At 36.2% G+C, this 64,676-nt stretch overlaps 2 protein-coding genes and 1 pseudogene across 2 annotated transcripts; all 3 read right to left on the minus strand.

Moving 5' to 3' along the window:
• Positions 1-14,227: 14,227 nt before the first annotated feature.
• Positions 14,228-15,632, minus strand: LOC107615708 (uncharacterized). The gene is made up of 4 exons (XM_021111937.2): positions 15,375-15,632; positions 15,139-15,231; positions 14,673-14,774; positions 14,228-14,569 (listed from the first exon to the last, which is right to left on the minus strand). The coding sequence occupies exons 3-4, from the start codon at positions 14,736-14,738 to the stop codon at positions 14,228-14,230; spliced, it is 408 nt and encodes a 135-aa protein (XP_020967596.2). The 5' UTR covers positions 14,739-14,774; positions 15,139-15,231; positions 15,375-15,632.
• Positions 15,633-27,194: 11,562 nt separating this feature from the next.
• Positions 27,195-30,835, minus strand: LOC107620598 (uncharacterized; annotated as a pseudogene).
• A 25,347-nt stretch (positions 30,836-56,182) lies between these two features.
• LOC107617687 (Bowman-Birk type proteinase inhibitor A-II) lies at positions 56,183-57,043 on the minus strand. The gene is made up of 2 exons (XM_016319515.3): positions 56,873-57,043; positions 56,183-56,559 (listed from the first exon to the last, which is right to left on the minus strand). The coding sequence occupies exons 1-2, from the start codon at positions 56,963-56,965 to the stop codon at positions 56,329-56,331; spliced, it is 324 nt and encodes a 107-aa protein (XP_016175001.1). The 5' UTR covers positions 56,966-57,043; the 3' UTR covers positions 56,183-56,328.
• Between the last annotated feature and the right edge of the window lie 7,633 nt (positions 57,044-64,676).

Below are 64,676 nucleotides of genomic sequence, written 5' to 3' on the forward strand. Positions count from 1 at the left end.
AAATAGTTAATAAGAAAAGTCAATCCGGAAAATAGATAACTCTGAAGCCTTAACTGTTTCTCCATTTTTTATTCCCAACTTATTTACTTGCCTTTCTTTAATATTCTTTCTATTGTTTAATATCTTTAAACTCTCAAACATTATTTTCTGTGTGCCTAACTAATTAAATCAATTAACCATTGTTGCTTAGTCCATCAATTCTCATGGGATCGACCCTCACTCACCTGAGGTATTACTTGGTACGACCCGGTGCACTTGCCGGTTAGTTTGTGGGTTGTAAAATATCCACACCAAGTTTTTGGCGCCGTTGCCGGGGATTGATAGTGATTAACAACTATCAGTTGTTTGATTGCTTAGATTAGGCGTTTTAGTTTTAATTTTTATTAATTTTTGCTTAGTATTTTTGAAAAAAAAATTTATAAATAAATAGCACTAATATTTTTCCTTAATTTCTGAAATTAAGTTTGGCGTCACCTAGTTAATTTTATTTTAATTTCCGTGTTTATTTTCCCTTTTAATTTTCGAATTTTTTTTGTCTAGTTTCATTTAACATAAATTTATTTATTTATTTTATTTAGTATTTTTATTTTATTATTTTAAACAGGTTACCTCACAGGGACTTCTCTGCACTCTGACATAGAGAATCCCATCTTTTCTTATTTTCTGTCTGTGTATGCCCAGGAACAAAGGCAAGAAACCTCTTTTAGACGTTGATCCTGAACCTGAAAGGACTCTCAGGTGGCGTTTGCAACAAGCAAGACTCTGCAAGGCTGCAGAATCCACTATGGATCCTAATAATGTTGTTAATACTAATGTGGCAAATCCGAATAGGAATCAAGAACAAAGGAGAGTGCTTGGCCCTTATTCTGCTCCTACTGTAGATCTTTATGGAAAAAGTATTGTGGTGCCTCCTATAGCTGCGAACAACTTTGAGTTGAAGCCACAATTGGTAACCCTGGTGCAACAAAACTGCCAGTATCATGGTCTTCCCCACGAAGACCCAAATCAATTTATTTCTAATTTTCTACAGATTTGTGATACTGTGAAGACAAATGGAGTGAACCCAGAGGTGTGCAAATTCATGCTCTTCCCATTTACTCTGAGGGATAGAGCAAAGCTATGGCTAGATTCCCAGCCCAAGGAGAGTTTGGATACTTGGGACAAGGTTGTCACGGAGTTTTTTACTAAGTTTTTTCCACCAAAGAAGCTGACTAAGCTTAGGGTGGAGGTTCAGACCTTCAGGCAGAGGGATGGTGAAACTCTTTATGAAGCTTGGGAAAGGTACAAGCTACTGATTAGGCAATGCCCTACGGACATGTTCTCTAAATGGACCCAACTAGACATCTTTTATGAAGGCTCTGGTGAAATATCCAAGATGTGCTTAGATAATTCTGCAGGTGATTCATTGCACAAAAAGAAGACACTGGAGGAAACTATTGAGCTGATTGAATTGGTTGCTAGCAATCAATACTTATACTCAACTCTGAGGCTCCTCAGAAGAAGGGTGTTATGGAAGTAGAAGCTCTTAATACTCTTCTTGCCCAAAATAAGCTTATGTCTCAACAAATAAGTCTGCTTACTCAACAGATAGGTGGAATGCAAGTCTCAACTATCAACACCCAAAACCCATCTCAAGAGATCTCTTATGACATGACAGGTAATTTTGTGCAAAATGATAATTATGACTATACTCAATGCTCTTCTGAATAGGTGAATTACATGGGGAGTGGTCCTAGAAATCCCAATAATGACCCATATTCTAAGACATACAATCAGGGGTGGAGAAATCACCCAAATTTTGGGTGGAGGGACCAACCTCAGAGAGCTCAGAATTTCAACAATAATTCTCAGGGCGGCTTCCAACAGAACAATCACATTAACCGCCAATTTTAGTCTTAGTAGCAACAACCACCTCAGCAGGCAAACTCTAAATCCCAAGAAGATTCTAATTGGGAGATGATGAGTTTTATGCAGGAAACCAGAGCCTCTATTAGAAACTTAGAGGTACAAATGGGCCAACTGAGCAAGCAAATACCTGAGAGGTCTGCAAGTACATTTCCAGGTGATATAGTGGTGAACCCTCCAAAGCGTGTAGACAACCCGTTCCCTGACTCTCTTGACACGTATCCTACATTGCCAAAGGCTCCTGAATACAAGCCAAAAATGCCATATCCTCAGAGACTTCAGAAGGTTTCCAAAGAAAAGCAGTTCTCTAAATTTTTAGATGTCTTCAAGAAGCTACAGATCAACATTCCTTTTGCAGAGGCTCTTGAGCAAATGTCCCTTTATGCTAAATTTATGAAAGAATTGTGGACTAACAAGAGGAATTGGAAGGAGCAAGAAACCGTGGTGTTAACCAAGGAATGCAGTGCTATTATTCAACATAAACTTCCTAAGAAAATGCAAGATCCATGGAGTTTTGTGATTCCCTGCACTATTGGAGATGTCACCATTCAGAGAGCTTTATGTGATCTTGGAGCTAGCATCAATCTCATGACACTTTTAGTGATGAAAAAGCTTCAAATTGAGTTGGTAAAACCCACTCGTATTTTTCTTCAACTTGCTGATCTTTCTATTAAATTTCCTATGGGTGTTGTTGAGGATTTACTTGTAAAAATAAGACCATTTATTTTTCCTGCTAATTTTGTTATACTAGACATGGAAGAGGATGTAAAATCCTCTATTATTCTTGGTAGACCCTTTTTAGCTATAGGAAGAGCTCTGATTGATGTGCGAAAGGGTGAATTAACCCTGAGGGTAAATGAAGAACAGGTGGTCCTTAATGTTTTTGAAGCTCTCAAGCACCCTAATGATTCTGAAGGGTGTATGAGAATTGATGTTGATGAACCACTTGTTCAAGAAGTACTGGAAGCTGAGGTACTTGATGACATTCTGGATCCTATTTCTGAGTATGAATTAGTTGAAGTTGATAATTCACCACCCCAGAAGGCTATGGTTCACACGCCTAAGGCAGAGGAGGAAGCCCCCAAGCTTGAGCTCAAAGATTTACCTCCTTCTCTGAAATACGTGTTCTTGGGTGAAAATGATTCCTATCCAGTGATTATTAGCTCCTCCCTAAAGCCTGAAGAGGAAGAGGCACTTATTTCAGTGCTCAGGAGCCATAAGATAGCTCTTGGGTGGACCATTAGTGACTTGAAGGGGATTAGTCCAACCAAGTGTATGCACAATATCCTCCTTGAAGATGATGCTAAACCAGTAGTGTAACCACAAAGGAGACTCAATCCAACTATGAAAGAGGTGGTCCAAAAAGAGGTAATGAAACTATGGAAAGCAGGTATTATTTACCCTATTTCTGACAGTCCTTGGGTAAGTCCTGTGCAGGTAGTTCCCAAGAAAGGAGGGATGACAGTGATCAAGAATGCAGAGAATGAGCTTATTCCTACAAGAACAGTCACAGGATAGAGAATGTGTATAGACTACAGGAGGCTCAACACTGCTACCAGGAAGGATCACTTCTCCCTACCTTTCATTGATAAGATGCTTGAGAGGTTAGCTGGTCATGCTCTTTACTGTTTTCTAGATGGATATTCTGGATATAATCAAATTGCAGTGGACCCTCAAGATCAAGAGAAGATAGCATTCACATGCCCCTTTGGAGTATTTGCCTGCAAGAGAATGCCTTTTGGACTTTGTAATGCTCCCGCAACTTTTCAGAGGTGTATGCTTTCAATTTTTTCTGATATGGTTAAAATGTTCATTGAGGTATTTATGGATGACTTTTCTGTTTTTGGTAATTCTTTTGAATCTTGCCTTAAGCATTTATCTCTTGTTTTGAAATGGTGTCAAGAATCAAACCTTGTTTTAAATTGGAAAAAATGTCATTTTATGGTTACAGAAGGTATTGTTCTTAGACACCGGATTTCACATAAGGGAATTGAGGTTGATAGAGCAAAGGTAGAGGTAATTGAAAAATTACCACCACCAGCTAATGTTAAGGCAGTCAGGAGTTTCTTAGGTCATGCAAGATTTTATAGAAGATTTATAAATGGTTTTTCTAAAATTGCTAAACCTTTAAGCAACCTGTTGGTTGCTGATGTTCCTTTTGTCTTTGATTCTGATTGTCTGCATGCTTTTGAAACTCTGAAAGCAAACCTTACCTCTGCTCCCATTATAGCTCCCCCTGATTGGGATTTACCATTTGAATTGATGTGTGATGCCAGTGACTTTGCTATAGGAGTTGTTTTAGGACAGAGGCATGGTAAGCTTGTACATGTCATTTACTATGCCAGTCATGTGTTAAATGATGCCCAAAAGAATTACACAACTACAGAAAAGGAATTATTAGCTGTTGTGTATGCAGTTGATAAGTTTAGGTCTTATTTACTTGGTTCTAAGGTCATTGTTTATAATGACCATGTTGCTTTGAAGTACCTTCTAACCAAGCAGGATTCTAAACCAAGATTAATCAGATGGGTGTTGCTCCTTCAGGAGTTTGATATTGAGATAAAAGACACGAAAGGGTCAGAAAATCAAGTAGCTGATCATCTCTCCAGAATTGAGCCAAAAGCAGGAGTACAACCATCTACAGCTGTGACTGAGACATTTTTGGATGAGCAATTGTTCCTCATTCAGCAGGCTCCATGGTTTACAGACATTGCAAATTATGAGGCCATGAATTTTATTCCAAGGGAGTACAATAGGCAACAAGTGAAGAAGCTATTGACTGATGCAAAGTACTACATTTGGGAGGAACCATACCTTTTTAAAAGGTGTTCAGATGGTATCATCCGGAGATGTGTCCCAGATGAAAAAAAATAGCAGATTCGTCGGTACTATCATGGTTCTGATTATGGAGGCCACTTTGGTGGTGAAAGGACAGCTACAAAGGTCCTTCAGAGCGGGTTTTACTGGCCGACTCTCTTCAGAGACTCAAGAGCATTTGTGAAGCACTGTGACAGATGTGAAAAAGCCATAAATCTCCCTGCCAACCATGAAATGCCACAGCAGGGGATTCTTGAGGTTGAGTTCTTTGATGTGTGGGGTATTGATTTCATGGGACCTTTCCCACCCTCACATTCAAACAACTATATTCTAGTGGCAGTTGATTATGTGTCCAAGTGGGTGGAAGCTGTGGCTCTGCCCACCAATGATGCCAAAGTGGTAATGAGTTTTCTTCAGAGATATATCTTTAGCCAGTTTGGTGTCCCAAGGACACTCCTTAGTGATGGAGGAAGTCACTTCTGTAACAGACAGCTGGACTCTCTTCTGCAGAGATATGGAGTCCGTCATAAAGTGGCAACCCCCCTGTCACCCGCAGACAAGTGGACAGGTTAAAGTTTGCAACAGGAAATTCAAGCGAATTCTAGAGAAGACCGTCAATGTTTCAAGAAAGGATTGGTCTAGGAAGCTTGATGATGCTCTCTAGGCATACCGGACAGCTTACAAGACTCCTATTGGCATGTCCCCTTATCAGTTGGTCCATGGCAAAGCCTGTCACTTGCCAGTTGAGCTGGAGCATAAAGCTTACTGGGCAATCCGATATTTGAATCTAGATTCAAAAGTTGTAGGAATCAAGCGAATGCTTCAGTTGAATGAGCTTGATAAATTTAGATATTCAGCCTATGAAAATTCCAAGCTCTATAAGGAGAGAACCAAGTTACTGCATGACAAGAAGATTGCCATCAGAGTCTTTGAGCTAGGACAGATAGTGCTTTTGTATAATTCAAGGCTCAAACTCTTTATGGGGAAGCTGAAATCCCGGTGGTCAGGACCGTTTGTGGTTACCAGAGCTTCACCATAAGGTTATGTAGAAATACAGGAATAAAATTCTGACAAGAAATTTACAGTTAATGGCCAGAGGTTAAAGCACTATCTTGGAGGCGAGACCGATCGCTAGAGGTCTGCTCATCTGTTGAATTAGCAGAACTGACCGTCAAGCTAGTGACGTTAAAGAAACTCTTGTCGGGAGGCAACCCGATAATTTCGTATCCTTAGTTATTTTTTGTAGTAGTAGTTTTCTTACTTGTTTGATTTTTATTGAGTTTTTACTATTTTTCTAATCATGCAGCTATTTTATAACAGGAACCGAACACTTCAGGCAACACAAAAAAAACGAGCACACGACGCGCAAGCGTCACTGATGCGTACGCGTCATATGTGTGTGCTGGGAGTTGAGCAGGAGTGGGGCTGGAACTGTGCTGGGCGCATAAGCCATATCATGCGTACGCGTACCTCACGTGTGCGCGTCGTTTGCGCAAATGGCCATTAACGCGTGCGCGTCGCTGACGCTTACGCGTGACCCTGAAAATCGACATCAATGAGTGTTTGGGCAGAGAGTTGTGATGGCTTGGGGCTGGAAGTGTGCTAGAGGCACAAACTTGATCACGCATTCGTGTCCCTGACACGTGCGCGTCCTTTCTACAAATGGCCATCCACGCATGCGCGTGCATAATGCGCACGCGTCAAATGAAAATTTGGTTTCCAGGCCACGTGAACAGAGAGTTGTGCGTGCGCGCGGCTGCCTTCGCGCGATTTGCACAACCCAAGGGCACGCGTCCGCGTGCCAGACGCTTACGCGTCACTTTCAAAATCTGGCGACCCACGCGTACGCGTCGCATGCAACACCCAAATTAAACCCCTCAGCGCCTGATTTCAAATCATCCACCCCCCCAATCCTAATTCTCTCTTGTTCTTTTATCCTTTTATTCTTCTTTCATCTTACTATTTGTTTTTGTTTTCAGTTCTTCTTTGCTTGAGGACAAGCAAACCTTTAAGTTTGGTGTTGTCGCTACGCTTATGGCTTTTCTGCTTATTTTAATAGTACCAAAGGGAGATAAATGTTCTTCATGGAGGAATGAGATGGCCACTAGAATAACTGAGGTGGTTAAGTTCCTTTCATTCTATTTCTCTTCCATTCTTATTTTATTATTTTCTTTTTTCTGTGCTTTGATTGCCTGCATGGTCTTTAGTACTTTTAGTTCTTAGAATTAGTTTCATTCTGTTATTTGTCTCATGTACCGCTCACTGAACTTGAATCTAAAAAGAAAAAGAAAAAGACGTGATATATTGCATGAGAAATTGAGTTTATATTGAAGAGTAGTCTTATTCACTTAAATATGGTGGTATTTTCTGTGACTCTGAATGCATGACATGAACAGTGCATATTTAAATTTGAATCAAAGAATGTTGATGTACAAGGAACAGGAATTTAGAGAACTATTATGAAGTCTCTGCAATAAGTAAAAGTTTAATCCTTGAAGCAAAAGAAACAGCATTGAAAAAAAAAGAGAAATATAAAAGCAAGGTCCAAGGCTCTGAGCATCAATGACTAGGGAGGTCAGACATGATTAAAAGCTCAAAGAGTTATTTCCCTTGTCACATGCTTGTGGTGTTCTTGTGTCAATAATCCTTGAGACAAAACATTTAGAGTCGAGATCAATTGCAATTAGAAGAGTATGCCAAAGGCTTTGAGCACCACTGTCTGGGAGTAACTGAAAGAAAAATCAGAACTTAAAGAGAGTTCCCTAGTTAAGTGCTTGTGGTGTTTCTGTGTCAAGTAAAACTTGAGACAAAACATTTAAGTCACGGCTAGGCTCAAGATGCAAAGCACCAAAGAAAAGAAAAATTGCTGTGTTCAAGGGTTAAATTGAGCTACAAAAGATCAGAGAATTGATAATATTATCCGGATTCTAATTCTGAATGACAGTGACATTCTTCTGATTCAAAGGAGAGTGAGATACCAAAACTATTCAGGATTGCAGTTGTAAACCCCACTATAAGAAGAGACATGAGCTTAATTGAACTCTCACTCTCATACAAATTCACATTCTAATCCTATATTAGTTTGGTTGCTTGAGGATAAGCAATAATTCAAGTTTGGTGTTGTGATGCGTGAGCATTTTTCCTATCTTTTTCTAGTGAATTTGTATTTAATTTGTAAAGTTTAATCAAGAATTAATTATCTTTTAGCCACAATGGATGCTACTTTGAGTCTTGTGCAATTCTATTTATTTTAGGTAGTATTCGGCTGAATTTGATGGATTTTCTGCAGCACAAGAATCAAAGGAGATGACAGCGAGGAGCAACGTGTACGCGTACCTGACGCGTGCTCGTGATTTGGAGTTTTCCATGGTGATGCGTGTGCGTACCTGACGCGTACGCGTGAACAGCAAAGTTGCTCAGCGACGCGTGCACGTACCTGACGCGTACGCATGACACGCGAAGAAGACCATCGACGCGTACGTGTAACTGACGCGTACATGTGACATGCATGACATGCAAAATTCACAGAAAATGCTGGGGGCAATTTCAGGCCAAGTTTCGACCCAGTTTTCAGCCCAGAAACACAGACTAGAGCCAGAGGATAGCAGAAACTCAAGGGAGATTCACACAAGAATGGTCCACATCCATCAATTGAAGACATGCTGATTGCTTTAATTAATTCTGATTTAAACTTTATTTTTAATTTAAAATAGAAAAAGATATTATTTTAGTTTTAGAAGATAGATTTTAAATTAATTAGGATTAGATATAAAAGGGGATTGGAACTATTCCACAGGGGATCCCATTCCATTCCAGACTACCAAAATATATTTTATCAGAATCCTTATTTTCTTTTTGCCATGAGCAACTAAACCTCCACTATTAAGGTCAGGAGCTCTATCTATTGTATGGATTGATAATATTATTTTCTATTTTAATTCATGTTTTGATTTATATTTCAATAATTGTTTTCGTTCTTTATTTTATGAATTTGGGTGGAACGGAAGTATGACCCTCTTTCTAATTGAGTTCTTGTATAACTTGGAAAAGCTCTTTACTTGAACAACAGCTTGAAAACAACTTCTTCTAAATTTTAATTATCTGGATTTAACAGGATACGTGACATATAATCCTCTTATATTTGGATAATTGGGATTTTTGTGGCAGATAAACTAGAATTAAACTTCACCCCCTAATTGGAATTAAATGACCAAGGAATTGGCGGTTGATGAATTTTAGAGGAGACTAGGAATGTCTAGGAAATTAGGGTCTAGTCACATATAGTTTGCCATGAATTAAATCTTGCATGATTAAAATAGTTAATAAGAAAAGTCAATCCGGAAAATAGATAACTCTGAAGCCTTAACTGTTTCTCCATATTTTATTCCCAACTTATTTACTTGCCTTTCTTTAATATTCTTTCTATTGTTTAATGTCTTTGAACTCTCAAACATTATTTTTTGTGTGCCTAACTAAGTAAATCAATTAACCATTGTTGCTTAGTCCATCAATCCTCGTGGGATCGACCTTCACTCACTTGAGGTATTACTTGGTACGACCCGGTGCACTTGCCAGTTAGTTTGTGGGTTGTAAAATATCCGCACCAACCCACACGTACGCGTCGATGCTCGCACGTGACTTCACTAAAGTGAAACCGCTAAGGGCGAATTCTGGGCTTCCCAGGCCCAAATCCAACTCACTTCTGAGCCTATTATATGCAGAAATCAAGAGGAGATCAAGGAGTTAGTTTTTAGTTTTAATTTCTGGGCTTCCCAGGCCCAAATCCAACTCTCTTCTCTCTAGGATTAGGTTAGATGTAGATTAGGATTTCTTAGATCTAGGTTAATTTCATGCCTTGATTTACTTTTCCTCTTCAAATCCTTGTTTTCTACCTTCTCTCCCTCTAGTTTAGCATTTAATTCTTGTAATTCTTTACCTTTATGTTGATGCACTCTTGTTTTTCTATTTTCCTTTAATGCAATTCCTGTTTTGATTTCCTTTATTGTTGATTTGATTTATTTTTGTTAATTCCTTGCAATTGGTAGTGTAGATCTACTTTTCTTGCAATTTGATTTTACTTTCCTTTTATGCCTTCCAAGTGTTCGATAAAATACTTGGTTGGATTATAGAGTAGATTTTTCTCCTCTTGGCTTTGGTTGAGTGATTGGAGACTCTTGAGTTATCAAACTCTTTTATTGATTGATAATTGAAAGTTGCTAGTTGGTTTGAATTCCACTAACTCTAGTATTTCCTTAGGAGTTGACTAGGACTTGAGGAGTCAAATTGATTTATCCACTTGACTTTCCTTCATAGCTAGAGGTTGACTAAGTGGGAGCAATGGATAATTGATGTCACAATTGAGGAGGATAATGAGGATAGGACTTCTAGTTCTCATTCCTTGCCAAGAGCTTTATTAGTTATTAGTTTAATTTTTGCAATTTATTTTTCTTGTTCCTTATTCAAAACCCCAAAATATACATCTCATAACCAATAACAAGAACACTTCCCTACAATTCCTTTGAGAGACGACCCGAGATTTGAATACTTTAGTTATTATTTTTAGGGGTTTGTACTTGTGACAAACAATTTTTTGCATGAAAGGATTATTTGTTGGTTTAGAAACTATACTTGCAACGAGAATTCATTAAGAAATTCTATACCACAAAAATCCAATCATCAAAATGGCATCGTTGCCGGGGAATTGCAAATGTGCACTTGTTATTGGTTATTGTATATATGTGAATATTGTGAATATATTTGCCTTTGTTAGTTCTTTCTAGTTTTAGGATTTGGTTTTCTTTGTTTCTTATTTGATTTTGTTTTCCTTTTATCTTGATATCATGAATTCTCATCACTTTGGCTATGAGTTTGGTTCAAATTATGTTGTAGAAAATGAAAATTTTAATGAGGATATGCATCAAAGATGGAACAATCAAAGGTGGGAGGAGCCTCAAGCTTATGGACAACCTTCTTGGCAACAACCTCCTCCGGCTCCTTATAGGTATAATTCCACTCCTAATGCATATCAATCCAATAGCTATGATGGACCTCCTTGTAGTTACCAACAAGCCACACCATATGCTTATGCACCTTATCCTCAACATAATTCTCAACCATACTCACAAGCCCCTTCTTACCAAACACCTTCATATGACCCTAACCCTTACCTACCATACCAACAACCATATGAGTCATATGAACCATACATAGAACCACCACCATTCCAACCTCAACATCTTCAAGAACCACCTCCATACTATTACCAAGATGAACCACCTCCGATGTATGCAAATTTTCACCCACAAGATGAATTCAACTTTCAACCACAACCTCCCATGGAAGAATATTCATGTCCATCGATCCAAGAGCAAGCTGATCTTACCTATGTTTTTAAGTTGGAACAAGATCACCTCAAGGAAATAATGGACCGGCTTCAAGCAACCATCCGTCAAAAGATAGACTCATGGGATTCATGCCCCAAGCAAAACATGTTCAAGGATGATTGTGGAGGAGCAACCGTGGAGTGTGTTGTGCAACAAGTGGAAAAATTGGAGAGTGTTAAACCACCACACCCCTACCAAGAAGAACCACCTTCCTATCATGAACCCTTTCTCCAAAATAATGAACCCTTCTATCCACCCCAAACCCCAATGGATGACTATCGCACTTTGCTACTTCAAGGGCAAGAGGAGATGCAAAGGGAGATACGAGGATTCACGGCCGCCTTGGATGAGGTGGTAAACCGATTAGCCTCCCAATGCTTGAACCCTCAAAGCACCCACATGGCTACATGTAGGGAATCAAATGAAGAGCATAGCATGAAGGAGAGATTGTGAATTCCAGTGAAAAATGAGGAATGTTGCTTTTTGTTGAAACAATTGGAGGAAGCTTTAATTGTTGAAGAAAAAAAAGAAGTGGTTGAAGACTTAGGAGATGCGGAACCTCCATGGAAACCTGGAGTTAAGGGAGATCCCTCCAACAAGATTGAATGTGATGTTGAGGAGGAAAGTGCACAACCTCCACGGCATATTACATATGAAGAATTGGATGGGATAAAGCAAGAATTGAGTTTCCTTGGCGATGAAGATCATGCATAAAATCCTAGTGGTGGTGAATCCTTTGAACTTGAAGAACCTTTTCTCGGTGAGATAGAAAGCAATGTGGAGGTAGATTTCTCTCATCCTCTCATTTATGATTTGAGTAAGGGAAAAGAGTTAGATGAAATTGATGAACAAATGATTGAAATTAAGAGATCTTGTGAGGAGGTGGAGGTCCCTAGAAAAAGAAAGATGGGAATTCGATACGCTTTGCCAAGATCCGTGGAAGCTTCTTTGCCTAGGTTGTCATCTACTTCTATATTTGAGTTGGTGAAATTCATTTCTATTAGCTTTATTATCCCACTCGAATATGGCTTGCTTGAAACGGATGGTCAACTTAGGAAACTTTGTGGGATGAAGCGTAAAAGAAGGATATTTCATGGTTGGCGTTGCAAAGCAAGGTTCATTATGGTTGATACTTCAAGGATTAGATACAAAGGTTTGGCTTGTAAGAACCCGAGTTTTTCACGCAAAATCATTTTAATAAAATAATTTTAGTGTCCAAAATAGATTCAAAATTTAGAAATTTTAATTTCAAAATAAAAATGTGAAATTTGATTTCAGTAAATTTTTCTGAGTCAGAAAATGTATTTTCTACGAAAGACCAAGAACCGGCAGCCGAACCGATTGAACCGGTTTAAGCCTGTCCGGTACTGTGTTTTGAGAAAAATAAGATTTTGAAAATTGATTTATTGTTTTAAAAAGGGCAAAAATAATTTAGAATTTAAAACCGGACACTAATCTTAAAGGTTTTGGTCAAAAGTGGGCCAAACGAGCTAAAAATGCTAACAGGTTGGACCGGACTCAAACCGGATCCAAGGTCCAACATATATAAGCTCACTTAATGAGCTTTTCAGCCCATTTCTTCCCCAAAAGAAAGAGGGGCGCTGAGAGAAGAGAGGAAGAAGAGAGTGGTTACTATTCACCTCCACCTTCCGAGAGTCATAACTTTTGATCCGGAGCTCTGATTGATGAGCCGTTTGCGGCCACGCGAAGCTCTTGACGAGCTATTCATTTGAAATATGGTAAAATATCACGTCTCCATTCCCAGTTTCCAGCCCTAGACTGTGCGATTATATGTTTGATTTTTGAGTAGATTTTGTGGTTTTGCTTGTTTAGATAATCTCTAGTAGCGGGTAATTATAAGATTTTACCCCTAATCTCGTTGAATAAGGTAAGGTTTCACTAAATCCTTGTGTTTAGTAATTTTATGTATCTTAAGTTTTGATTTTGGGTGATATATGTGTTGTTAGTTTGAGCTTTGGTGTTGTTAACAACAAAAAAAAGGGGTTAAAATTGCGGTTTTTTAAGGTAATTACGGCGGTTACAACCGCCATTATTACCGAAAATGGCACCCCAAGAAACGCCAGAATTCTGGGTGCCATTCTGGTTATTATGGCGGTTTTCAGAAAACTGCCGTAATAACCAATGGATAATACGGCGGTTTTTGGCGGTTAAAATGGCGGTTTTAACCGCCATTTTAATCAAATAAAACGGCGGTTTGTTGTTGTTTAAAATGGCGGTTTGTAACCGCCATTTTTACCTGGGTTTAATGGCATCTTCCTCGTTTAAAATGGCGTTTATAACCGCCGTTTTTACCTGGGTTTAATGGCATCCTCCTCGTTTAAAATGGCGTTTATAACCACCGTTTTTACCTGTATTTAATGGCATCCTTTTCGTTTAAAATGGCGTTTATAACCACCGTTTTTACCAGAGTTTAATGGCATCCTTTGCTATTAAAATGGCATTTTTTAACTGCCATTTTTACCAGGGTTTAATGGCATCCTTTTCGATTAAAATGGCATTTTTTAACTGCCGTTTTTACCAGGATATAATGGCACCATTTTTGTTTAAAATGGCGTTTTTAGCCGTCGTTTTTACCTAATTACAATTTTATACTTTTTAAAATGAGATTGAAACTATATATTTAAAGTGACATTTTTAGAACTCAAACTTTAAAATCTCATAATAACCAAAAAGCATAACCTTAAATCAAACATCATAACAAGATTTTTAATTCATACACAATCTCCGAAAATAAAAAATCATAATCCAAAAACAAAGTATCAAAGATAACATTTTTCAATAATTTGTCTTAACATATATCTATAATACTTAATACATAAAATCTTTATCATACAAGATCATGCTTCTTTGTTGCTTGCTCCAGAAGACCTACTTCCTAACTCTCTTGGTGATGGAATCTCACTCTCTTGATCCAATCCCTACAACAAAAATATAATTATGAGTACAATAAAAAAAGATATAAAATTGAATCTGAAACTATTAATATAAATTTATTCAATCAAAAAAGAAAACTGCACTTTTGCACAATAAATCCTCTATTTTCTGGGAATTAGGAAAAGGAAACTCACACTAATTTAACTATTTCAACCATCGATCTCTCTCTATTTTGTCAAATAAATATCCATGTAGCTACCCTCCAAATTATATATTATCTTAAAAGCAATATAACAGACTAATGCTTGAAACTGCGCTTTAACAGTATCCAGCTCTTTTTGCACATTGGGACCACAAGTAGATGATGTGCTAGCATCATTTGAAGAACCTAAGTTCATCTGACTAATTCTTGTGGTGTTGTTCTTGAAAGCAACAGTTGGAACAGCTCCCATGCCTAAACCTCGAACACGACCAGGGTGCTCTTTCCCAAGAACTACTCCAAGAGCATCAAGAGGAGAATTAACGGTTGATTCTACCGCTTGTTGACTGCTATATGCTTCAATCTTCTCCTACATATATAAAAAGAAAGGGAAAGAATCAAACATAATATTATCTTATAAAAAAGAAAGAAAAAGAAATACAAACAAGTTACTTATTGTACTTTAGTCTTACCGCTATTTCTTTAACCTTTTCATTAACATAACTTCCATCTATTTTCTTGTGAGTGATGTCCCACATTTGAACCTTACTAACTTCTTTTTCCGTCTCTTCCGTCTAAAATTTAAGAAAAGTAGAAAGACTCAATCAAGAAATATATCATTGAAGAAAAGATATGCATAAAATTAAGTAACTAACAGCAACAATATAACAACTGAGATGCATTAGGTGCTAACATAATGACTCCTATGCTATATAAAATATAATAATGGCAGCAAACTAAACATAAGCTGAGAAATTAATGTTATTGATGATTACCAATTCATGATTACCAACATAGAAACGAACCTGTGAAAGTTGTGTTGATATTTTATCATGACAATTCTCATAATAGTTGGGGAGACAAGTGGAATTAAATTGAAAAATTGGATAATGCTAAAATAAAATTAAATGTATGAAATCCACACATAGAAATGATTACCAATTCAGCCCTTCTTCTTGCAATTGATTTAGCACCTGAAGTATGAGGAATTATTTCTTTTTGCCGAATTTCTTGATTCCTCTTACAAAGATTCTGAAAGATAAATTTGGACACAATTAAATAGAGTTAAACATGCATTCACAACATTCCATATGAATTCAATATCCTATTTACAGCAGTAAAATATATAAGGCTTTTTAGTGGGACAACATTTAACTAGGATTGTAAGTACTTACCTGAGTTTCAGGCTTCAAACGATATTCTACGAATAAAGCCCATTGATCAAGAGCAATATCTTCTGGTGTATTATTTATGATCTCGGTTTTACTCAACCTCGGATCATAAAACTCATTCCAAAGCTTTATCCTATGTTCCCTCCATTTTTTGCCAAGCGATTGGAGAAGAAATCGTTTGGCCAAGCTATCACATACTTTGAAGCAAAATCGAGCCTTTAATATGGAACAAAGAATATATATTAACTAACAAACATAACTAAATAATGACAAAGAAATAAGCTTTAGAGTTAAGTAATCTTCTTACTTGGAAAAAAATATTCCATTGATTTTCAAAAAGCTCTCTGGAATGTCTGACCACTTATCAAAACTGATTGGAAATGCTACACAATCAGTGGCCAATTGCCCATAAATTCCTGCAAGGAGTCTGATGAGCGGATAATTTATACGCTTTTTGGCATTGTTTTTAGTATATTTTTAGTAGGATCTAGTTACTTTTAGGGATGTTTTCATTAGTTTTTATGTTAAATACACATTTCTGGACTTTACTATGAGTTTGTGTATTTTTCTGTGATTTCAGGTATTTTCTGACTGAAATTGAGGGACTTGAGCAAAAATCAGATTCAGAGGTTAAAGAAGGACTGCTAATGCTGTTGGATTCTGACCTCCCTGTACTCAAAGTGGATTTTCTGGAGCTACAGAACTTTAAATGGCGCGCTTCCAATTGCGTTGGAAAGTAGACATCCAGGGCTTTCCAGCAATATATAATAGTCTATACTTTGACCAAGAATAGATGATGCAAACTGGCGTTCAACGCCAGCTCTATGCCCAATTCTGGCGTCCAGCGCTAGAAAAGGATCCAAAACCAGAGTTGAACGCCCAAACTGGCACAAATGCTGGCGTTCAACTCCAACAAGGACCTCTACACGTGCAACACTCAAGCTCAGCCCAAGCACACACCAAGTGGGCCCCGGAAGTAGATTTATGCATCAATTACTTATTTCTGTAAACCCTAGTGACTAGTTTATTATAAATAGGACCTTTTACTATTGTATTAGACATCTTTGGATCTTTGGAATCATCTTTGGATGCCTGGTTCTTAGATCAGAGGGGCTGGCCATTCGGCCATGCCTGGACCTTTCACTTATGTATTTTTAACGGTAGAGTTTCTACACTCCATAGATTAAGGTGTGGAGCTCTGTTGTTCCTCAAAGATCAATGCAAAGTACTACTGTTTTCTATTCAATTCATCTTATTTCGCTTCTAAGATATTCATTCGCACTTCAACCTGAATGTGATGAACGTGACAATCATCATCATTCCCTATGAACGCGTGCCTGACAACCACTTCCGTTCTACATCAGATTGAATGAGTATCTCTTAGATCTCCTAATCGGAATCTTCGTGGTGTAATCTAGAATGATGGCGGCATTCAAGAGAATCCAGAAAGTCTAAACCTTGTCTGTGGTAATCCGAGTAGGATTCAATGATTGAATGACTGTGACGAGCTTCAAACTCGCGATTGCTGGGCGTAGTGACAGACGCAAAAGGATAGTAAATCCTATTCCAGCATGATCGAGAACCGACAGATGAATAGCCGTGCCATGACAGGATGCGTTGACCATATTCACTGAGAGGATAAGATGTAACCATTGACAAGGGTGATGCCTCCAGACGATTAGCCGTGCCGTGACAGGGCATTTGGATCATTTTCCCGAGAGAAGACCGAAAGTAGCCATTGACAATGGTGATGCATTACATAAAGCCAGCCATGGAAAGGAGTAAGACTGATTGGATGAAGATAGCAGGAAAGCAGAGGTTCAGAGGAACGAAAGCATCTCTATTCGCTTATCTGAAATTCTCACCAATGATTTACATAAGTATTTCTATCTCTATTTTATAAATTAATTTCGAAAACCCCGTTACTATTTTATATCCACCTGACTGAGATTTACAAGGTGACCATAGCTTGCTTCATACCAACAATCTCCGTGGGATTCGACCCTTACTCACGTAAGGTATTACTTGGACGACCCAGTGCACTTGCTGGTTAGTTGTGTGAAGTTGTGAACCATAGTATTGGCATCATGTTTTTGGCGCCATTACCAGGGAAAGAAAGAGCAATGAATTTTACATAATCAAAGTGTAATCACAATTTCTGCGCACCAAGTTTTTGGTGCCGTTGCCGGGGATTGTTCGAGTTTGGACAACTAACGATTCATCTTGTTGCTCAGATTAGGTAAATTTTCTTTTTGTTTTCTTTTCAAAAATTTTTCAAAAATCTTTCAAAATTTTCTCCTTTGTTTTCGAAAAAAAAAATTAAAATAAAAATGTTTTCAAAAATAAATTATTCTATGGCTTCAAAACTTTCAAGAATGAATTCTAGAGTTTCATGGTAACATGTTGAATCCTATCTGGCTGAAAAGCCATACCCAAACTCCTTTGGGATTGGTCTTCAACTAATCACCTCAATGGATGTAAATCCATTCTAAAGCTTGAATGGCTATTAAGCCATGTCTGACCCTTTGATTGGAGCTTTAGACTAAAGAGCACAAGATTCCTAGAATTCATATTAAAGATTTTGAAATCCTTATTTTTGTTTTTCAAATAATTTTCGAAAAAAATACAAAAAAATTAGAAAATCATAAAAATCAAAAATATTTTTTGTGTTCTTGTTTGAATCTTGAGTCATGTTATAAGTTTGGTGTCAATTGCATGTGCATCTTGCATTTTTCGGAAAAATCATGCATTCATAGTGTTCTTCATGATCTTCAAGTTGTTCTTGGTAAGTCTTCTTGTTTGATCTTTGCATTTGCATGTTTTGTGTCTTTTCTTGTTTTTCATATGCATTCTTGAATTCTTAGTGTCTAAGCATTAAAGAATTCTAAGTTTCGTGTCTTGCATGTTTTCTTTGCGTTAAAAATTCTTCAAAAATGTGTTTTTGATGTTCATCATGATCTTCATAGTGTTCTTGGTGTTCATCTTGACATTCATAGCATTCTTGCATGCATTCATTGTTTTGATCCATAACTTTCATGCATTGCATCATTTTTCTTGTTTTTCTCTCTCATCATAAAAATTCAAAAATCAAAAAAATATCTTTCCCTTTTTCTCTCTTAAAATTTCGAAAATTAGATTTGACTTTTTCAAAAATTTTTAAAATCTAGTTGTTTTTATGAGTCAAATCAAATTTTCAATTTTAAAAAAATCTTATCTTTTTCAAAAATCAAATCTTTTTTCAATTTTTTTTAGTTATTTTTGAAAATTTCAAAAATATTTTTCAAAAATCTTTTTCTTAATTTTACATCATATTTTCCAAAATAACATCATCAATTAATGTTTTGATTCAAAAATTTCAAGTTTGTTACTTACTTGTTAAGAAAGATTCAAACTTTAAGTTTTAGAATCATATCTTGTGATTTCTTGTGAATCAAGTCATTAATTGAGATTTTAAAAATCAAATCTTTTTCAAAAACTAATTTCTATCATATCTTTTCAAAAATATCTTCTTATCTTACCTTTTTCAAAAAAGTGATTGCAAAATATCTTTTCTAACTTCCTAACTTCTTATCTTTTCAAAATTTGTTTCAACTAACTAACTAACTTTTTGTTTGTTTCTTATCTTTTTCAAAACCACCTAACTAACTCTCTCTCTCTAATTTTCGAAAATATCTTCCCTCTTTTTCAAAATTTCTTTTTAATTAACTAATTATTTCAATTTTTAAATCTTAATTTTTGAAAATTACTAACATTTTTCAAAAACTATTTTCGAAAATCACTAACTCTTTTTCAAAAAAATTATTTTCGAAAATCCTCTCCTTCTCTCATCTTATTCTATTTATTTATTCATCTACTAACATCTCTTCCTCACATCACTCACCAAATTCGAACCCCCCTCTTCTATCTGTGTTCGAAGTTTTTCTTCTTCTTCTCTTCTTCCACTTACAAAAGGACCTCTATACTGTGGTATAAAGGATCCCTGTTATTATTATTATTTTTCTGTGTCCTCTTCTTTGTCATATGAGCAGGAGCAAGGACAAGAACATTCTTGTTGAAGCAGATCCAGAACCTAAAAGGACTCTGAAAAGGAAACTAAGAGAAGCTAAATTACAACAATCCAGAGATAACCTTTCAGAAATTTTCGAACAAGAAGAGGAGATGGCAACCGAAAATAATAATAATGTAAGGAGAATTCTTAGTGACTTTACTGCACCTAATTCCAACTTACATGGAAGAAGCATATCCATTCCTGCCATTGGAGCAAACAACTTTGAGCTGAAACCTTAGCTAGTTTCTCTGATGCAGCAGAACTGTAAGTTTCATGGACTTCCATCTGAAGATCCTTTTCAGTTCTTAACTAAATTCTTGCAAATCTGTGATACTGTTAAGACTAATGGAGTAGATCCTGAAGTCTACAGGCTCATGCTTTTCCCATTTGCTATAAGAGACAGAGCTAGAATCTGGTTGGACTCTCAACCCAAAGACAGCCTGAACTCTTGGGATAAGCTGGTCACGGCTTTCTTAGCCAAGTTCTTTCCTCCTCAAAAGCTGAGCAAGCTTAGAGTGGATGTTCAAACCTTCAGATAGAAAGAAGGTGAATTCCTCTATGAAGCTTGGGAAAGATACAAGCAGCTGACCAAAAAGTGTCCTTCTGACATGCTTTCAGAATGGACCATCCTGGATATATTCTATGATGGTTTATCTGAGCTATCAAAGATGTCATTGGATACTTCTGCGGGTGGATCCATTCACCTAAAGAAAATGCCTGCAGAAGCTCAAGAACTCATTGACATGGTTGCTAATAACCAGTTCATGTACACTTCTAAGAGGAATCCTGTGAGTAATGGGACGCCTATGAAGAAGGGAGTTCTTGAAATTGATACTCTGAATGCCATATTGGCTCAGAATAAAATATTGACTCAGCAAGTCAATATGATTTTCCAGAGTCTGAATGGAATGCAAGCTGCATCCAACAGTACTCAAGAGGCATCTTCTGAAGAAGAAGCTTATGATCCTGAGAATCTTGCAATAGCAGAGGTGAATTACTTAGGTGAACCTTATGGAAACACCTATAACTCATCATGGAGAAATCATCCAAATTTCTCATGGAAGGATCAAAAGCCTCAACAAGGCTTTAATAATGGTGGAAGAAACAGGTTCAGCAATAGCAAGCCTTTTTCATCATCCACTCAGCAACAGAGAGAGAATTCTGAGCAGAATCCATCTAGCTTAGCAAATTTAGTCTCTGATCTATCTAAGGCCACTGTGAGTTTCATGAATGAAACAAGGTCTTCCATTAGAAATTTGGAAGCACAAGTGGGCCAGCTGAGTAAAAGGATCACTGAAATCCCTCCTAGTACTCTCCCAAGCAATACAGAAGAGAATCCAAAAGGAGAGTGCAAGTTCATTGACATAAGCACCATGGCCGAACCTATAAGGGAAGGAGAGGACGTGAATCCCAAGGAGGAAGACCTCCTGGGACGTTCAGTGATCAATAAGGAGCTTCCCTCTGAGGAACCAAAGGACTCTGAGGCTCATCTAGAGACCATAGAGATTCCATTGAACCTCCTTATGCCATTCATGAGCTCTGATGAGTATTCATCTTCTGAAGAGAATGAGGATGTTACTGAGGAGCAAGCTGCCAAGTTTCTTGGTGCAATCATGAAGCTAAATGCCAAATTATTTGGTATTGAAACTTGGGAAGATGAACCTCCCTTGTTCACCAATAAACTAAGTGATCTGGATCAACTGACATTGCTTCAGAAGAGACAGGATCCTGGAAAGTTCATAATACCTTGTACCATAGGCACCATGATCTTTAAGGCTCTGTGTGACCTTGGTTCAGGAATAAACCTCATGCCCCTCTCTGTAATAGAGAAACTGGGAATCTATGGGGTGTAAGCTGCTAAAATCTCATTAGAGATGGCAGACAATTCAAGAAAATAGGCTTATGGACAAGTAGAGGAAGTGTTAGTAAAGGTTGAAGGCCTTTACATCCCTGCTGATTTCATAGTCCTGGATACTGGAAAGGAAGAGGAAGAATCCATCATCCTAGGAAGACCTTTCCTAGCCACAGCAAGAGCTGTGATTGATGTGGACAGAGGAGAATTAATCCCTCAATTGAATGAGGACAACCTTGTGTTTACAACTCAAGGATCTCTCTCTGCATCCATGGAGAGGAAGCAGAAAAAGCTTCTCTAAAAGCAGAGTCAAACAAAGCCCCCACAGTCAAACTCTAAGTTTGGTGTTGGGAGGCCACAACCAAACTCTAAGTTTGGTGTTGAACTCCCATATCCAAACTCTAAGTTTGGTGTTGGAGAGTCTCAACAATGCTCTGAACATCTGTGAGGCTCCATGAGAGCCCACTGTCAAGCTATTGACATTAAAGAAGCGCTTGTTGGGAGGCAACCCAATTTTTATTTATCTAACAATATTTTTCTTAGTTATATGTCTTTATAGGTTCATGATCATGTGGAGTCACAAAATAAATATAGAAATTAAAAACGGAATCAAAAACAGCAGAAGAAAAATCACACCCTGGAGGAAGCACCTGCCTGGCGTTCAACGCCAGAACAGAGCATGGTTCTGGCGCTGAACGCCCAAAATGGGCAGTGTCTGGGTGCTGAACGCCCAAAATGGGCATCATCTGGGCGCTGAACGCCCAGAACAAGCATGGTTCTGGCGTTCAACGCCAGAAATGGCCAGTAAATGGGCGTTGAATGCCCAAAATGGGCACCAACCTGGCGCTGAACGCCCAGAGTTGTGTGCAAGGGTATTTTACATGCCTAACTTGGTGCAAGGTTGTAATTCCTTGAACACCTCAAGATCTGCGAACCCCACAGGATCATCTCAGGATCTGTGGACCTCACAGGATCATCTCAGGATCTGTGGACCCCATAGGATCCCCACCTTCCTCCCTCATAATCCTAGTTTTTTTTCCACATCTTCTTCTTCATCTATTCCTTCTTCTTTTGCTCGAGGGCGAGCAACATTCTAAGTTTGGTGTGGTAAAACAATTATGTAAAGGACCTATAGCTCAGTGGTAGAACATGTGGCTGCAAATCAAGAGATCCCTGAGATACCTCAGGGGATGCACTTCCCTCCACATAAATATTGGGAGCAAATCAACACCTCCCTAGGAGAATTAAAGTTCCAACATGGGACAACTAAGGGTGGAACATCAAGAGCACTCCATCATCCTTCATGAAATTAGAGAAGATCAAAAAGCAATGAGGTAGGAGCAACAAAGACAAGGAAGAGAAATAGAAGAGCTCAAGGACATCATTGGTTCCTCAAGAAGGAAACGCCACCATCACTAAGGTGGATTCATTCCTTGTTCTTATTTCTTCTATTTTTCGTTTTCTATGTTAAGTGCTTATCTATGTTTGTGTCTTTATTACATGATCATTAGTAGTTAGTAACTATGTCTTAAAAGTTATGAATGTCCTATGAATCCATCACCCCTCTTAAATAAAAACTGTTTTAATTCAAAAGAACAAGAAGTACATGAGTTTCGAATTTATCCTTGAACTTAGTTTAATTATATTGATGTGGTGACAATGCTTCTTGTTTTCTGAATGAATGCTTGAACAGTGCATATGTCTTTTGAAGTTGTTGTTTAAGAATGTTAAATATGTTGGCTCTTGAAAGAATGATGACTAGGAAACATATTATTTGATAATCTGAAAAATCATAAAAATGATTCTTAAAGCAAGAAAAAGCAGCAAAGAACAAAGCTTGCAGAAAAAAAAGAAAAAAAATAGGCGAAAAAAAAAAAGAAAGAAAAAGCAAGCAGAAAAAGCCAAAGCTCTTAAAACCAAGAGGCAAGAGCAAAAAGCCAATAACCCTTAAAACCAAAAGGCAAGGGCAAATAAAGAGGATCCCAAGGCTTTGAGCATCAGTGGATAGGAGGGCCTAAAGGAATAAAATCCTGGTCTAAGCGGCTAAACCAAGCTGTCCCTAACCATGTGCTTGTGGCGTGTAGGTGTCAAGTGAAAACTTGAGACTGAGCAGTTAAAGTCAAGGTCCAAAGCAAAAAAAGAGTGTGCTTAAGAACCCTGGACACCTCTAATTGGGGACTTTAGCAAAGCTGAGTCACAATCTGAAAAGGTTCACCCAATTATGTGTCTGTGGCATTTATGTATCCGGTGGTAATACTGGAAAACAAAGTGCTTAGGGCCACGGCCAAGACTCATAAAATAGCTGTGTTCAAGAATCATCATACTGAACTAGGAGAATCAATAACACTATCTGAACTCTAAGTTCCTATAGATGCCAATCATTCTGAACTTCAATGGATAAAGTAAGATGCCAAAACTATTCAAGAGGCAAAAAGCTATAAGTCCCGCTCATTTGATTGGAGCTATGTTTCATTGATAGTTTGGAATTTATAGTATATTCTCTTCTTTTTATCCTATTTGATTTTCAGTTGCTTGGGGACAAGCAACAATTTAAGTTTGGTGTTGTGATGAGCGGATAATTTATACACTTTTTGGCATTGTTTTTAGTTTGTTTTTAGTAGGATCTAGTTACTTTTAGGGATGTTTTCATTAGTTTTTATGTTAAATTCACATTTCTGGACTTTACTATGAGTTTGTGTGTTTTTCTGTGATTTCAGGTATTTTCTGACTGAAATTGAGGGACTTGAGCAAAAATCAGATTCAGAGGTTAAAGAAGGACTGCTGATGCTGTTGGATTCTGACCTTCCTGCACTCAAAGTGGATTTTCTGGAGCTACAGAACTCGAAATGGTGCGCTTCCAATTGCGTTGGAAAGTAGACATCCAGGGCTTTCCAGAAATATATAATAGTCCATACTTTGGCCAAGAATAGACGACGCAAATTGGCGTTCAACGCCAACTCTCTGCCCAATTATGGCGTCCAGTGCCAGAAAAGGATCCAAAACCAGAGTTGAACGCCCAAACTGGCACAAATGCTGGCGTTCAACTCCAAGAAGGACCTCTACACGTGCAACACTCAAGCTCAGCCCAAGCACACACCAAGTGGACCCCGGAAGTGGATTTATGCATCAATTATTTATTTCTGTAAACCCTAGTGACTAGTTTATTATAAATAGGACATTTTACTATTGTATTAGACATCTTTGGATCTTTGGAATCATATTTGGACGCCTGGTTCTTAGATCAGAGGGGCTGGCCATTCGGCCATGCCTGGACCTTTCACTTATGTATTTTTAACGGTAGAGTTTCTACACTCCATAGATTAAGGTGTGGAGCTCTGTTGTTCCTCAAAGATCAATGCAAAGTACTACTGTTTTCTATTCAATTCATCTTATTTCGCTTCTAAGATATTCATTTGCACTTCAAACTGAATGTGATGAACGTGACAATCATCATCATTCCCTATGAACGCGTGCCTGACAACCACTTCCGTTCTACATCAGATTGAATGAGTATCTCTTAGATCTCCTAATCGGAATCTTCGTGGTGTAAGCTAGAATGATGGCGGCATTCAAGAGAATCCGGAAAGTCTAAACCTTATCTGTGGTATTCCGAGTAGGATTCAATGATTGAATGACTGTGATGAGCTTCAAACTCGCGATTGCTGGGCGTAGTGACAGACGCAAAAGGATAGTAAATCCTATTCCAGCATGATCGAGAACCGACAAATGAATAGCCGTGTCGTGACAGGGTGCGTTGACCATATTCACTGAGAGGATAGGATGTAACCATTGACAAGGGTGATGCCTCCAGACGATTAGCCGTGCCGTGACAGGGCATTTGGATTATTTTCCTGAGAGAAGACCGAAAGTAGCCATTGACAATGGTGATGCATTACATAAAGCCAGCCATGGAAAGGAGTAAGACTGATTGGATGAAGATAGCAGGAAAGCAGAGGTTCAGAGGAACGAAAGCATCTCTATTCGCTTATCTGAAATTCTCACCAATGATTTACATAAGTATTTCTATCCCTATTTTATAAATTAATTTCGAAAACCCCGTTACTATTTTATATCCGCCTGACTGAGATTTACAAGGTGACCATAGCTTGCTTTATACCAACAATTTCCGTGGGATTCGACCCTTACTCACGTAAGGTATTACTTGGACGACCCAGTGCACTTGCTGGTTAGTTGTGCGAAGTTGTGAACCATGGTATTGGCATCATGTTTTTGGCGCCATTACCAGGGAAAGAAAGAGCAATGAATTTTACATAATCAAAGTGTAATCACAATTTCTGCGCACCAGAGTCCGGCTGCTTCTCCTATTGCTGCGTGTTGTCTATCAAAATTGACAACTATGCGCAAACCTTCTGGCAAATTATGCACATCATTCACTAATAAATGAAGGCGTGTACTATTTTCATATTCATCTAAAATAGATAAATAAATATAAATAAATGAGTAATTGAGCAACTAAAGAATAAAACATATGATGATAGATATATATTATAAAAGATTGATTCTTGTGCAGGGTATAATGTAACAGCAACATATATAATACTATATATTATACATTAGAATTCCGAATCAAGGTGAAAATAGGCTAATATTAGTAATATCCACTGCAAGATAAATATCATTATTAAAACAAGAAAAAAATGTACTATATATTCTCGTAACATAATTTCAGTAAAGGATACATTAGAGTCAGAACATGTATCTCAATAAAATCATGCTATGCCAAAAGTTTTCATTCAGATCTGGTATCTAATTTTCTTTAATATGGAATTATCAACTTTAGAGAAATCATGCATATATAAAATATGCGTGAAGATCAATAACTTCAAAGCTTTTTCGTTATTCTGAATATTTTGCTCTTTGTTGTGATAATGTTTTAATTGCCTCTATAGAAATTAAATGAGGAAGAAGCTAAACTTCAACAATCAGCTTAATATTTCTAGAAATCAAAGTGGAAATGAGTCTTTTAGGTGGGTTTATTTGTCTAAATTTTAAAGTCTTTTTTAATTTAACAAATTTTCAGAAAGGTAGGGACGTTTCAGAAAGAGAAAAAAAACTTAAAGAATAAGTTGAACCAAATAAGTAGATTAATTCTCGAAAAAAAACTGGGCTAATCTTGCTCCAAATTAACAAAAAATAAAACTAAAATGAACATTTCATGGCTCATAAATATTTTGGAGGAAAATCTGAACAAGGACATATAAATTGGAAGATAGTGAAATTTGGAAAGGAAGAGGAGTGAAAGAAATGGTGTGATAGGTGGCTGGAGAATATTACATTTGAGAATATTACATACCTATGGCATCAACAGTCCAGTAATGCTTAGATTCATGCCCACGTTTACGTTTAGGTTCGGATGGATGCTCAGATATAGTTGGAGCAACTGATGATAGCTCAGAAGAATTTGAAGCTGCCGACTTGTCTCGGGAGGAGCTTGCAACTGCTGTCGACTTATCTCGGGAGGAATTTGAAGCTGCTGACTTGTCCCGGGAGGAATTTGAAGCTGCTGACTTGTCCCGGGAGGAATTTGCAGCTGCTGTCGACTTGTCTCGGGAGGAATTTGCAGCTGCTGCCGACTTGTCTCGGAAGGAATTTGCAGCTGCTAGGAACTTGACTTGTGATGCATTTGATGCTACTGACTTGTCTTGTGAAGAATTGGCAGCTGCTGCTTTAAGTAAATTCTTGTACTTCTTTTGCTTTGGCATATCTGCATAATAGATCAAATAAATAATTAATAAATATAGAATAAAATGTGCATCAAGGTTTAGTAGTTCCATTAAATCAATTAATGAGTCTAAACAACATATTTATGTAAAATTTACAAACAAAAGTTAAATTGAAAAAGAAGAAATGTAGACAAAAATTATTTTTCTATAATAAACCACTTATTAATAAAACTCACCTACTATTCTGACATGTGTTCATCTTCTCCAATGTTATTATCTAGTAGTTTATCATCTACCTCATCTCTTAACAATGATAGATTATCACCATTTTCAAATAAAGAATCTAAGTTTTGCTCTAACCATGGCTCATTCTCGCATGCTTCATCATCTTCATTTCCCCCCATATCATATGAATCTCTTGGCTTCAAATGCACGACAACACTCCAATCTTTATTCACTTCATCATTGACAAAATACACCATTCGAGCTTGTGAGGCTTCAATATATGGATCATCCTCCTCTCGGTCACCACTGTGTATTACTCGTGAAAAATTAACAGAAGTAAAACCCCAATTATCCTTTCTACAGCCCCGTTCTCTGGTGGTGTCAGCCCATTTACATTTGAATAAAGTAACCCGAAATTGGCCATTGTAGTTTAGTTCTATAATATCTTCTAGTTTGCCATAATATGACAAATCAGCATTCCTAACATCAGCATCACTAGCGCTAGCAACACAAGGAGTTGAAGACATTAAAAAAACTCCACTATTCTGAGTCTTTAACCCTTTGTCTCGATTGGTAGTTCGAAAGGAGAACCCATTAATACTAAATGTAGAAAACCTCTTGGCATATCGTGATGGACCCCTTGCTAAGTATCTCAAATCCTCATGCACATTATTCATAATATCTGGGTTCATAAGCTATTATGATAGAGATAATAGTTATTATATCCACAAATACTAGCTCAATATTAGCAAAAAATTATCACTTCTCTATTTACCTGCGCAGGAAACCAAGTAACAAAATCTTTATTGACTCTTTTTTCTATCTCTACATTTGAAGGCCTTCTACCCTTAGATCGTCTTCGTACAAAATCTTTAAAGTCACAGTCAGATATGAAAGTTTAACTCTAACTAAACAACTATTTTCAAGTAAATAAAAAACCACATGTACGAAAATCCTTAAGCACTTACTCAATGAACAGTTTGACATATGGACAATTTAAAACCACATATCGATGTGCTTGTTTTTTTTCCATAGGTAACAACTCAAATACTGTGAAAGCTCCCTTTGAGTTCCCCATTTGTGGAAAAAGGGAATCCACATGTGTACTGTAATTATCATCCGGACAATCATCAACACGTGGTGGCCTATTAAATCTTGTCTCAATCCCTTCTAAGTATCGAGAGCAAAATGTAAGAGCTTCTTCAGCCACGTATCCCTCAGCTATAGAACCTTCTGATTTAGCTTTGTTTCGTACATAAGACTTCAAATGACCTAAATACCTAGTTTGTATAATTAAGTGACAGGTTAAATACCTAAGCAAGATATAACTAAGTGATAAGTTAAATGAATAATGATTGAAAAGAGATATTTACCTCTCAATAGGATACATCCACCTATAGTGTACTGGTCCTCCGAGTTTTGCTTCATCAACTAGATGACAAGTTAAATGAACCATGATTGTAAAGAAAGAAGGAGGGAACAACATTTCTAAATGACAAAGGGTAAGGATAATTCGAGGTTGGAGCTTCTCAAGTTCTGTAAGACTTAAGCTTTTAGAGCACAACTGTTGAAAAAATGAAGACAACTCTATTAGCACTGCAGTAACTTTATCTGGCAGCACATTACGTATGGCAATGGGTAATAGTTGCTGCATAAGAACGTGGCAATCATGGCTCTTCAATCCAGAAAGCTTTCTTTGCTTCAGGTCAACACACCGTGAAATATTACTCGAGAGACCATCTGGTACTCTAATATTCTTTATAGTATGCAAGAATATATCTTTCATGGAATTTGACATTGTGAACAAAGATGGATGATATCTCCCATTTTCATCTGGCCATAAATATTTTCTTATACCCATTTCTTTAAGATCCTTACGAGCTTTGAGATTATCCTTTGACCTTCCAGTCTCATTGAGCAAAGTGTATAATACATTGTCGCAAACATTCTTTTTAATGTGCATAACATCTAGATTATGGCGCAATAAGTTAGACTCCCAATAAGGAAGATCAAAAAATATGCTTTTCTTCCTCCACATCCCCGATTCATCATCTTCTTCAACAACTTTTCGTCGAATCCTCTTACCTTTACTTTCCTGTAGTTCTTTCCCAAATAAAACATTGATTCCTTCAAGTTGTTCCAATATTTCTGATCCTGTTAGTACTGCTGGGGGATCCCTCAACTCAACTTTTCCATTAAATTTTGCACGACTTAGCCTAAACTTATGACCCCTTTCTAAGAAACGGCGATGCCCCAAAAAACACCATTTTCCACCATGCTTTAATCTATATGAATCAGTGCTGAAGTTACATGTAGGACAAGCATATTTACTGTGTACATTCCACCCAGATAAGTTACCAAGGCCTGGAAAATCACTAATTGTCCACATTAATGCTGCTCACAATGTAAACATTTCATTCCTGAACCTATCTAATGTTTGAACACCATCATACCACAACTCTTTTAACTCTTTAATAAGAGGTTGTAAGTATACGTCTATGTTGTTCCCCGGAATTTTCTCTCCAGGAATAATCATTGACAAGATAAGTGATGTTGGCTTCATGCACTCCCATGGAGGCCGATTGTATGGAATAAGCACCACTGGCCAAACGCTATAGTTTGTACGCATAGCTCCAAAGGGGTTGAATCCATCAGCTGCAAGACCAAGACGTACATTTCGAGGATCTTCGGCAAACCTATCATGAAGTAAATCAAATATCTTCCAAGCTTTAGAATCCCGCGGATGCCTCATCTTCGAATCTTTCTTTTCTGTCAAAGCATGCCATTGCATTGATTGAGCAGTCTTAGAACACATGAATAATCGTTGAAGTCTCGGTTTTAGTGGAAAGTATCGCAAGATCTTTGCTGGTTTCTTCTTTTTAGCATCGCTCCATTTAGATGTCTTGCATCTTTTGCATTCTTGCAAATCTTCATCCTCCCCCCAATATAACATGCAGTCATTAGGGCAAGCAGGTATCTTGGTATAATTAAGCCCTAGTTTATTTATGGTTTTCTTGGCCTCATAGAATGTATTTGAAATCTTTGCATTTTCAAAGGCATCTTTTAATAACTTGAGAATTTCGGTCATGGCTTTGTCGCTTATTCTATATAAGCACTTTATGTGATACAGACTAATTAAGAAAGACAATTTTGAATACTTTGTGCACCCTTCATACAATTGTTCATTGCCATCTTCTAACAACTTGTAAAATTCTACATTTTCTCCATTGTGCTCTTCATTTTCTGCATTGTCTCCATCTCCATCTTCTATGTTGTCTTCATCTCCATCTCCATCTTCATTCAAGTCATGTCCAGCAACTCCAAACGCGTCATTGAGCATTGTTACCATTGGATGCTGAGATGTCGAATCATCTTGTACAATGTGACTAGTTTGATGAACTTGTGACCCAACTCCAACTACTTCTTCACCATGCCAATACCAAACTTTGTAGTTTTCTGGAAATGGCTTGACTATTAAATGTTCAAAAACTTTTCCTGTTTGTCACTTGCCAAAACCACACACCGGACAAGGGCATTTAATCTGACGACCCGCGAGAGATCGATGCTCAAAAGCAAAATCCAAAAACTTGTTTAAACCATCTTTATACTCATGCGTGGTTCGTGGTTTTCCAATCCATGACTTATCGATTGACATGACTAAGAGGGATTACAAATAAAGATTTTAAAAAATCTATTCATTAAAAATCTATATATATTCTAAAGGCAAGAAATTTATTCTTTTATATGCAAATCAGATATTAAAAACTTAAATAGTATTTAAAAGAAAATATAAGAAAATTATAATTACCTCTTTCAAATGATAATTTCTCTTCTTTTTTCAAAGTAAAGTAGCTAGCAGCAAGAGTTGAAGATCTAAAACCTATTTCACATGAAAAATTATCACCAACAGATTTATTAAAATTAAATATATAACTAATTAATGTACACGAAATTAAATATCTAACAGATTTATTAAAATTAAATGTATAATCAACTAAAAATATATGAATGTTGTATTTTTGATAATTTAGGATTAATATCAAATTATATTATTAACGGATTTGAACAATAAGAATTAATTAATACAACATTTATAAAATATAATTCATTATATATAGAGTCCTAACTTTTTATTTAGTATAATAAATAAATATACCTAATAATTTAGTATAATAAATAAATATACCTAATAAATTAAATTAAATATATAACTAATTAATGTACACGAAATCCCAAGGAAACTAGCTAGGTGGTTCACGCAAGCATGTTCATGTATATAACATATTGGCCTAACTGACATCATATATTTTAAAATTAATCGGAAGTGATCAAATTAAAAACAAAGTGACCATATTGTCCATGATGATAAAATTAATAATATAAAGAGAGATGTGCAAACTGCAAAGTAACTTATATAACTTAGCATGAAAATAAACTTTATTAAACTATCCAGGAACTTTTAGTGATCTTTTCGAATGCGAATTTTTCCTCTGAGGCAGCTAATAATGATAACTTGACTGCTGATGAAGATGATTTTAATCTAAATATAGATATAAATATGTACATTATCTAAGACATGAATCTGTATTCATAGAATTTCTATATACAATCTGAGATGTTCTTAATTATTAAGCTATGTATAAAGTCAATGCCCCTGCCTCAAGTAATGGAACAATTAAAGGTAATTAAGAAGGAAACTAATGAAAACAAGCTACTAAAAATTGGAAATGATGCTGTGTGTTTACACAAAAATATATGAAAATTTGCTTCTTTTCTTTTCTTTCTTTCTAATTTTTTTTCCCTCCCTACATTCATGTACTTTTAATTCTAGAAAGGTATCATTCATTGCTATGGCTTAGTTGAAGACTTGAAGGGAACAACATTATTACATTAATGTTGTATTTGGTAAGATGAAGAAATAGATAACAAATATCTACTAATGTATTTAAGCCTCTAAATATATGTTCAATTTGATTTAGTTATTTTCCCTCCCAAATCTCTTCCCCCACCAGGCCACCAAATAATGTACGACATGCCAATCTAGCTACTAACATAATTAATATTTCTAAGAAAATAAGATTAATGTAATATCAGTTAACAAAAGGGATTGGACTAGTAAACCTTATGCAACTAATCCATGAAGACTCCATTAAATTGGTCACGGTTTCTGAACTAAATATTTTGTACTGGAAAAAGAGAACCAGCTAATGCTAATTAAGGCAATAACAAATTAAAATGGTTAGTAACTTGATAAGAAAGAACACGAAGCTATTACCTTATTAAGAATCTTTCACTTTATAGGTTGCCAATTAAACCACAAGAACACAAATTCAATTAAGGCAGCTAGGCCCTGATCAATAACAAATCCAATCAGCTAGAACAAAGGAGAAACAAATATAAGACCTAATTTAAGAATGATAGAATTAACATCAAACAAATACACAAAGCATCGAATGATAAAAGATTGTGAGGAGGTACATATAGTCACTGCTAAATTAAGCGTAAGATTTAGAGGGGGGTCAAATTTAAAGCAGGAAACAAATCTAGAAAACACAAAGAAAACACTAAAACTTAATGATTAATGAGCAAGACACACAAAGAAAACACTAAAACTTTCAAAACCAAGTCTAGCAAATATCTGATACTGACTTGTTCAGGATTCTAAAGAGCTCTTCCATGTGTAAGTAAAAAACATTCAAATGAAATTGCTTGCAAATTAGGTACAATACTAGCCAATTTATTGAGATCTCTGTCACAAAGGACAAGCAAAAAAGATCCGATTTAAGAAAGTATTGTAGGAAAAAAATCATTAACCACTATAATTGAGACAGGTTAGTCTCTTTACAAGGTAGCTTTAATCATCAACCAATTTTGCATGGTTATAATTAGTCCTTTGACGTAGATTTCGACCAATGCTATTAATATTATGATGTAGTCAATATCAAGATGAAGGTAAGCAATAATACTTACCGGTCGGGCTTGAACAAGAGATATCGATATGTAAACCACTGAAATAAAAAGAGAAGTTTATATTACTATACAACATTAAGCACATTAAGAATATAAATAGAAGATTTAATCTATATTCATTTACCGTAGTAAATAGTATCCCAATTAATTCTAGTGCAGTAGGGATAATTGGTAATTTGTCAACAGCCTGTGTATAAAATTCACAAAGGCAAAAACAATATTAGAATGCTGCAAATAAGCGTAATGAGGGGGGTCAAATTTAAGCGTAAGATTTAGAGGGGGGTCAAATTTAAAGCAGGAAACAAATCTAGAAAACACAAAGAAAACACTAAAACTTAATGATTAATGAGCAAGACACACAAAGAAAACACTAAAACTTCCAAGACCAAGTCTAGCAAATTCACCAACTTACACGCAAAGATAGCTTATTTCTTGAACCAGCTCACTCTATCTATCAATGATTATGAATGTCACATGGCTGATATAAATATTTTCTTGTGTTAATAGTTCCAGCCCCTAAGAGATTGAACAAATTTGTTTAAAACTTAAACCTCAAAGAATTCCCAAAAATGATTGTCCAAGTAAAATCTTATATATTGATTTATGGCCGAAACAAAACCTGAGACATCAAAAATGTTAACATCTTAATTTTTAATAAACATACAAATGGATAGAAAACTAAACCTGATTTCTTTAGTAAAATAAAACGAGGATCTTATATGAGTGTGACAAATGTGCATGTGTGCATCATGCATCTAACGAGGTACGTGCAAGTTTCAAAGGCAGAGCAAGGGTTCAGTTAATGCAAAAAACATTGAACAGAGCAAGGACAGCAGAGTTAAACAATTACAGAGATTACTCATTTATAGCTTTGCTTAAAAGAACCAAAAAAAAAACCAAAGAGGCAAATAGAGAAATTGAGATTGGAGCAATTTTTTCTGAGATCTAAGATCTGAGATCGGAGATCAGCGAAACACCTTAATAGAGAGAGAGAGAGAGGGAGAGAGGAGGGAGTAAAGTTAAGAAAGAAGACCTGAGATCATCGTCAATCACCCTGCACCAATGTCAATGCTTCAACGGAAGACCCAAAAATCCCTAACAGAGCTGCAGAGAAACAAAACCCCCAAAAAATCAGCATCAAAAGCGATTTTGAAACCCTAACCCAAACAAAAATGAAAAAATCGGTGCCTTCTGGAATCGAAATGCTGAGGTCAGTAGCCACCAGAACCTTGCCTCTCGCCGGAATCTTCGTCTCCACAGCACAAAAGAAAAAACAAAATAAAACAGCATTTCAATTTAACTTGAGAGGGAGAGGTACCTGGAGAGATCGTAACCGGCGGAGAGAGGAGAAGCCCTAGAAGGAAGAACAGCATTGTCGGAGAGATTCTTCACACGGAGGAGATGAGAGCGTCGTTTGTTCAGACTTTAGAGAGGAGAAGCCTTAGCAAGAACGAAGAATGGCGTTGAATGAGTCAGGGATTACAATTTTTTTTCTTTTTATATGTGTGTGAAAACGGCGGTTAAAACCGCCATAATCACCAGAACCGCCAAAATATATATAGCCAATTACGGCAGCAGCAACAATTGCCATAACGTCTCGATATTATGGCGGTTCTTTAAAACCGCCTTAATATCAATGCCATTTTAACCCTCTTTTTTTGTAGTGGTTGTAGTTGGTTGAGGCTTTGGATCAAGCTTGGTGGCTTCGTTTTGGTGTTTTGGTGCATTTGAAAATTGGCCAGGATATGGTTTTAGTTTTCTTTATGTAATATGTAATATTTCTGGACACTTAGGCTAGCTGACCCTAAGATAGGTTGAATGGTGTGATTGTATGGCTAATTGTTCATAAATGTATGCTTGAAGATGATTGGGGTGTCGCATGAATGGGTTTGAATATGATTATACATTTATTGTTTGATGATGATTATTGATGAGTTATGTTGGTGGGTGTTGAGATTGGGAGGTGAGTATTGATGATGATTATTTATATTGATGCATAATGAGAATTTTAAGAATTTAAGGTGATGAGTTAATGTAAAATATTTATGGTGATTTGGAACGAAGGATGTTGATGATTATAATGTTTGATGACATATATTGATGATGATTTTTTTATTGTTAGTTATTGTGGTTGTTGAGGTTGTTGTTGATTGATTAGGGTTGAGGATAGTGTTGGTAGAAGATTGATTTTGGTATCACACAATTGAGGTTTGATGTGGCAGCAGTTTTGGACTTTTTGGAGAACGATCTAACCATCACAATTGAATGGGATTAATTTTTCTCGAATCTTTGTGTTGTGTAGAAAAATCCTGGAAAATTTAGTTAAAATTTAATGGTTTGATTAGGAGAAATAAATTTTTGAAGTTTGCTAATTTAGAACTGATTTTCTGCTGCTACATAATCAAACCAGCAACTTTCCAAACCTATATCTCCCAATCCTGACCATAATTTTGAGTGGGACCAAAAGGACATTGAGACTTGAACTATTTTCGTGTTTTTGTCAAAATTTCAGACTATTATAATTTTTTTAGAAGGAGTTGTGCTCGTTTTAAAAATAGAGTTCTTAGCTATTTTGACAGCAAAACTAGTTTTTGAAAGTAAAGTTGTAATCAGTATAACTCTCTCCAGAAAAATGACTTTTCTATGAGACTTTGACTGATGTAAAGCTCTATGAGTCTAGTTTACTTTTGGAAAACTTCAGATACATCAAATGAAAATATGATTTTTGGTGAATTTTCTAAGAACAGGGTAGCTTGCTGTCTTGGTGCAGAGATTACAAACTTAAAATCAGTTTTTGCAAGAGAAATAGTTTTCCTTTTTATTGTATTCAACTAAACTATTTCAAGTTTTCAATTGGGTTTGAATCTATAGGATACTTCCATTTTGAGTCTAGAGACGAAGATTTTGTCTTGTTTTTGGATGTTAAACGTGGAGAAAGTCTTGGGTGGTTTATTTGGGTTTTACTTTAAAAAGTTAGCAAACGGAGGTTTAGATTTTTGGTGTATTGAGGATGAGTTTGGTTGAGAGAGAAGGAAGAATAGTGAACTTGGTGATTACTGACAGTGAATTGAGAAATTGATGAACTAATGAGTTCGAAATGGAATTAAGAACTGATGATGGATATGGAAGGAAAGTGTGCAGTGCCTATAACCCTGGCGTAGCAGGTCTCTCTGCTATAGATGTTGTTGAAAGTGATTTTAGATGAGAAATGGTGATGTCTGGTGATGATTTGAAGATGAAGTTATTCGATTGTTGATAGTGTGCGGAGCCTATATCTCCGGCGTGGCAGGTTGTTCTACTGCATGACCAGTTGTTTTTGGAAGTGTGATGAGCCTATATCTCCGGCGTGGTAGATTGTTCTGCTACATGACCAGTTATTGTTGATTGTGTGCGGAGCCTATATCTCTGGCATGGTAGATTGTTCTGCTGCATGACCAGTTGTTGTTGGAAGTGTGCGGAGGCTATATCTCCGGCGTGGCAGATTGTTCTGCTACATGACCAGTTGTTGTTGATAGTGTGCGGAGCCTATATCTCCAGCGTGGCAGATTGTTCTGTTGCATGACCAGTTATTGTTGGAAGTGTGTGGGGCCTATATCCCCAGCGTAGCAGATAGTTCTGCTGCATAATTTGTTGTGGTTATTTCCTTCTCTGCTGCAGAAAGTGTGCGGGGCCTATATCCCTGGAGTAGTAGACTCCCTACTACATGAGTGTGCAGAGCACTATATCCCTGGCGTAGCAGAAGAGCTGCTGCATGAGTGTGCAGGGCACTATATCCTTGGCGTGGAAGAAAAGGCTACATCCAGGAGTACGTGTCGGGTTGGCATTTACGGACTGACAAGTAATATCACGAGCCAATAGGACAGTCATTCATCATGTGCATCTACTATGTGTTTTATTTGCTTTGCCTAATTGCATCTCTTGCCTAAAGGAATAATATTCTTATTTGCTAGTTGTTCTACTTGCTGTATATGTATATTATTTGTGTTTTACTTGCTTGCATTAATTGTGATTGTCTAGTGCTGAGGAGGTTAGGTAGGCGGTGGCGATGGCATCGCATGGAGGTTAGCGTGGTGAAGGCTGTGGGATACAGCGGTGTGATTAGTATTAGTTAGAATTTCCCTAAGTTTAGATAACCCTCTTTATGGTTTATGGCTTAATTTATTTATTTTGTTCTAAGCTTGAATATTCGTATGTGATGTGAAGTTCTAGGATTGCCTTCAGCATTCTGGAGCCTTACATCTTACATTGTTGGGCACTGTTACCCTACTGAGAACCTCCGGTTCTCATTCCATACTTTGTTGTTATTTTTCAGATGCAGGTCGTAATCTACTTCAGTGAGATTGCGGATATGGTGATAGAGCGGAGTATCGTTCGTTCCTTGTTTATTTCTATTTTACTTTCGTCATAGTATTCTCTCACCTTTTGTATATTTATCTTTATGGCCTTAGAGGCTTATTTGAGAGATAGGTTGTATAAGCTATTTTAATTCTAAAACTCTGTATCTTTCTATTTGTAACTAGTCGGCTTAAACTCCGCAAGCTGTGGCTAGTTCTCTATGAATATTATATTATTATGTTTATATATGTTTTATTCTCTTATACCTATACCTTGTATCTTATGCGTTAGCTTCATGTGAGCGTTTCATGCTTTTGTAATTCTGTCTTTGAGCTTAATCCTTCATCGGGCTTCTAGAATATATTATTCCCTTCTATATATAAATATGTATAAGCCTTAGGACTGTCGTAACCTCTGATTAACCTTTGCTTTACGGCTAAAGGTAAGGCTTAGGGTAATTAAGGTGTTACATTTAGTGGTATCAGAGCGGTTCGTCCTCGTGAGCCTGAGAGATGGACCGATTGTGCTTCGTTGCACACTCTGGGTCATTTTTCTTTCATGCTATTTAGGTTATCTACTTGATATGCATAGCATGCTTGTTTGTGAATGCCTTTGGGAATAATCTAAGCACTGATGCTTGACATATCGAGACTGATCACCTTGATATCGATTGTTTGGTGTGAAAAAGAAACCCGAATGGCAACTCACAGATGAGGTCGATCACGTTAACGGAGAGGTAGTGAGGATGGCTAACCTGCCCTGTATGTTACGTGTAAACCCCGGTTAAATTAGTAGATAATTAGTTAATAAATTAGTTTTTAATAAGGAGGATTAGAAATGCAAATATTATATCAAAATAGGGTAGAGCTCATCGAAACGAGAATTTTGACACTAATTTTGAAGAAAACGGTCCAAGAATGGACCGAAAGGACCGAACCGGTTGAACCGGACCCGAACCGGGCTGTCGGTTCAACCGGACCAGCCCTATTAAATGAACCCAGCTTTGTCTTCTCCCTCATTATTGCAGCAACGAAGCTTTCAGCTTCCAGGGAGAAGAGAAATGAGAAATATCCCGTAACCCTTAACGTAAATTTTCGATCCCCGTAACTTCTCCGTCCGAGCTCCAATCGCCGCACCTTTTGGAACCACGCGTTCACCGCGTCGAGCTCTACATTTCTATCGGAACAATTTCATAGGTAACTTGTTTAATCACTCTCAGCTTCATCTTCCCCCAATTTTTGAATTTTAAGTGGGAATATTAAATTTCTTTGATTTTTGATGTTTTAGGATCCAATTAGCTTGAGAGAAACGTTCACTCTTGCTTATGTGAAGCTTGGGTAAGGTGAGGATACGATAATTCTATTTTAATTTCATTAAATTTGAGCTTTGAGTATTAAATTGGGTATATATGTATTATGAATGTGTATTAGGTTGAAAATAAATAATTGGAGCTTGAAATTGTGAATACTGAAACTTGGAGGAAGCGGATTAGTTGAGTTTTGAGGGGCTGTCTTGGTTTTGAATAAATAGCTTTGGTCGTTACGTGGAAATCAGCTAAGGTATGGTTTAGGTTTCTTGCATTTAATATATAATGTTCTGTGAAAACTTAGGCTAGACGGCCATAGGATAAGTTGGAATGCAGGTGTATGTTTAATGTTTAGTAATTTGTTGATGAATATATTTGGTTGAAGTTTATTGGATAATTAGTTATTAATCTTGGATGGTGAATGTTATTGTTGATGAACATGGTTGGTTTAGTGCTAATGATTTGGTGAATTATTGATTTGAGATATTACGTGTTAGAAGCCTAGGGTTAGTGAACTATGATCCTTAGTTGAATTTTGGTTGTTGGATTTGAATATTGTATGAATATAATTGTTAATCTGAAGTAGATTTATTGTGGTGACTGTTATGATGATGAGGAAGGGTATGTTGAATTGAAAAGAAAGCAGGTTTGGACCCGAAAAGGGTGGCAAAGTCCGAGTTTTAGAGGAGATGCTACCGAAATTTTATAAAAATTAGAGATTTTGTTTATATGATTATTTAAAAAGATTTAGATTTAAAGGTTATATGGTTTGATTTTGAGTTATTCAGAAAATGAGCATGTTTTAAGTTTAGTTCATTTGGAAAAGAATGAATTATGTTTTGAATTGGAACTATTGATGGACGGAATGAGAGGTGTGATAATGAAGGATAATGATTGAATATGATTGACGTATAATAATGAATGAGATGTGATTGAGAATGATGTGGATGTTGATGAATTTTAATTGAATTATTTATATGGCTTATGAATTTGAATAATCTGAGATACGAGATTCCCTGGATTAAGTGCCGTGGCTTGCCACCACGTGTACCAGGTTGAAAACTCGATACTCTGTTGACCCTACGACGTAAGTGTGACCGGGCACTATATAAATTCCCGGGAATGTTACCCCCATTGAGCAATATTGATTATTTGAGAAAAATCTATGCATAGACTCTTGGGGATGCATGTCGGGAGACAGTCTAAGGACAATTCAGACTTGTCGGGTTGGCTGGATAACCGACAGATGAGCCTCATCAGCCATAGGACAGGCATGCATCATATGCATATTACTTGAATTACTTGCTTGTGCTCTAATTGGGTGTGCCTATCTGTATTTGTCATGCTAAATGTGTATTTGTTACCTGCAGTAGTTGTAACTTTCTTGTGTTTGCCTCTATCTGTTTATTTGTCTGTGAAAATGCATGATGGAATTGGAGGTATGGAGGAATGGCAGTATAGGACTTAGATTTAAGGTTAAGTTAAGTTAGGATTAAATATTTTTAGGAAACCACCTTTTATGGCTTCTGTTTAATACTTTAAGCTCTACAATCTGAGTGTCGGCGTTCTAGGATTGCCTCTGGCATTCCCAGGACCTTATATTATGTGTGTGGCACCTTTACCATACTGAGAACCTCCGATTCTCATTCCATACTATGTTGTTGATTTTCAGATGCAGGTCGGGAGCCATCTCGTTAGTCGTCTGGACTCTTAAAGCGGAGGGGTTACTGGATAGTGTTGTTGTATAGTTTTGCTGTACAGTGATGTATATATATGTACTTAGCTTTCTCTCCACATAACTTGTCCTTTTTGATCCTCTTAGAGGTTTATGGAGAGGCAGGATTGTGTGTATGTACTTTTGGGTTTTGGATATGTATGTATATGTGTGTAAATATTCTCCGGCCAGTCTTGACTTCGCAGGCTGAGTTAGGAGCTTGTTATTTTGTATCTTTGACACTCTATTCCTACTTCTGTTATCTTATGTTTGACAGTTACAGTTTTCTTAGCATGCAAGTTAACTCGTTCCTTGAGCGTTGCGCTTTTATCTCGCGATTTTTATTTCCCCTATCCTTCAAGGCTCCTAGCATATTATAACTCTTCTGCTATTATATGTACTTATTTTATTTTAGAGGTCGTAATACCACATCACCTCTGTTTTACGACTTAAGCGTAAATCTTTGTGTGGTAGGGTGTTACATTATGGTATCAGAGCAGTTCGTTCCTATAGAGCCTGAAAGACGGACTGATTGTGCTTCTGTGCATTCTCTGTATATGTGTGTATGTGCTATTAGGATATCTGATTGATATATATGGCATAAACATTTGTGAGCATGCATTTGGAACTTAAGGTATTAGACCTGCGATATTGAGACTGATCAACTTAATATCACTTGTTTGGTGTGTATAGGGACCAGATGTCGACTCGCGGACGCGGTCGCGGGCGAGGTAGAGGTAGGACAGGCACCGTTACTCCTGCGTCCATATGGACTGATCCAGTAGACTTTATGGATGCCCTGGGAAATATGGCTGCAGCTATGCAGGCAACAGCTGAGGCATTGGGTAATCATGGGAACAATAATGATGAGGACGGTCCTATGACACTTGCTACATTTCTGAAAGTTCGCCCTCCGACTTTTAGGGGAACCTCAAATCCCACTGACGCAGATAATTGGATTCAAGCTATGGAAAGGGCGTTACAGGCACAACAGATTCCTGAAGAGCAATGGGTTGAATTTGGGACTTATCAGTTGCAAGGTGAAGCTCAGTATTGGTGGCAGGGAACACGACGTATCCTGCAGCCTGATGGTGCTGCGATTCCTTGGGAGGTTTTCCGGACAGAGTTCTATAAGAAATACTTTCCTAATTCAGCTAGAAATGCCAAGGAACTTGAATTAATGCAGTTAAAGCAGGGACAAATGACTGTTGCTGAGTATACCAGTAAATTTGAGGAGTTATGTCGCTTTTCTCGTATCTGTCAAGGTGCACCTGAAGATTTTGCTGAATGGAAGTGTATTAAATATGAGGGAGGTCTTCGGAGCGATAATCTGAGCTTCGTTGCCCCAATAGAGATTAGGGTGTTTTCTGAATTGGTGAATAAGAGTAGGGTGGCTGAGGATTGTGTGAGGAAGGCGGCAGCAGAGAAAGGGAGTTTGAGGATGCCTTTTCAGAGGCCTTCAGGGAGGAACTTTGCTCCGAGAGGTAGGAATTTCAAGCGTGAAGGCTTTGTTCCGCAGCAGACTCAGGGTCAAGGTAATTATAGAAGGCCGAATATTACTGCTAATCAAGGAAAAAGGTTTGGAAAGCAGCCACAGCAGGATCTGAATTGTCAGAAGTGTGGAAAATATCATCCTGGAGTTCCGTGTAGATTAGGACTTGGGGTGTGCTATTCCTGTGGACAGCTCGGGCATATAGCCAGTAATTGCCCTGAGAAGAAGAAGTATGAGACTGGTAGGGTGCAACAGCCGGGGAGAGTATACACTACTTCTACCATTGGTGCTGAGGGATCTGAGACACTTATTAGAGGTAATTATGAAATGGCTGGTAAAATCTTGAATGCTTTATTTGATTCAGGAGCAAGTCATTCATTTATTGCATTTGAAAAGGCCCATGAATTAAGATTGAGAATGATGGTTTTAGGTTATGATTTGAAAGTATATAATGCTACTCATGAAGCTATGGTGACTAGGATAGAATGTCCACAAGTTCCTTTTCGAGTGCAACAGCGTGAATTTGTGCATGATTTGATTTGTTTGCCTATGACTGGTCTTGATCTCATTTTGGGATTGGATTGGTTATCCAAGAATCATGTTTTACTTGATTGTTCTGAGAAGTCAGTACAGTTTATGCCAGAAGGGTCAGAAGCACCGGTTGTGGTGAATAGTTACTATTTGAACTCTATGATAGTAAACTGTTCTGGAACCGAATGTCAGGGTATTATGTTATTAATTGCGGGAGTATCAGGTGATGATCAGAGTTTAGAGCAGATTCTGGTTGTATGTGAATTTCCAGATGTGTTTCCGGATGATATTAATGAATTCCCACCTAACCGAGACGTTGAATTTGCAATTGAGTTGGTACCTGGATCCGGTCCAATTTCAATTACTCATTATAGGATGTCGCCTTTAGAAATGGCTGAACTGAAGGCTCAGCTGGAAGATCTGTTGGGTAAGCATTTTATCCGACCAAGTGTTTCTCCGTGGGGAGCGCCAGTGTTACTGGTAAAGAAGAAGGATGGGAGTATGCGGCTGTGTGTCGATTATCGGCAATTGAATAAGATCACTGTGAAGAATAAATATCCGTTGCCTAGAATCGATGATCTAATGGATTAGTTACAGGGTGCCGGTGTGTTTTCTAAGATTGACCTGCGATCCGGATATCATCAGATAAGGGTTAGAGACGAGGATATTCCGAAAACTGCTTTCAGGACCCGTTATGGTCATTATGAGTATACAGTGATGTCTTTTGGGTTAACTAATGCCCCAGCAGTATTTATGGATTATATGAACAGGATTTTTCGACCGTATCTGGACAAGTTTGTTATTGTCTTCATTGATGACATTCTTGTTTATTCTAAGACTGAAGAGGAACATGCTGATCATTTGCGAACTGTGCTGCAAATTCTGAGAGACAGGAAGTTATATGCTAAGCTATCTAAATGTGAGTTCTAGAAGAGTGAAGTGAAGTTTCTCGGCCACGTGGTGAGTAACAAGGGGATAGTTGTGGATCCTGCTAAGGTGGAAGCAGTGATGAATTGGGAGCGACCAACTTCAGTGACAGAGATCAGGAGTTTCTTAGGTTTGGCGGGGTATTATCGCAGATTCATTAAGGGATTTTCACAGCTCGCCTTACCTTTAACTAAGTTGACTAGGAAGGATACACCTTTTATCTGGACTCCGGAATGTGAAGAGAGTTTCCAGGCATTGAAGCACAGGTTGACTACTGCACCTGTATTGGTATTACCTGAACCAAGTGAATCGTTTGAAGTTATTGTGATGCATCTCTGAAAGGGTTAGGGTGTGTTCTGATGCAGCACCAGAATGTTGTAGCACACGCCTCACGGCAGTTAAGGCCGCATGAGATGAACTACCCGACACATGATTTAGAACTTGCTGCTGTTGTGTTTGCTTTAAAGATTTGGAGGCACTATCTCTATGGTGTTAAGTTTCATGTTTTCTCAGACCATAAGAGTTTGAAGTATCTTTTTGAGCAGAAAGAATTGAATATATTTCAGAGGAGATGGATGGAACTTCTGAAAGATTATGATTTTGAATTGAATTATCATCCAGGAAAAGCGAATGTTGTAGCGGACGCTTTGAGTCGGAAGTCTTTATATGCAGCTTGGATGATGCTACGAAAGGAAGAGTTACTGAAGGAATTCCAAGGTTTGAATTTGGGAGTTAGAGAAGAATCTGGAATCCTGTGTTTGAGTCAGTTGCAAATTTCAAGTGATTTTAAATCAGAACTTCTGAAGGCTCATCAAGATAGTGAAGCGTTACGTAAGGTATTACCAGCAGTTGAACAGGGAAAACAGTGGAGAATGTCAGAAGGTCATGATGGTTTATGGAGGTTCAAGAACCGGATTATTGTGCCTGATGTTGGAGATCTACGACAAAGTATCTTGAAGGAAGCTCACAAGAGCGGGTTTTCAATTCACCCAGGGAGCACTAAAATGTATCAGGATCTGAAAGCGATGTTCTGGTGGCCAGGTATGAAGAATGATGTGGCATTGCATGTATCTAAATGTTTAACGTGTCAGAAGGTTAAGATTGAGCATCAGAGACCATCAGGGACCCTTCAGCCTTTAGAGATTCCACAATGGAAATGGGAGAGTATCGCAATGGATTTTGTGATAGGGTTGCCTAGAACCCGATCAGGTTATGACGCTATTTGGGTGGTTGTAGATCGATTGACGAAATCAGCTCACTTTCTTCCTATCCGAATAAGTTGCACAATAGAGGAATTGGCTCGAATGTATATCAAAGAGATTGTCAGATTACATGGTGTGCCCTCTACTATTATATCTGATAGAGATCCCCGTTTTACATCAAGATTCTGGGGAGCTTTTTAGCGTGCATTTGGGACTCAGTTAAGCTTGAGTACTGCGTATCACCCTCAGACAGATGGTCAGTCAGAAAGAACTATTCAGACCTTAGAAGATATGCTAAGGGCTTGTGTTTTGGACCAGCCTGCGAGCTGGGATCGGTATATGCCATTAATAGAATTTGCTTATAATAATAGCTATCATGCGAGCATCGGAATGGCTCCATATGAGGCTCTGTATGGCAGGAAACGTCAGTCTCCGTTGTGTTGGTATGAAACTGGAGAAAAGAGTTTATTAGGGCCTGAGATGATAGCCGAAATGACTGAACAGATAAAGAAGATTCGTAGTCGAATGCTTATAGCCCAGAGCCGCCAGAAGAGCTATGCTGATCAGAGGCGAAAGCCTTTGGAATTCGAAGAAGGAGAACATGTCTTTCTGAAAGTTACACCAACCACTGGAGTGGGAAGAGCTATTAAGACCAAGAAACTGAATCCTCGTTATATTGGACCGTTTGAGATTCTGAAGAGAATTGGACCAGTGGCTTACAGAATTGCCTTACCGCCGTACCTTTCGAATTTGCACGATGTATTTCATGTATCACAGCTTCGGAAGTATACTCCTGATGCAAGTCATGTTCTAGAACCAGAACCAATCCAAGTGAGAGAAGATCTAACACTCCCAGTAATTCCGGTGAGGATTGATGACACCAGTGTTAAACGATTACGAGGAAGGGAAGTATCATTGGTAAAAGTAGCTTGGAGACGAGCTGGTATCGAGGAACATACCTGGGAACTCGAATCAGATATGCGAAAGGACTATCCACATCTCTTTTCAGGTAACTATATTTGAATTTTGAGGGCAAAATTCTTTATTAGGTGGGTAGGATGTAAACCCCGGTTAAATTAGTAGATAATTAGTTAATAAATTAGTTTTTAATAAGAAGGATTAGAAATGCAAATATTATATCAAAATAGGGTAGAGCTCATCGAAACGGGAATTTTGACACTAATTTTGAAGAAAACGGTCCAAGAATGGACCGAAAGGACCGAACTGGTTGAACCGGACCCGAACCGGGCTGTCGGTTCAACCGGACCAGCCCTATTAAATGAACCCAGCTTTGTCTTCTCCCTCATTACTGCAGCAACGAAGCTTTCAGCTTCCAGGGAGAAGAGAAACGAGAAATATCCCGTAACCCTAACGTAAATTTCCGATCCCCGTAACTTCTCCGTCCGAGCTCCAATCGCCGCACCGTTTGTGGCCACGCGTTCACCGCGTCGAGCTCTACATTTCTATCGGAACAATTTCATAGGTAACTTGTTTAATCACTCTCAGCTTCATCTTCCCCCAATTTTCGAATTTTAAGTGGGAATATTAAATTTCTTTGATTTCTGATGTTTTAGGATCCAATTAGCTTGAGAGAAACGTTCACTCTTGCTTATGTGAAGCTTGGGTAAGGTGAGGATACGATAATTCTATTTTAATTTCATTAAATTTGAGCTTTGAATATTAAATTGGGTATATATGTATTATGAATGTGTATTAGGTTGAAAATAAATAATTGGAGCTTGAAATTGTGAATACTGGAACTTGGAGGAAGCGGATTAGTTGAGTTTTGAGGGGCTGTCTTGGTTTTGAATAAATAGCTTTGGTCGTTACGTGGAAATCAGCTAAGGTATGGTTTAGGTTTCTTGCATTTAATATATAATGTTCTGTGAAAATTTAGGCTAGACGGCCATAGGATAAGTTGGAATGCAGGTGTATGTTTAATGTTTAGTAATTTGTTGATGAATATATTTGGTTGAAGTTTATTGGATAATTAGTTATTAATCTTGGATGGTGAATGTTATTGTTGATGAACATGGTTGGTTTAGTGCTAATGATTTGGTGAATTATTGATTTGAGATATTACGTGTTAGAAGCCTAGGGTTAGTGAACTATGATCCTTAGTTGAATTTTGGTTGTTGGATTTGAATATTGTATGAATATAATTATTAATCTGAAGTAGATTTATTGTGGTGACTGTTATGATGATGAGGAAGGGTATGTTGAATTGAAAAGAAAGCAGGTTTGGACCCGAAAAGGGTGGCAAAGTCCGAGTTTTAGAGGAGATGCTGCCGAAATTTTATAAAAATTAGAGATTTTGTTTATATGATTATTTAAAAAGATTTAGATTTAAAGGTTATATGGTTTGATTTTGAGTTATTAAGAAAATGAGCATGTTTTAAGTTTAGTTCATTTGGAAAAGAATGAATTATGTTTTGAATTGGAACTATTGATGGACGGAATGAGAGGTGTGATAATGAAGGATAATGATTGAATATGATTGACGTATAATGATGAATGAGATGTGATTGAGAATGATGTGGATGTTGATGAATTTTAATTGAATTATTTATATGGCTTATGAATTTGAATAATCTGAGATACGAGATTCCCTAGATTAAGTGCCGTGGCTTGCCACCACGTGTACCAGGTTGAAAACTCGATACTCTGTTGACCCTACGACGTAAGTGTGACCGGGCACTATATAAATTCCCGGGAATGTTACCCCCATTGAGCAATATTGATTATTTGAGAAAAATCTATGCATAGACTCTTGGGGATGCACGTCGGGAGACAGTCTAAGGACAATTCAGACTTGTCGGGTTGGCTGGATAACCGACAGATGAGCCTCATCAGCCATAGGACAGGCATGCATCATATGCATATTACTTGAATTACTTGCTTGTGCTCTAATTGGGTGTGCCTATCTGTATTTGTCATGCTAAATGTGTATTTGTTACCTGCAGTAGTTGTAACTTTCTTGTGTTTGCCTTTATCTGTTTATTTGTCTGTGAAAATGCATGATGGAATTGGAGGTATGGAGGAATGGCAGTATAGGACTTAGATTTAAGGTTAAGTTAAGTTAGGATTAAATATTTTTAGGAAACCACCTTTTATGGCTTCTGTTTAATACTTTAAGCTCTACAATCTGAGTGTCGGCGTTCTAGGATTGCCTCTGGCATTCCCAGGACCTTATATATTATGTGTGTGGCACCTTTACCATACTGAGAACCTCCGGTTCTCATTCCATAAACCGGAGCCATCCTTATCCTATGTTGTTGATTTTCAGATGCAGGTCGGGAGCCATCTCGTTAGTCGTCTGGACTCTTAAAGCGGAGGGGTTACTGGATAGTGTTGTTGTATAGTTTTGCTGTACAGTGATGTATATATATGTACTTAGCTTTCTCTCCGCATAACTTGTCCTTTTTGATCCTCTTAGAGGTTTATGGAGAGGCAGGATTGTCTGTATGTACTTTTGGGTTTTGGATATGTATGTATATATGTGTAAATATTCTCCAGCCAGTCTTGACTTCGCAGGCTGAGTTAGGAGCTTGTTATTTTGTATCTTTGACACTCTATTCCTACTTCTGTTATCTTATGTTTGACAGTTACAGTTTTCTTAGCATGCAAGTTAACTCGTTCCTTGAGCGTTGCGCTTTTATCTCGCGATTTTTATTTCCCCTATCCTTCAAGGCTCCTAGCATATTATAACTCTTCTGCTATTATATGTACTTATTTTATTTTAGAGGTCGTAATACCACATCACCTCTGTTTTACGACTTAAGCGTAAATCTTTGTGTGGTAGGGTGTTACATTACGAGCTCAGCATGTTTCGAAAAACCATTTTGTGGAGATTGCGGCATATCAGTTGATGGGGGCAGCTCCGAAACTAGTGGCAATGGAAGTAACGATTGACGCTTTTGCGGTTTTTCATTAAGATTTTTTATTTATAAACGGTATAGTTTAGATTCTTGTTGAAAAAGTTTTAAAGCTTAGAATGATTTTGAAAATTTGGTTTGGAACTTGGCTTGAATGATTTGGTTTTGAAAGTAAGTCAGAATTTTTTATTTGATGATACGATTTAAAAGAAAAAGTGAGTTTTAAGATTTTCTTGATTTGTGATTTTGGTTTATAATTTATCTTATCAACAAGGGATTCAACTGAAATTAGGATTTAAGGATTTTAAATGAATTTAAGAAAATTATGCTTCAAAGTAATTAATTTAAGAGTAAATGATTGTTTAGTCTTTTGAAAAAGGTTTGATATTGATCTTATTTTGAATGTTTTGGAAAATTGTTACAAAGATCGGTATTTGTTTTAAGGAAAATTTTGGATTCTTAACGATGATAATCAGAGTGACGCAGCGGAAAGCAAGGGGGAAACATCGACACAGTAGGGCGCCTTGATAGGGATATGTCGCGTAACTCGGATTTTCGAGGGCGAAAATCTTTTTAAGGAGGGGAGGATGTAAGAACCCGAGTTTTTCACGCAAAACCGTTTTAATAAAATAATTTTAGTGTCTGGAATAGATTCAAAATTTCGAAATTTTAATTTCAAAATAAAAAGGTGAAATTTAGTTTCAGTGAATTTTTCTGAGTCAGAAAATGTATTTTCTGCGAAAGACCGAGAACCGGCAGCCGAACTGGTTGAACCGGTTTAAGCCTGTCCGGTACTGTGTTTTGAGAAAAATAAGATTTTTGAAAATTGATTTATTATTTTAAAAAGGACAAAAATAATTTATAATTTAAAACCGGGAACTAATCTTAAAGGTTTTGACCCAAAGTGTGTCAAACAGGCTAAAAACACTAACGGGTTAGACCGGTCCCAAGGTCCAACATATATAAGCTCACTTAATGAGCTTTTTAGCCCATTTCTTCCCCAAAAGAAAGAGGGGTGCGGTTATGAGAGAAGAGAGGAAGAAGGGAGTGGTTACTATTCACCTCCACCTTTCGGGAGCCATAACTTTTGATCCGGAGCTCCGCTTGACGAGTCGTTTGCGGCCACACGAAGCTCTTGACCAGCTCTTCCTTTCTATTCGAAGAAATCTGGTAACATCTCACGTCTCCATTCCTAGTTTCCAGCCCTAGATTCTGTGTGATTTTATGTTTGGTTTTTGAGTAGATTTTGTGGTTTTGCTTGTTTAGGTGATCTCTAGTAACGAGTAATTATTGGATTTTAACCATAATCTCATTGAATAAGGTAAGATTTCACTAAACCCTTATGTTTAGTTATTTTGTGTATCTTAGATTTTGATTTTGGGTGGTATATGTGTTGTTAGTTTGAGCTTTGGTGTTGTTGGAGTTAATTGAGGCTTTGGATCAAGTTTGGTGGCTTCGTTTTGGTGTTTTGGTGCGTTTGGGAATCGGCCAAGGTATGATTTCGGTTTCCTTTATGTAATATGTAATGTTTCTGGACACTTAGGCTAGTTGACCCTAAGATAGGTTGAATGGTGTGATTGTATGGCTAATGGTTCATAAATGTATGCTTGAAGATTATTTGGATGTTGTATGAATGGGTTTGAATATGATGATACATATGATGATTATTGATGAGTTATGTTGGTGAGTGTTGAGATTGGGAGGTGAATATTGATGATGATAATTTATATTGATGAATAATGAGAATTTTAAGAATTTAAGGTGATGAGTTAATGTAAAATGTTTATGGTGATTTGGAATGAAGGATGTTGATGATTATAATGTTTGATGACATATATTGATGATGATTTTTTTTATTGTTGGTTATTGTGGTTGTTGAGGTTGTTGTTGATTGATTAGAGTTGACGAAAGTGTTGGTGGAAGATTGATTTTGGTATCACATAATTGAGGTTTGGTGGTTAGAAATTGTATAATATGATATAAAGGATAGATTATGATAGAAATTGGAGTTTGAAGTGGTTTTGGTGTGTTTTTGGTTGAAATATTTTGAAAGTTGAGGTTTGGCAAAATTCTGCATAATCCATTTTCTGGCAGCAGTTTCGGACGCTTTTTGAGAACGATCTAACTATCACAATTGAATGGGTTTAATTTTTCTCAAATCTTTGTGATGTGTATAAAAATATTGAAAACTTTGGTTAAAGTTTAAAGGTTGAATAAGGAGATATAAATTTTTGAAGTTTGCTACTTTAGAACTGATTTTCTGCTGCTACATAATCAAACCAGCAACTTTCCAAGCCTATATCTCCGAATCCTGACCATAATTTTGAGTGGGACCAAAAGGACATTGAGACTTGGACTTTTTTCTTGTTTTTGTCAAAATTTCAGACTATTATAAATTTTATATAAGGAGTTGTGCTCGTTTAAAAAATAGAGCTCTTAGCTATTTTGACAGCAAAACTAGTTTTTGAAAGTAAAGTTGTAATCAGTATAACTCTCTCCAGAAAAATGACTTTTCTATGAGACTTTGACTGATGTAAAGATATATGAGTCTAGTTTATTTTTGAAAAATTTCAGATACATAAAATGAAAATATGATTTTTGGTGGATTTTCTAAGAACAGGGTAGCTTGTTGTCTTGGTGCAAAGATTACAAACTTAAAATCAGTTTTTGCAAGAGAAATGATTTTTCTTTTTATTGTATTTAACTAAACTATTTCAACTGGGTTTGAATCTATAGGATACTTCCATTTTGAGTCTAGAGACGGAGATTTTGGCTTGTTATTGGATATTAAACGTGGAGAATGTCTTGGGTGGTTTATTTGGGTTTTACTTTAAAAAGTTAGCAAACGGAGGTTTAGGTTTTTGGTGTATTGAGGATGAGTTTGGTTGAGAGAGAAGGAAGAATAGTGAACTTGGTGATTACTGACAGTGAATTGAGAAATTGATGAACTAATGAGTTCGAAATGGAATTAAGAACTGATGATGGATATGGAAGGAAAGTGTGCAGGGCCTATAACCCTGGCATAGCAGGTTTCTCTGCTGCATGATTAGATGTTGTTGAAAGTAATTTGAGATGAGAAATGGTGATGTCTGGTGATGATTTGAGGATGAAGTTATTGGATTGGTTCTAGTGTGCGGAGCCTATATCTTCGGCGTGACAGATTGTTCTGCTGCATGACCAGTTGTTGTTAGAAGTGTGCGGAGCCTATATCTCCGGCATGGCAGATTGTTCTGCTGCATGAACAGTTGTTGTTGATAGTGTTCGGAGCCTATATCTCCGGTGTGGCAGATTGTTCTGCTGCATGACCAGGTGTTGTTGGAAGTATGCGGGGCCTATATCCCAGCGTAGCAGATAGTTCTACTGCATGATTTGTTGTGGTTATTTCCTTCTCTACTGCAGAAAGTGTGCAGGGCCTATATCACTGGCGTAGTAGACTCTATACTACATGAGTGTGTAGGGCACTATATCCCTGGCGTAGCAGAAGAGCTGTTGCATGAGTGTGCAGGGCACTATATCCCTGACGTGGCAGAAAAGGCTACATCCAAGAGGATGTGTCGGGTTGGCATTTACGGACCGACAAGTGATATCACGAGCCAATAGGACAGACATTCATCATGTGCATCTACTATGTGTTTTGTTTGCTTTGTCTAATTGCATCTCTTGCCTAAATGAATAATATGTTTATTTGCTAGTTGTTCTACTTGCTATACATGTATATTATTTGTGTTTTACTTGCTTGCATTAATTGTGATTGTTTGGTGCTGAGGAGGTTAGGTAGGCGGTGGCGATGGGATCGCACGGAGGTTAGGGTGGTGAAGGCTGTGGGATACAGCGGCGTGATTGGTATTAGTTAGAATTTCCCTAAGTTTAGATAACCCTCTTTATGGTTTATGGCTTAATTTATTTATTTTGTTCTAAGCTTGAATATCCGTATGTGATGTGAAGTTCTAGGATTGCCTTTGGCATCCCGGAGCCTTACATCTTAAATCATTGGGCACTTTTACCCTACTGAGAACCTCCGGTTCTCATTCCATATTTTGTTGTTATTTTTCAGATGCAGGTTGTAATCTACTTCGGTGAGATTGCGGATACGGTGACAGCGCGGAGTATGGTTCGTTCCTTGTTTATTTTTGTTTTACTTTCGTCATAGTATTCTCTTACTTTTTGTATATTTATCTTTATGGCCTTAGAGGCTTATTTGAGAGATAGATTGTATAAGTTATGGTAATTTTAAAACTCTGTATCTTTCTATTTGTAACTAGTCGGCTTAAACTCCGCAAGCTGTGGCTAGTTCTCTATGAATATTATATTATTATGTTTATATATGTTTTATTCTCTTATACCTATACCTTGTATCTTATGCGTTAGCTTCGTGTGAGCGTTTCACGCTTTTGTAATTCTGTCTTTGAGCTTAATCCTTCATCAGGCTTCTAGAATATAATATTTCCTTCTATATATAAATATGTATAAGCCTTAGGACTGTCGTAACCTCTGATTAACCTTTGCTTTATGGCTTGAGGTAAGGCTTAGGGTAATTAGGGTGTTATATGGCTAGTGCTCAATTAGGTGGGTCTAGAAGGAGGATTTGGCACTTTATTGAGAATTCATCTTGCTTGCCACCCAAATGGAATAATGATGATCAATTTGAAGATGGGTGTAGAAACAAGATATGGTATTCGGTAATACATGAGGATCACATTTGGGAGCCCTTAGCTTGTGCGGAACTCCATCAAGTCTTGGAGTTATTAATTTTGAAGAATGGAGCTCATTGGAGATCCAAGCATTGGTGGATGTTTCAAGATGAGTACAAGCGCAAGTCACCTTGATGAGGAGCTCCCCATAAGTCCAACTTAAGGACAATAAACAAAAGTGTTAGGTAGGAGACACCCCACCATGGTAAAATCTTTTCATTTTCTCTTTTGTACATATTGGTAATTAGTTTAATTTCATGTTTTGATTGGTTAGTTGAGTTTAGTTGGTGGTCTAGTATGTTAAATAAGGTTTTATGGTGTTTTGGTAGCTGTTTGGAGGTTTGGAATGCTTGGTTTGGTACAAGAACTTAGAAAAAATTTGAAAAATAGAGCACTAACCAACGCGTATGCGTGCCCCACGCGTACGCGTGACCCAAGTTTTTTCGACCATCCACGCGCATGCGTCACCCACGCATACGCGTGGATTCAAAATTCTCACCTGGCCTCAATACAAATTTCAAAGAGTTGTGCCTAATTCATGCCAATTTTGTGCGCAAACCCACGTGTACGCGTGACACACGCGGTCACGCGTACGCGTCGATCTCTGAATAAGCCATCCACGCGCACGCGTCACTCACGCGTACGCATGGATTCTAAATTTCCACCTCCCAGCTAAATTCGAGATATAGCAAAAAGATTTAAATCGATAAATTTTTTAAAAAGATATTTATTTTGGTAAATATTATATTTATTTTATGTATTAAAATAAAAAATCTTTTTTTATATACTTTTTAAATCGTTATCAAAATATTTTAATAAAATTTTATATCAAATATATAAATAATTTAATAAATAAAAAATTCATATTTTTATCGTATTTTAAAAATTTTTAAAAAAAAATATTGCATTCCATAATCTTTTAACTAAGAACATTTTAGAAAATCAAAAGATGAAGTTTATTCACGAAATTTTCAAACAAATGTCACGCTACAGTTCTCACAGGTCACCAGTCACCACAAAAAAGGAAACATACGAAAAACGAGGCAGCAAACTTTGCAAAGTGGTCCAGGATAAGGATGCAAGAAAATAATAAATAGATTTTTAACTTTTTAGTTTATGTAAATTTAAGTTTTTAAAAATTTAAAAATATTTTTAAGTTTTTTATATTTTTTTAAATATGAATAGATTGATTTTACTGTTTATTTGAGTATGTGAGGTTTAATAAAAAAATTAAACATAATTTTTATTGTACTAATTTAGTTGATACAAATATTTATGTGGAAGAATTTTTAAAATTAGACAAATTAAATTCAAAGATTAATATATCCAAATTTTAAAAAAGAAAAAAATTTAAATATATTATTAAATTTTTATAAATATAAATGTGCACAAATCAAAAAGTCGAACAACAATTTATTTTTTTCTCTAAAATATATATATAATAACAATAATAATAATAAATGGACCACCGTATCCTTTGCTTATATTTCTGCCGAGCAGGTCGATGATAAAGTCTTTGTTTGAAATTTTTTTTAAAAAAATAGTTTTATTGAATTTTAAATGTATTTAAATAAATTCAAAAATAAAAAAATTAAAACATTTAAAGTCAATAATATCTTACTTTAAAGAATAAGTAAATGTAAACAAAATAATTATATTCTTTGTCAAAAATATTCTTTGGTATAATAAATAAGTATCATTTATTTCCTTAATGCTACTTTTCTTTTCAAATTCTAATTTTCTCTCCAAGTTTTAATTTTTGTCCTTCAAATTTTAGTTTCCGTCTACATGTATATTTATATATTCTCTTAAGGTTTATTATACTCATCATCATTTTTATTTAGGATAAAAAACACTTTTTAAGACTACACTCTACTAATACCACACCTTGCTATTGATGTTTCTAATATGAGAAAGAAAAACAATTAGCTAGGAATTTCAACCAAATCAGTCAGTTGATAACTATACTTTTTTGAAAGGAACTGGTAAATATACTGATTGATTTGGGTTGAAAGGAAAAAATTGCATAACCCACCCCAATTAGATATGTAGAAAGCATAAGATCAGAGTGGAAAGATTACAAAAAAACTTCTCAAACTCGCTCAATCCATTCTAGAGGCCTGGGACACCCCTACTTACATGAAATGCGCCAAAAATACGTACTTTTTCTCTAGCTTAGCTTTTAGAATGATCAAACCCTTAGGCTGTGTTTGATTTATGTATCAGTTGAGACACAGGATACAAAAACATAGATATTGAAAATATAAATATAATAAGACACAAAATTTTTTTATTTTATTTGGTAACTATATACCGGAAAGAACAATAAATTACAAATGTCAATATTATTTTTATAAAAAAAACACCACTAAAAAAAAGGAATAATAAACAAAGTGGAAATTAAAGAAAAAAAAAGAATAAAATAAAAACAGTTTGCGTATTATAAGTTATATCTTAGTGTCTCAAGCTAAAAAAGAGACAAAAAAGACATGTATTTTATATGCTCTTGTATCCCACGGTGTTCATAAAAAATTTGTCTAATAAACCAAACAATAAATACGTATTACTTGATGGACATGTCCAACAAAACAAAAGCTGCATTAAGTCATGATAGTCCCAATTCCAAACTTGGAAAGTTGCACACTGAAATAGTAACAACTAATGAATTCCAACAGGGCTTTGTGTAGCCACAGATAGTTGCGATGTCCATACCACCATACCAATGGATCGGAAATGTGTGGTTGTTGTTGATTTGATTATGATAATGATGATGAGTGCAAGAACAAATCTGCTGGGTCTTATCAGAACAAATCTAAACGAGATATATTCCCTTTTTATTTGGAATCAATTAATTAGGTTGGTTAACTAACTATTTACTGAAAACGACCCGTTAATTTGTGTTAATAAGGTTATTAATACAACATAAACAATAAATGCATGAACATTAATAATACTAATGTTTATCTTAAGGAAGCAATTTTATTCATGATTTTCCATACATGAAAACAAAGTCTAAGGTGACTTTGCCTCATCATCACATACATTGCAATATGCAAGTTACACTGCATATGCAATTATATTATTTATTAAGGGAACTTAATTGCTTCAAGAACGACATTCTGTTACAGGGCAACGGCCTTGAGTTTTGTCGGTGCAACGGCACTGTGGAGGATTAGACCTTGTGCAAACGCAGGAGTTGCAAGACGCAGGGCAATGATCGAAAGTATCAACACAAACACACTCGAAAAATGGTGGGGCCCTACGGTCGCAAAGACAGCCATTGCAGCAAACATTGTCGTCTGAAGATGATGATGCTTCGCCAATATTGTTTATCACCTGTTTTTGAAGATACCAAATTTGTTTAAAAATATACCAATTTATGTGTTTTTATCCAAAAATACCATGCACACCTAATATCAGTCTTATTATATATTTATATTTAAATATATATATATATATTATTTAATTTATTTTTAATATATATTTTATATTCGATAACTGATTTTTTAAGATACACGATTAATTTTTATCTTTCTGTCCTATCGTAGTTTGAGATTATGCTGAGATAAAAATTTGTAAAACTTTCTATTTTTATGTATGTATTGTATTGATTTTGTTACTATTAAAATTTTCTGGACATATCGCTCACCTGTGAGAGCATCAAGCTTGGGTCAAGGCGGACAGCTTCAACCGTGGCTGAAAGTCCCACAAGGAAAAGCAACAGTGCTACCTTGGCAACCATCTTCTGTTCTTCAACTCCTAATTCACACTAATTCGCTGTGTATAACTCTTACTGTTAGGACTCTGGTGAAGAGGAAAGAACAACTAGAGACTTAATTTATAATGAGTGATATGTATTATTACGCACGTTTATATTTCTTTCATAAACTTTTTATTTTTAATATTAAAAAATTGATAATAACTTAGAAAAGATAAAAAAAAATATTTTTTGTTTTATAAAAGAAAGATAAATAAAAAAATATGTGCATAAAAAATAATACAAATATTATTTCTCATTATAATTATTAAATTTGAATCTTTCTTTGGTTTTTGAAAATTATATATATTGTTATGTATATACTAAAAATAGGATTGCTACACATTTAAGTATTTTTTATCTAAGTTTATTTAAGTAAATTTAACACCAACAAAAACTACTATTATTAAAAGGGAGCTACTCAAATAAAGACGCTTAAAATGTCTTTTTTTAAAGATGTTTTTTAGTAATTAAAATTTAATACATATAATCGATTAAATTATGTTATTTTTGTCAAAATTAGATAAGATAAATTGATTTGGTCAAAAAATTGGTAAATCAAATCTTGAATTGGTATAAATTAATTTTTTTTTATAAAAAAGACTACAATAACCCTATTATAGAAGAAAAATCTGCGTCTGCAAATTTAGAAAAAGAAGAAGAAGAACAGGAAGAAGAAAAAGGAGCGTGTAATTTAAAAAAGTGTTATAACAATTTAAATAGACTTAAATAAGTATTTTGCTTAGATGTTAAACTTTATTTTACTAAAAATAATTTAGTAAAATTTATAATTTTAACTTTAAAAATAAGATTAGTAAAATATCTTTACAACAAAAATGAAATGATACATTTCTTTTTTCTTAATTAAAAACTTACTTTATTGACAATTTAATATTTTAAAAACTTTAATGAAGAAAAGAAAAAATGCTATATATATAAGTTAATTATTAAATTAATTATTATATATTTATATAAAATATATATTATTTAATTTATTTTTAATATATATTTTATATTTTAATATATATTTTATATAAATAATTAATTTAATAATTAATTTTTTTTATATATATCACAATTGCAGAAAAAGACCTTTTTTTAATGCATATAAACGTGGGATATATATTATATAAGTTCAAATGGATATTGTCATATTGAAGAGATTTTTCTAATTTAAAGGCAATCACGTGTGTAAGGAAAAGGACAGCTCTATCCTTATCGGTTTTAATTCTGCACGCGTGTCAGCTGTGGTCACATGACTTCGTTGGATTCCATGCAAGGCACTAGAAGAAAACCAGTTTGGCCACATATTGTGATTAATAATTAAGGAGGGCAACTTAAAATTTGTTGGGAGCACCACCCTTAAATATTCTTTTTCTATGGTTTAAAATGAAACTGCTTTTACATTTTTTGTTTTCTACCCATAAAAATTTATATTTATAAAAACTGAAATTGCCTTTTTCCCGTCTGAAAAATATTATAGTATGTATATATTAAAATCAATCGTTAATATAAAATATATATTAAAAATAAATTAAATAATATATATATTTATACATAAATACATTAATAATTAATCTTAACATACAGTTTATATATATCGCAATAATCGGTATTAATTGGATAGTAAACATTTGTCTATCTATTTCGTTCGTTCATTGAACTATCAAGTAGCAGTAAAAATTAACATAACACACGCATCCTAATATCGAACAAAGCCTAAGATAAGATAAAAATTAAAGAAAGAAATTTCTTTACTTCAATTTAATTTTTTGACGCGCAATAATTAAGAGAATTAATTTATCCCACAGAACTGATATCACATCCCTGAAACAGATGCCCATCAACAAAAAATCAACATAACACGATAACAAACATAACTTGCACAAGTTTCATGCACTCAACTGCGCTGCACAACAACTGAATACACCATAATGTGATGATGACGCCCACAAGAGGAAAGAAGTTGAGCAACGGCAACAACCTCACCCGCAAGATCGATGATAATGGCTATATATACATATATATTATAATTAAATCACTCTTTTATTATGACTAAAATTATTTTTTTTAAAATTAATAAATTCTTTTTTTTTTTTTTTTTATTCTACTTTTTTTTATATATTATTAATAATAACTAATTACAAATTTAACAATAAAATATATAACATAATATTTTTTAATTATAATTAAAATTAAAAATAAAATATTAAAATTAAAATATAACTATATTATATTACTAATTTAATAACAAAAATATATTATATAATATTTTTTTATTAAAATTAAGATAAAATATTTTTTCTAAAATTAATTAACATTTTTTCTTCTATTCTCTTGTCTATTTCATTCTCGTTCTCTATTTTTCTCTACCATTTTTGTAATATTATTACGGACAAAAACATTAATATATATATGACATAAGTTAAGGTGATAAGAGACTAGAAACAGAAGAGAAAGTTGATGGAAAACAAATTCGACGACAATTAAGATGGCAAGGATAAAGAGATCCACAATAAAATGAACAATAATGTTTGGGGAGAAAGTTTAGGCGCCAGCAGATTTATTAAAATCTGACCAGCACTTAGCCCACAAAAGAAAAATGAGTGATTTTCTATCATTAGATGAAATCTCATACCATTAAATACACTATTGATGGCTAATTAATGGCTACAACCCACAAAATTTGTTGGCCCCTAGCACTCCTCATGTTTGGGAAGGAAAAAAAGATCAATCAAAACAGCGATGATTAATAAATAATAAATTAGACAAATTTAAGTTATTATTATTTTTTTTTAATATTATCAAAAAATAATAAAAACCTAAAAATAAAACCTATAATCAGTAAAACTTTTAGTGAACACTCATAATTAACTAATTCTTTTTAATTATGGAACTAATTAACTACAATTCTATGTATATTAACTGACATTAAATTTCTTAAATTTGGTTTTAAAAAACTTAAGGGTCATTTTAAAAAATGAGTTTTATAAAATGATGCCAAAACTTTCTAGCAATATAATAACATAACATGGTATGGTGTTTAAAACTCTCCAATATTTTTTCTCAGGGAGAAAGCTCCATCTATTGTTAATAAGTATTTTAGGAGCATTAATTAAGAATATTATAAGAAATTATGTTAATAAAAAGGGTTAAGTATGGTTTTGGTTCTAAAGTTTTTTGCCAGAAACGAAATCGTCCCTCTTGTAATTTTCGAGTTAAAATCGTTCTTAACATTTTTTTTCATATTAAAATCATCATTTTTATTTTTTTTTTTGACAAAAATACCTTTATCACTACCAACACAATTACCTCCTCCACCTCCACCACCACCACCACCAACACCAATACCACCGCCACAACCTCCACCAACGCCACCACCAACACCACCACCATCATCGCCACCACCACCAACGCCACCGTCGTCCCCTTCCCCCTCCCCCTCCCCGCGTCCCCTTCCCCCCACCCCCACCCCCACCCCACCCCGCGTCCCCTCCCCCTCCCCGTCTCCCCTTCCCCCCACCCCACCCCCACCCTGCGTCCCCTCCCCTTCCCTGTCTCCCTTTCCCCCCACCCCCAAATTCAACAAGCAAAAACACAAATTCAACAAGAAAGAGAAGCAGAAGCAAAAAATTCAAAGACAAAGCCAAATCAACAGAGAAGTATAAAGCCAAATCAAAAATTCAAAGTACAAAGAAGCAGATGCAGAAGGCAAAGTAGGACCACCGGCAGGGGCAGGGGCAGGGTGCCGGAGGGTTAAGGAGCCCGAAGAAGGGGCAAGTAGGGTTGTGCACCTTGGTCTTCCCGAACTGATCCAGGTAATGGAGGAACTCCAGAACGTGTGCGCCGTTGCAGAGCGGTAGAGACAGCGGCGGACGGTGGTTCCTCAGGTACTGGCAGGAGGTGTTCCAGTCTCGGCGCTTTTTGGTTCTCGTAACGGCTCGGCGATGAGAATGACGAAGGTGGCGGCGGTTATGGCGGCGATGGAATCCTCCCCTCCCTCCCGCATTTCCTTTCCCCCCACCCCCAACGTGTTTCCTTTGCCCCCTCCCCCAAAACGTGTTTTTTTTTTATTTTATTTTTTTTATTAAAATAGGGGTAGTTTAGGAATTAAATTAAAAATTTTATTAAAAATGATGATTTTAATACGAAAAAAACGTTAAGGATGATTTTAACTCGAAAATTATAAGAGGGACGATTTCGATTCTGGCGAAAAACTTTATGGACCAAAACCATACTTAACCCTAATAAAAATTATCAAAAATATTATATAAACATTAAAAATTAATCACTATATATTTGTTTTAAATATATATATATATATATAATTTATTTTTAATATATTTTATATTTTAATGTGTATTTAATATTAGTAATTGATTTTTAATAGCCAACGAACTATAGCTCAAATGGCATATAATTTTTTCATACTCACTTAGACGTTGCAGGTTTGAGTCTTTCTATCTTTAGTAAAAAAAATTAATTTTTAATATAGACTTAACATGGTTGAAAAATTATATATATAAAATTTGAGCAATAACAATAAAAGAACTAAATTAACAAATGTAAAAATAATAAATAGATATTTAAAATTTTCTAATTATCAACTACGAACCATAAGAAACAATAATAACTTTAAATTTATAATATAATAGAACTCGTAATATGATATTTATAATATTTTATGAGAATTTTTCTAAAAAATGAAATTGTATGAATAGTAAAAATTGTAATAATGTTTTAAAAAAATATATATTGTATATATATTGCAACTTGTCTTATTAGTGAGTTGTTATTTAGTCTAAAATAAAGATTTAGTAGATTTTGGTTGAAGATCAAAGAATCATAAAAACCATATTTTTTCAATCTTACGCAGAAATTTTAGATATATACGGTTTTGCGTTCTCAACTTTCTTTCTTAATGATTTATTATGAATTGTATTTAAATTAAGGAATCCTGAAATTCTAACATACACGTGTGAGGTTAACATGCAAGAACCAAAATATCAAAGATACATGTGTGAGCTAAGTGGAGTGGCTTACACAAATTGCAAACACAATGACAAAATCACAAATTAGTAAGGGCCTCCCAAAGGCAATTATAACAGTTTGCAAGGTAATTGCTAGTGTGTAGAATGAAAAAACCGTGCATGTGTAGAAGACAGGTGTTATCTCCAAAGTGAGAGTTCCTGCAAAAGAAAAGTATAGTAGTGTCCAATTGAAGGGAACATTTGCTGCAGCGGTTTTGTTTGATGCAGAAGTTGGCAGTATAAATTAATACTATAGCTGTGGTTGTTTAATACAAGACTAAACTACAATTTCTATCACGAAAGTTAAACATATCATATCTATTTATAGAAGAAGAAAATTACTATTTGTATAGTTGTATCCATAAAACATGGGTTTCATATAATAAAATTATTCAAACACTAAAATATCACATAAAAATCCTAAATTATCTTTATCATCATTGTTTCAACTTTTCATTAAACTCAGAACAGAGTGTTACCACCTAATGCCCCTGCAACAAATTAATTGCCAAACTCAAACAGGCCATGTGAGGAATTAAATGAATTGAGCAATCTTTACCTTATCCAAACTCTGAGAGGTAGGAGTGAGCTTGTTCTATTTTAGCTCTGTTTCGGCGAGAGAGACGCTAGCTATGGTAGTTGCTCTGAAGGTTCGACGAACTGAGAAGCTGATGATGATGGTGATGTCGCCGGCAGCTTGTTGGATTAGAAGAGAGAGTGAGAACAGGTGTTAAGTTAGGGTTTGGTGGAGGAGGTGCAAGACTGGTGAGTGGCTCGCTAGCGGTGGTCTGGACCAAGAGAAAGAACGACTGGGACGGTGAGAGTGGCTCGTGTTTGTTGCAAATGGTAGAGACGACGGCGGTTCTAGCTACTGGAAATGCGGACAGTGATGATGGCAAGACTGTGATGGTGGTTCGGAAGTCTCTTGTTCTTAAAGAGGGAAGATGAAGGGAAAGAAGAGGAGAAAGAGAAGTGAATTATTCAAAACAGATGGCGAAAGAGACAGAAAGAAAGAGAGCTTGCCACAGTTTTTTGGTTTGCAAAGGGGACCGCGGCAATGGCGGCTGGCGCGGTGGCCTGTCGACGGCACTGGTTCGATGATGAGGAAAAAGTAGCCACGGTAGGTGAAGAGAGGAGAGGGGGGACACTGCAGCTCTAGGGTTACTGGCGGCGGCAAAACAGGGGCTGGTGTGAAGGTCCTTTGGTCGGCGAGGACAACACAGGAAAAGAGAGAAGGAGGGGTGGCCACGGGGAAAGGAGGACGGCAGCGGATGGGGTTAGTGGTGGTGGTAGTGGTAAGGTGATGAGCAGATGAAGATGATGGAGTGGTTAGTGAGATGGAAAAGACGATGTGAATGATGATAACGGTAATTTGGAATTTTTATGTGACTTTTTAGAGTTTGGATAATTTTGTTGTATAGCATCCATATTTCATAGGTACGTGTAAGTGGTGCGGTATTTGTAACCCACTAACTTACTAGCAAGTGCACCGGGTCGTACCAAGTAATACCTCAGGTGAGTGAGGGTCGATCCAATGAGGATTGATGGATCAAGCAACAATGATTGATTGATTGGCTTAGTTAGACAAATAGAAAAGAGTGTTTGAATATTCAAGGAGCATTAAACAATCGTACAGAAATTAAAATAGTAAAGTAAATGAGTTGGGAATAAAATATGGAGAAAGCAGTTAAGGCTTCAGAGTTATCTATTTTTCCGGATTAACTTTTTTTACTAACTATTTTAATCATGTAGGATTTAATTTATGGCAAACTATATGTGACTAGACCCTAATTCATTGGACATTTCTAGTCTCCTCTAAAATTCATTAACTGCCAATTCCTTGGTCAATTAATTCCAATTAGAAGCTGCATGATCAAATTCTAATTTATATGCCACAAAAACTCTAATTACCCAAAAATAAAAGGATTATATGTCACGTATCCCGTTAAATCCAGATAATTAAAATTTAGGAGAAATTGTTTTCAAGCTGTTGTTCAAGTAAAGAGCTTTTCCAAGTTATACAAGAACTCAAATAGAAAGAGGGTCATACTTCCGTTCTACCCAAATTCATAAGATAAAGAGTGAAAACAATTCTTAAATTATAAATCCATACATGAATTAAAATAGAAAAAGCAATAAAATCAATCCATACAAATAGACAGAGCTCCTAACCTTAACAATGGAGGATTAGTTGCTCATGGTTCAGAGAGAAAAACTAGGATTGTAAATTAGAATGGAATAATGTTGTTCTGGAACCACTCTGTTGGAATCCCTTTTATATCTAATCCTCATAATTTAAAATCTATTATTTAAAACTAAAATAATATCCTTTCCTAAAAATTAAATTTGAATTAATTAACAAGTCTTCAGTTGATGGGTAGGGACCACTTGTTTTGTCCATTCTGCAGCTTCTAATTTGTGTTTTCTAGGCTAGAAACTGGGTCAAAACAGCCCAGAAATCGCCCCCAACATTTTTCTGCATTTTCTGCACGTGGCGCATGTCACGTGTACGCGTCAGTCACGCGTACGCGTCGATGGTCTTTTTCGCGAGTCACGCGGACGCGTCGGTCACGCGCACGCGTCGCTATGCAAATCTTCAAATCACGCGTACGCGTCAGTCATGCGCACGCATCGCCATGGAAAGCTCCTATTCACGCGTACGCTTC

The sequence above is a fragment of the Arachis ipaensis genome, chromosome B9 (assembly GCF_059453495.1).
Source record: "Arachis ipaensis isolate K30076 ecotype BB chromosome B9, ASM5945349v1, whole genome shotgun sequence".
Taxonomy (NCBI): Eukaryota; Viridiplantae; Streptophyta; class Magnoliopsida; order Fabales; family Fabaceae; genus Arachis; species Arachis ipaensis.

Excerpts from the sequence above, each read along its gene's own strand:
- LOC107617687 (XM_016319515.3), bottom strand. The coding sequence starts at position 56,965 with ATGGTTGCCAAGGTAGCACTGTTGCTTTTCCTTGTGGGACTTTCAGCC. Across the intron at positions 56,560-56,872 it reads CAAGCTTGATGCTCTCACAG|GTGATAAACAATATTGGCGA; the intron begins GTGAGCGATATG and ends CTTCAAAAACAG.
- LOC107615708 (XM_021111937.2), bottom strand. The coding sequence starts at position 14,738 with ATGTGGGACATCACTCACAAGAAAATAGATGGAAGTTATGTTAATGAA. Across the intron at positions 14,570-14,672 it reads AAAAGGTTAAAGAAATAGCG|GAGAAGATTGAAGCATATAG; the intron begins GTAAGACTAAAG and ends TTATATATGTAG.